We start from the raw sequence: 72,089 nt of genomic DNA on the forward strand, positions 1-72,089 counted from the left end.
ACAAATTTCTTGGAATCAAACACCATTTATCAACAACTGTTTTGATTGGTCCTCAATGTTGTTTCCTATTAAGGACATCCATCCTGTCCATCAAATGCATGACCACAATTTACCCCATGGTACCAAAAATCGGACTGATCCAAAACTCAGGTAGGCTGCACCACAGGAAACAAGTTGAGAGTGGACAGCTACCCCCACCACATAGTTTATATAAAATCCAGGCCATTCAGACCCTTCATCTGGCAAGAAAGGATCTGGTTAAAAATCAGGCTGTTTTGCAACTCATGTGGTCCCCAGTGCAAGTCAAAGGTGGGTGTTCCTCCCCCCCCCCCCCCATCTTGTTCCCTGTTATGTGGTCCACCTATGTTGGATTGGGCATATTTTTTATAACTGGGGTTTAACATAAGCTCATGCATCTAGTGGACAGGTTGGATGTCCTGCACACCAATGAAGTTTTGAAGTTCACCCTAATAAAAATTCAGCATCAGTTTGAAAGTCAAGAAACAATATTAGTTTTAATTACAGAACAAATACAAATCCATCTTGTTTGATAAGCAATGGCTTATTAAAAAAAAAGTGCCACCTTTTGGTCGTGCATAGGTTGCAAGTGGAATAAATTCCAAAACTTTTTCCCTGCAGTTCCCAGATTTCAAAGGTCAAGCACATGGAAAAGCATCAAAGGTAAAACCTAGTATCTACTTATTAATGGAGCAAATGCTGTCTCCTCATAGATCCAATGAACTATCCCCAAAGGGTGTCAATAGTACACACAAATAACCTTTAGTTCATAGATATCTTATAGAAAACATAACAAGCAACTGTAAAAGTTGAGTTCCTAATGCAATAAATGATGGAACTGACATGGTATAGTGACATCATACCTGGAAGTACTTACATTAGCAACTTACCACTCTGTGTAGTTGATCAGCTGAACGGTGATTTCCTTCTGTTCTCTGATAGCCTCTCTAATTTCAGAGACAGTTCCTTGATCCGTATCAGGGCCTTGAAGAAACCTACAGCATCAACTTGATCTTATTGTTTAATTGTGGTCTGATAAGGGAGATCTCACAATTTTAGTAGTAAATAAGAAACTAAGGACCGGTTCACATTCATCAGATTCAAAAGGATTTAAATCCTTTAGGTTCCAAAATGCACTTCATTTTTGCAGGGAGCAAGCTGTGCCCCTTCACACAAGAAAAGGGACGTAATGTGACATAGATCCTTGGGCCCACATCATAGACCATGTCAGAAACCTAAAAGGATTCAAATCCTTGCCTCTAAAAAAATGCAAAGAAGCCCCAACTATGCAAACCCCTTCCCTCGAATCATTAAACTCAGGCAAGTAGGAGGTTTATTCTAATTTGATAAGACCAGCAATATGATCAGACAATAATAAGCTTCCCTATAAACCTTACACATGCTTATCTTTACATAACTATATGAGTTGAGATTTGAAGCCAACGTGAACGGAAAGGGTGTGATATGAATTGCAAGATCAAACAAAAAATGACAATTTCGGAATGGATTCTGTTTTAAGCAAAAAATGGCTGGAAATCTAAAAATGATTCATAAACAGCTGCACCAATCATTTTTCTGTGATTAGCTATGATTACTAGAACAAAATTTCAAAGACTAGACAACCACAAGGAAGAAAAAACCTCTCCCATTATATTTCCTATGGTTGGAAGCTACAACTGGAAAACAATGAAGAATTGCATGAATGGAAGCTTCATTAAAATTACTAGAACTATATATGCATTTGATTGTTAGCATGGCCACATGTCTCCAAGAAAAAGAATGAATTATAATTTCGAAGAAGAGCCTAAAGAGCATGACTGACCAGCTCCCTCTTCAAGATCTTTCCAGCAGCGGATTTTGGTAGTGAGTTTACGAAAGCTACTCGTCGTATTTTCTTGTATGGCACAACCTGTAGCAAGAACAGTAAGACAAATGGAAAGTGAGAACCCATGATTAAGGAATAATTGAAAAATGGTAAATGATGTTGGGTTTTGCTTTTTAAGGCATCTTTGGATACACAAAATCCATGCGTGCTTGGAAATTGTTTTCCACTAAAAAGACAGTTGGGCTGTTTGGATGTGTAGTTTCACAAAGTACTCATTACACTTTATCCGCGGGATTTTTGTGGCACAAGAAACAAAGTACTCATTACACTTTACCCACAGATGACTTCTTTTTTATGCCAATTCTTTTCTTCTTCTTTTTTTTGGCATATTATGGCCTACCTAGGAGTTAAACAACCTGATTTTTAGGCCAAAAGTTTTAAACAATGTGGCCCACCTACTGAAAATCTCCTAACTATATTGGCACATGTACCTGTAAATGCAATCATGTTTTCATTGCAAACCTCACTTCTTGACCATGAAAAGGAAATGGCAAAAGGGATCATCATATGGCATGGCCCATTAGAGAATGGTGTATAGTGGGAAAATAACCTTCAACTCTATACCATGTCAAACACCCACTTGTCCTAAAAACTTAAGTCATTAAAGAATGGTGTATCAATGTATATCAAGGGATTTTAACACCCTCGTGACCGCAGATAGAATGCTGCTAGATGTGAACTGACTAAATTACTAGAAAAAACCCATGATTTGTTTTTTTTTTTAAAAAAAAAAAAAAAAAGAAGCCAAGAGTAGCATAGCCCACTGAAATCATAGCATCGACCTATTAGATTGGATGACATCCAGAGGATGACTAAAATCTCAAAAATCCAACTGATTCTGTGGCGTCGTTGATCTGGGACATACGTACCAGATAATGGACCCGATCTAGTTTTAATGGGTCCAGGTCCCATCTCGGACATGTTAGGAAAATCTGGTAGGGCTCAGGTCTCACCTTTTGGACCCGGTTAAAAGCCGTCTAGTTGGTTTTGGGATGGGTACAGGTGATAGGCCCTGTTAAAGTCAAGCCAGGCTGCATCTGGTTATATTTTTTTAATATGCGTTGATGGTTTTAGCAATGCAATATGGCTTTGTAAGCCACATATATGTGACAGATTCCATTTCTTTTTTAAAAGACACTCACACACCACACACACACCCCAAACTACATGAGCACTCGATCCTATGATCTCAGTGTTGAAATAAAGTCTGCCTACCACTGAGCCATGGAGTCAGACCCCGTGAGAGACTCCTTTTATTAACACAACAAGCATGTGCCAAAGTGGCACATGTGTGCAATATAATCACCCAACCATATAAATGCAATTATTTTTCTCAACCCAACTCAAAACGTAGATCCCAGGCACCCAATGGATACTGTGGGCTGCATGACAAATGGTCCAGATTACAAGGCATTGGACCCACATGGCAAGCATGATGACTAATTTCTCAATGCATATTCCAACAGCCAAAGAGAAGTAAAAGATGGAAGCAAATTAGAATGACATTATAGAATGCACAGACAGCAATTTCTTGTATGGAAGTTGTGTGTGAACTGCGAATGACTAAAAAGCAAAAGATAATGATGCTGCTCTCCAGCCAATAATAATAATAACAATATAGACCAAGCCAATTCCAACAACTTGAAAATCCAGCCAACTTAGCAATTCAAGGGACTGTCGACGACGTGTCTAATGCTCGTACATGCTCATACGAAAGGAGCCCAGATGAAGATGGTGTGACAAAAGTATGTAATGGGGCCTAGATAATGAATGGCTTGGATCTCATGAACTTGTTCATGGGCAAATTGTGGGCAGCTCAACATGCATGAGTCTAATTTAAGTTTATATCTGAAATACATCGCCGCCATCATACAATCGTACTGTTACTTACTGAATGATTATATGAATTGTATTCCAGTCAAAAGTGTTCTCATTATTTTCATTTGGTATTCAGTTGAAAAAAATGTTGGTGAAAAAGGGGCCCAAACAGACGGATGTGATGGTAAATCGGGCTCCATCACACAAACATACAGGGCTCCACCTGAGAATATCAGAAGTTCTCAGGTGGTTTTCAGTTTGAACAAGTTGGGCCTGTGGTTTGGTGATCCAAGCCATTGACATGACCTAAAAATCTCAATAATGGGAAAATCCAAAACCTTCGGTTAGTGGCCAGAAAATGTTGTCCTTAAATATCCTTCATTTTCCATCCAATCAATGGATTTCAAGGAGTTGCATATGGACAGTTGGCTATATCCTATTTTTGGCCGTCCATCACAGGCCAAAAACTGGATGGCAAGGGTCATCGTGGGGCCCACTGTAGCAGGACCTGTAGTGTCCTCCTCTGCTATCAGTTAGTACAAGCGGGCAAATGTAGTTGGGAAGATCACGATTGTTAGATCAATGACAAACAAATGGACAGTGAATGAAATAAACAGCAGCAATCCCTAAAAAGGGATTCGACAATGCAAATCCCTAATTAGGGATTCGACAATGCATATTCATAATCAGGTATTCTAAATTGCAGAAAAGCTTTACATCATACCTGAGAATCCGAGATTCACGAGCAGCAGAAGGCAGAACTGTAGCAGAAGGCCGAGGAGATAGAGAGAGAGAGAGAGAGAGAGAGAGAGAGAGAGAGAGAGGACTAGGGTTTTGAGAGAGAGAGAGATAGGGATATAGAGAGTGAGATGGAGAGCGAGCGGAGAGGGAGAGGGAGAGGGAGAGCGCGGGAGAGGAAGAGAGAGAGGCAGAGAGAGGGAGTGAGAGGGAGAGGGAGAGCGCGCGAGAGGGAGAGGGAGAGGGAGGAAGAGCAAGCGGAGAGGCAGAGCTTGAGGGAGTGGAGAGGGAGAAGGAGAGGTAGAGAGAGAGAGAGAGAGTCAGCGCGCGGCTGGAGACGAAAGAGCGGAAATGAGGAAGGTTTTTTTTTTCTTTTTTTAGGGACCCTTTGCCCCACGGCCGTTAAAACGGCCGCGGGCAAAGGGTAGCCCCGTCCATCAGCTAAGCTATATTTTCTCATAGTGTCAGCACCCAGCTGAGCATGACAGAGAAAATACTCATCAATGTATTAATAGTAAGGTTCGAAAAAGCGATTGTACGAGTGAAGCACTTAGCTATAATACCAACAAAGTTGGGCAAAGAAATGTATTGAAAACCAAAACAGTTGATTTGGATGCGTGGCTTTGCTCCAATAGATGTTTATGATTTGGATGTTACTGCAATGTGCACGCTTCATGGAGTTTCATGAAGTGCTAACTCTGACATCCCCATTGTGCATGTGATTCATGTCTATGGTTATCAAGACTGTTGATATCATGGGCCATAGTCCGCAAGTCAAGGCAACTAGAAACCCATTCATGACATATAGATGGAAGATTAACAAAAGTTTGTATAAAAAATGAGCACTTGTCTACATTCAATTGGAAAACCCAATAAAGATTGGGCCTATTGGATCATCCAAAAACAAAGTTCAGGGCACCAAAAAGATCTTTTAGCGCTGTGACTGCAAAAGAAACAAAAATATAATATAATGCTTATTGCATGAAAATACACAAAATTTTTTTAAAAAATAAAAATAAAAATTAGACCGCATTATTCTGGTCTAGCTGTTTATACAAGTAAATTTGTCTGTGTTGTACTACAGGCTGTGCTCTTCTTCAAATGGACCATTTTTTACCAAATGATATTCCAATCAATAAATATGGGTAAACTAAACCACATTTCAAGATCCGTAAACACCAAATCAGCAAATAAACTTACAGAGATCAAGATAGGATCTCAAACATCTTTTATTAAAAGAAAGTGACGTAGGGATGAACGTGATGATGTCGATCACCGTCTTCCTCAAGGATAACTACTCCGAATTCACGGAGCTGCTCTGGACTCCTCACAGATACTTCTCGAATCCACGAGGAAAGAAATAGAACTAATTTTAAGATATATGAAAAGAAACTTTTTGATTGATTCATTAATCAAATAAACGATTTCACAACCCTTTAAATAGGGATACCAAGCAATAGGGAAGAAATCAAAAGCAAACTAAAACTAAAACTCCTAGAAATTCGTAGCTTACTATGAATAGTAAATTTACTGTTTATAGTAAGTTTCATGTGTGGCTTAACCACATTATTCTCCTAATTATTCTAAGCACTTTTCACGTTGAGCACAACTCCTAAAGCCCAATGGATGAAGAGTTGTAATCAAACAAAAACTTACTATTTATAGTAAAAACGTAACTAAATATGGAATTTCACCGTCAATAGGATGGAATCTTGCAAATTCGGCGTGGGCAACCCGAACCCGGCATAGTCGGGTTAGTTGGCTAAAGTAGCTCGTCCTACCCCAAAATCACATATGGTGTGTCGAGGAACTCATTCCGGTTTGCGAAATATGCCTGTTTTAAGGTTCTAAGGGTCTTAACAACTTTTGCCTCTGATCGGGCCTTCTCTGATCCATCTTGGATATGAAAGTGTCCGCGGCCCGCTCTACATCAGTCCCCTCTACTTTAAAAGAACTCGTCCTCGAGTTCTCGTGTTGCTTTGGTTCATGATACTTGGTCTGGTGCACCGTAATGATACCCATATCAAAAGTTATAATCAATTTACAGTCCACCTTCTTCTAGTCCAACCATGCTAGGAATGTATCTGTGACACGTCCTACATTAGACCCCTCAACTTGAAAAAAGCTCGTCCTCGAGTTACTCAAGGAACTTGGTTTATGATTCTGCAATAACTTCTGACGCCAATGTTTATTAACCATTTTATTGTACTTGACATTAGGCTCTTGAGCCGACATAATACATGTACTCATGCTTTCCCTCACTTTACTAGTATCGATTAGATCCTTCGCTCCTGCCTTTAAGACCTGACATTTTTTCTGACTTACCTGACAGTGAGGGCAATTGGGCAAGCTAGCCCAAGGGACAAGGCCTATGTGATGTTGGATGTCTCTCATGGGGGGCAATCCATTGAGTAAATCTTTGGGTCAGATTTTTTTAAATTCATTCAGGAAAGGCCTTAAAATTGGAGGAATGTCTAAGGGTTTCGATTCCTCACCCTTTACCACTACGGCGTATACCTCGCTTGTTTCCTTGGATTCCTCCATGAAATCCCGAATGGTCAAGAGGGAACTTCGCTTCACTTTAGAGGCTTCAGGGTGGTTCTCTGGTACCATAGGGGCAAGGATGATTTTTCGATTATCCTTGACGAAGACGTAAACATTATCTCGTCCCATGTGAGTCGCCTCACGGTCTGATTGTCATGGTCGACCGACTAAAATATGGCATAGTTCCATGTCGACTACGTCACAAAGTATTTGATCTTTATAAATTTTTCCAATTGAAAACGAGACAGTGCATTGTTCAATTACCTTGGTCTCGTTCACCTTTTTTATTCAACCAAGTATGGGGAAAGATGTTTGTCGTTGGTAGCTGTAACTTGTCCACCATCACTCTGGAGACGATATTCTTGCTACTACCACTATCTATGATCACATCACAAACCTTTCCGTTGACGGTGCACCGCGTACGGAATATATTATGTCGTTGTGGATATAATTTTTTCCGTGGGGTTTACGTTAATCGCCTGACGACTAGAGATTCACCATGATCCTGAACCGTTAACTCATTGTCATATGCTCATTCCTCAGTGGCTTGCTCATGTTCATCAACGCAAGGGTCTTCTTCTGTGGCCTCACCTTCAGTGCCCCCTTTATTAATAGTCAAGTGGGTTGCGGGGCATTGAAGCCTAGATGGGTCGCTCCCATTGGCTGCAGAAGGTTGAGAATGTCCTCCTACTGGTTCTTTTCCTCATATCAGTTTTGAATCTTAAGTGTGACCCATCATGGGGGGCCGAGTTGAAGGGTAAGGTTGAATATGAACTCTTGCAAGCTATGTTTCTGCCCTACCTGTCAACTGAACTACTTCATCCTCGATCTCAACTGAGTACATCTGAACTTGATCCTGAATCGTCGATCATAACCCACCTATAAATCGTGCCACCTTCTGTGATTCCGTTTCTGACAGATTGTTTCGTGTTACCAATCGCTGGAATTCTTTGATATAACCTGTGACGGTTCGATTTCCCTGTCAGCAATTTTGGTATTTCTGGAATAATACCTGCTCGTAATCTCCAGGGAGGAATCGTGATTGAAGAAGGCGTCTTATACGTGGCCATAATGAAATGGGTGCTTTGTTCTGTTGAGCACGTGAGAGTTGTAATTGCTCCCACCACGCAGAAGCACTAGATTTTAATTTAAACGCTACTAATTTCACCCTTTTATGATCTGACACGTCTATATAATTAAAATATCTTTCTACTTCGACTAGCCAATCGAGGAAATGTTTTATATATAATAAACCATTAAAACTACTTCATCCACGATCTCAACTGAGTACATTTGAACTTGATCTTGAATCGTCGATCATAACCCACCTATAAATCGTGCCACCTTCTGTGATTCCGTTTTTGACAGATTGTTTCGTGTTGCCAATCGCTGGAATTCTTTGATATAACCTGTGACGATTCAATTTCCCTGTTAGCAATTTTGGTATTTCTGGAATAATACCTGCTCGTAATCTCCAGGGAGGAATCGTGATTGAAGAAGGCGTCTTATACGTAGCCATAATGAAATGGGTGCTTTGTTCTGTCGAGCACGTGAGAGTTGTAATTGCTCCCACCACGCAGAAGCACTAGATTTTAATTTAAACGCTACTAATTTTACCCTTTTATGATCTGACATATTTATATAATCAAAATATCTTTCTACTTCGACTAGCCAATCGAGGAAATCTTTTATATATAATAAACCATTAAAACTAGAAAGTTCGGCCTTACCTCGATAGTCTCTTTCAACACGATCTAGACGATCGCGTCCATGGATTGGTCGTTAGACAAAACCTTCATTAAGGTCCTCGTCGCTAGAACTCGCATTATCTGGTATAGTCCTACGATTCACCACTAGTAGTGCTTTACAAAAATCTGGGTTGTGTCGTACAGCAACTACGGGTGGTTGAGCATCACCTAGGACTCGGGGTGGAATTAGCACATCCGCAATATAGTTGAGGATTGCCTGCAACCCTTGCATGGTTAACTGACTCTCCCAATGGAAAGCTTCCATTCTTTCCGAAAGATAACGAATCCCTGGATCACTGTCCATAGAATTTTGGTTCATACTTTTGTTATTTGTCATCGGCACGAGGGGAGTCCCCGCTTTAATACCAATTAACGCAGGGATGAACGTGATGAGGTCGATCACCGTCTTCCTCGAGGATAACTATTCCGAATCCACGGTGATTCTCTGGACTCATCACAGAGACTTCTCGAATCCATGAGGAAAGAAATATAAATAATTTTAAGATATATGAAAAGAAACTTCTTGATTGATTCATTAATCAAATAAATGAGTTCACAACCCTTTAAATAGGGATACCATGCAATAAGAAAGAAATCAGAAGCAAACTAAAACTAAAACTCCTAGAAATTCACATCCTACTATAAATAGTAAATTTACTATTTATAGTAAGTTTCGTATGTGGCCTAACCATGTTATTCTCCTAATTATTCTAAGCACTTTTCATGTTGAACACAACTCCTAAATCCCAACGGATGAAGAGTTATAATCAAACTAAAACTTGCTATTTATAATAAAAACGGAACTAAACGTTGAATTTCACCGTCAATAGGATGGAATCTCGCAAATTCGGCGTGGGTAAGCCGGCATAGCTGGGTTGGTTGGCTAAAGTAGCTTATCCTACCCCAAAATCATATATGGTGCGTTGAGTAACTCATTCCGGTTTGCGAAATATTCCTGTTTTAAGGTTCTGACAGTCTTGATGACTTCTGCCTCTGATCGGGCCTTCTCTGATCCATCTTGGACATGAAAGTTTCCGCGGCCCGCTCTACGTCAGAAAGGCATAATAAAATATGATAAATCAATTTTAGGGGCATTAATCTCAATAAGAACTAAGTAAAGAAATGGTAGGACATGTCTCAAACCTAAGAAAAGGCATCCTCCATAAAAGTTTACACCAGAAATTTGGGAAAAGGCTACGGATAAAATCCGTAGCTAAATTCATACGGCTACGGTTTTAATCTGTAGAAGGACCGCAGTCCGAACAAAGGTCAAACCTACGGATTAAGATATCAAGAGCTACAGATACAATCCGTAGCAATGATTTCTGTAGCGAAAAAGATAAACAGCTGCGGATAGTATTTGTAGGGCCGTACATCAAGCCGAGTCGAGTCGAGTCGAGGTGGGCCAAGCTCAGCTTGACTCACCCATGTTATACTCGAGCTCAACATTGAAGCTTGGCCTGTTTGCCAAAGCTTAGTTCAAGTCAGGCTAGTGGTTCGAGTCAAGTCGAGTTTACCTCGGTAGGGTAAGGGAAAGAAAAAGAGGGAATGGGGACGGGTAGGGTCAGGTAGGATTTTTTAGTAAAAACTTTTAACTTCTTTTTTTTTTAAAAAAAAAACTTATATATATATATAATTATATTTAATATTAATATATATTATTAAAATATATTACTCGAGCAGAGTCGAGTTGAAATACATCATGGTCGAACTTGGCTTGAACTCAACTTGAGCTTTAGTAAATAAGCTTGACTCGCCTTGAGTCAACCTTTCAAGCCGAGTCAATCCGAGCTGAGTCGAGCCAAGTCAAGCGAGCTTTTCGAGCTAGCTTGACTCATGTACAACCCTAAGTATTTGTAGCTAAGGGCGTGTTTGGGCAGTGGGATTAGAAGGGATTAGGTGGGATGGGATTCAAAAAACATAATTATTACCCATGGCAGGGATTGTCCCCTGTTACCATGGGATGAGATTAATTCCATGCTTTGCTGGTAATACCATGGTACATTGAATGGATATACCCACCATCATTTGAAATTACTGAGAATAACACACGTGTTATATCTAAACCGTTCATTTATTTTGTAACCTCATTTTATGGCATGAGCCTAAAAATGAGGTAGATCCAAAACTTATGTGGCCCCAAAGAAGTTTTCAACGGTAAGTATTCAATCCCCGTTGCTTTCTATGGTCGGGTCCACTTGAGCTTTAGATTTACTTGATTTTTTGGCCCATGCTCTAAAATAATCTCGAAAAATGGGTGGACGGTGTGGATATAGCTCACACATCATGGTGGGACCTACACAACTTGCTAACATTGAGTGAAATTTGCACGGGACCCAATGCAATTCCATCTAATCTAATTCCCACCTAATTCCATTCTTCCCAAACATGGAGTGGAATTGGCACAGACCAGATGAATCCCATCCCACCTAATCCCTTCTAATCCCACTACCCAAACACGCCCTAAAAGTATTGCTGGATCCGTAACAATATGCCAAATTTAATAACAGCTACGGTTGTGAGATTACCAGATACGGTCATTATCCGTAGCTATTTCTTACATTTTAAAAAAAATTATGATCATTCATTCATTCAATTACAATCCTTCATTCAATTGATTACAATTACAATTACAATAATGCTGAAAATACAAATCTCAGTGAGTCTGTGTGCACTCGCATATGGTCAGGTGCATCCTTCATCCACCATGGATAGAAAATGGATGCGAGTATCAGTAGTCCACCTGCACATCCGACAGCTATACCGATAACTTCTCCTGTGCGTCTTCTGTAATTATTCGAGGGCGAACCATCATTAAAGGACTCTACAACATAAAAACAAAGAATCAGTCAATTGAAGAAGGAAGAAAACTAAATGCAAGGAAAACATAGAATTCCCTTATGTAAACTGAATTAATGCTCCAAACAGCGTTCCCATAAACAAATTTTCAAAAAAGACATCATCCAAACATGCTATGAAATAAATTTTCGGACTAAAAATGCACCTAACACCGTTGAATAGTGTTTTTAAGTGTTATTGAATCCCACCCTGAGGTTTGAATTGCTGCTCATTTTGAAATCAATAGAATTTGAATCATTATTTTAAAAACACTGAGCATATGACTAGGGTTGTCAATGGGCCGGACCTAGGGCTGGCTTCAGCCTGGACTCTAAACTGGTAGGGTCGAGCCGTCAGGATGGTCCTATTAAAAATTTATTTTTGCTTGGCCTGGGCCTGACTCATTGACAGTCCTACATGTGACCAGCAGGCAACAAATTGATGTGCGTATTTGAATGCGAAGACATAACTATATTTCACACCATAAGAAACGGGAGAATAGAACTTACTCCTTATTGGATTCTTCGATCTTTTCAACGTATTGGTTAGTTCCAATGATATCCTCAAGATACTCAAGAAACCCTTCATCGTGAGGACTTGAGCCTTTGGCTTCATTAGAGAAATTTACTTGACTTCACCTGAAATTTTAATGATAAAGAAATTGAAAGAGAAGATAGATTTTGACAGTATGATAATTTTTTTGCAAGTAAATAGACCTTTTTAAGCCATCAGCCCATCACCTACCTGAAGAATAAAAAAACCGATTGTTGTCCAAGTCTACTCCTTTTCCTTTCAATTTCTTAGTGACCTCTGTAAAATTACTTCCATGGTCATTTATGTAGTACTTTGAAGAGTTGTCTCGAAATGCAACTCTAGTAATGACAAAGTCACTTCCTGCAACAGCTTCATATGTTCTATCATCCTACAAATGATCATGGCATTCATAAATTGGAATGACCATTGGGGAAAAAAAAGACAGTGAAAGAAGTGCATCATGTATGACCATTTTCTTTTCTTTTCCTTTTTCTTAACGAATTAATAAAAACTCGAAGAGGAATGAAATTGACACTAAAGGAATGGTCTCACCATATCGATTATCTCCTGAAAGTGAACAAAAACGCCTGCACTGTCCAAGTTTTGGTGTTTGGTAGAACTGTGTATCAACTCTGAAACTTTATTCAGGCGTATCTTCACGTATCACAAACAAAAACCAGCATCAATGCAACTAATAACATGGTTAAAAAATCAAAATTATATAAGGGCTTGATGAGGGCCCCAAGTACCATCAATTCCGTACTCAGTCAAGTACTTGATTGAATTTTCCGAATTAAATCATGGCTGGACCCCTAGCCATCTATATAGATACGTTATCTGGTGTGACACAGCTGCAGCTCCCAAGCTTTCACAAATGAGCAAACTGCACTTACTGCAGCTTTACTTCGACTCCTTAGGGTTCTGTTTCCATGATGAAAGAAAACTAGCAAATTAGTGAATCTAGGACATTTATCATATTATAATCCAATTAACACCACCAGAATATATTTACAAGCTATGATGAACTTCAACAATAGAAGACAAACCCGCTGAAGTCAGGAGAGCTGTATGATACAATTTATTCATCATTCCACACAAAAGAATCAAAATTTGAAATGATCAGGTAATTAAAAAATACTGCCACCATGTATAATATCACTGCAATTATGATAATGAGCTAAACTCAAGATTCAATTGGTTTGAAAGAGAACAGAGTAAGTGAAATACTGATATACTTGTCAGCGTTATAGAGCGATGAGGTAATGAATTAATCACCTGGTGAGGATTTCGGTCTATGATTGACTGCTCCTTGAATTTTAGCTTACACGAATATTCAGAACTTCCTTCTATTCGCATGGTACCATAGTGATCGCAGTAGAGCTTTCCCAGAATAAGGTTGTAAATGGAAGTTGTGACCTAAAGGAAAAAATAAAAAAGAAATACACATTTCAACTTGAACCCTATGAGGAAACAAATGTTACTATAATACTATTTTCATTCATGATTTTCATACCTTGCTCCACTGAAAAACTTCACCATCATCAAACTCGAGAGTTAGAAGACCAACGGGATCAAGCTGGATACATTTTCCAAACAGGCCCAAACACATTTTCTAAGATACATTTTCTCCTTGCTATTATTCCTGTTTGTTTAGAGAGAGAACCCAATAAAAAGAATGGGAAAGGATGAGAATTCCCCTGATGTAACAGTTTCTACTGTTTGAGAAACCAAGAAAAGGGAGAAATGGATCTTGTTTTCCTAGCTTTTCATCATAAAACAAGTAAAACCATTTCCCAGAAAACCTGTTAAATATAGATTTCCACAGTAATGAGAAATCACTCTCAATGTTTGACTCTCAACCTTTTAACATTTCCATGGTAAACAACACTCGTAACCATCAGGTTGCCTACGACTAGCCCCTTTGGTCAGATGTGGGGTCTTTGCAATGAGTTTTGAGTTATCTTTGAAGTTTGTAAATTGCTTGGAATTTCCATAGAGTTTTCTAATTTAGGTCAGTTAGCCCAATGAGCAAGTTAGCTTGGATGAAAGAGTCAAGGAAACTAGAGTTAGCATGTTTTGTTTAGGAAGTTAGACTTTAAGCACCACAATTAGATACAATCAATGGCTTGCATTTTACAATGAGCTTTAGAGTTCGTCTTAGGACTGTTTCTAAATTCTTTTATAAAGAGTCTAGAAATATGCTTGGAGATGCCATATTGTAAGGAGAAACTTATGTAGATATGTTGCATGGGTGGTGGAAGGAGAAACTTATGTTTATAAATTGAGATCCATAAGACATCTGCATTGAGATCCATAAATTGAGTTTGCATTGAATAATCAATCATTCTTCCATTCAAATTAAATAAATTAACAATTAAAGAAGATCTCACCGAAAGCCATGAAATAAATGAATGAAAATCTCAAATTTCAAATTTTCAGATCCAATCGCCATGCACCCAAACATAGAAGAATTGTTCTGCATGTATGACAACAAAATATGCTTGAATCTGAAAAATGCAATTAAAGAAAAATGTGATTGTTGCAAAGTTTCAAAACTACATGTGTGAAACCAAAACTATGGAAGAATTGTTTCATTGTGTGAAAGAACCATTTGTCATGACAACAGAACATCTAGTCGCAGAAAACCAGATTCCACTAGCAGCTCCAATCCTCCCACATGCAACATCCGCCTGAAAGAACGGGCATAACCGTCATGCTTGAGCAATCAAAACTGGAATGTACAAGTAAAACCATAAAATCAGAGATACTGCACTTTCAAGATCTCCTCCATAGTTAACAATCTTATTCTAAAGCCCTTCTCCCTCCTCATTTACTTAGGCTTGGGATCGGCAATGCAAGGAGTTGCATTGGCGGAGTTAAAAAAGGACTTAGGCTCCGTTTGGTTTGAAAAAAATAAAATGTATTCATAAATACTAATGTGATGACCAAATGGAGCCTAAGACCATAAATAAGTTCAAATATAGAGTACAAAATTCATTCAATATTTTTTTTTAAAAAAAAAACATCTAGTGTAACTAGAAAGAACATGCAGACTATAACTATGTTGAATTATAGAGTGCTAAATTAATTCAAAATTAAGAAACAAACAAGCCAAACATCATATAAAGTAACAAAAAATAAAAAAATGCACACTACGCGTTCAATTATAGAGTACCAAATTTGTTCAAATTATTGAATTGTCAAAGACTCCTTCCCTCATTGCCCAAATGATCCCAGACCGGCCTTTCCAAGTGTAAATGCGAACCATCTTCTTTCCACAAAGGAGCGCCAGGTTGTATAACCTCAATCAGGACAACAACAAAAGCTCCATCCTCCAATGGTTCGCAATGGACAATTGCATTTGGATTAACTTCGTGTACTTGACCACGAGCAACTACACCACGTTTTCCAAAACCAAGCAAGTCACATTTCTAACCGATATATATAATATCCGGCTACATTTACACATAAAATGACATTGGTATTGTTATTGTTTATAATATAATTGTAAGCTCAATACAGTAAAAAAATTATACTTGCATACCAACGATGCCTGAGTAGATCTAGCGGTTGGTGGTGATGAGAGATTTTGAGTATACCATCCCTCTTTCTGCATATCCACCCAGGCCTTTATATTAACCAATGTTTTCTTCATTTTTGGGTTCATGCCATAAAATGAGCTGGGGGGGGGGGGGCAATAGGATCCTTATTTTAAATATATTTTACAGTCAACCTTTTCTTGTAATTCCTCCACGCTTCATTGATGCGTTGTGTAATGTAATTAAGACTTGCATCCCAACATTGACCCTCAAACTCATAAAACTGTGATAATTTTTTTGTGACCATATGAATGTGTTCACGAGGCACCTGATGAAAGTCCGTGTATATGATCGGGATATGAGAACGGGTGAGGACACCCGACATGCGATACAAAGTCTCTGTGATCGGAACAGTCCACATTCGGTTGTGTGTATTCATTCGTCTCTAGGACTTTTTTCCTATCATCTCGTTCTCTCTCTAGTATAAGATGCAGTCATTTGGACAAGCATGGATTTTCACATAATCAAGACCCAACTTTATAATGATCTTCTTCGCGTGGTAGGTATTAGTTGGGTCCTTGTTACCAAAAGGTAACACTTTCTTTAGTAGTTGAAGGAGCTCTGTAAAGCTTTTTTCACTCTGTCCATGATTCACCTTTAATTTGAAAAGTTGTACAATGAAAGTCAGCATGGTGAAATCTTGGCCCCAGGGTATAGCTTAGTCATTGCGTCTCATAGATTTACTTCAAACTCATTAGTTTCATTTTCTCCAAAGACGCCTTCGACTACAGGGGTCACATTCGGCCCATCCCGTACAGCTTCATCTAGGTTATTACCACCAAGTTCTTGAACGATCGCATTGTAAACCTCATGTAAGTTCGGGACACTATAGTATTGTTGGGAACTTGATTCACGTCCAGCACACTTAGGTGATACATGCTCCCCATGCATGTTTCAAACCCTATAGCTTGGGTCGAATCCATTTTTCATTAGATGTATTTCCAAATCATCATAAGAATCCAGAAAACGTGCACATCTGCAAGTGGTGCATGGACAAGGAACGGTTTCTTTACTAGGAAGGTTTCCTTATGCAAACTTTGAAAAACTTCTTATTCCAGAAATAAAACGTGGGTCTGGGAAATTTAGTGCCATCCACTCCCTATTCATTACAACCGGATCCCGATTAACCAAGGGGTCCATTTTCAACCTGAACCTTACCAAAAATTATAGTTGGAAATTAGCCACATGCACCATCCTCCTCAAAGTTGGAAATGAAGGAAGTGCTATCAGATGATTGAACCCAGACAGATATTATCTACCAAATATAGTGTATTAAGGAGTTTGCAATCATTGATCCAAAGTTTTTGTGACCCTCAAGAAGTATTTAATGGCATGCGTTCAAACACCATGTTTCCTATAGTGTGGTCCACCTGAGATTTGGATCTACTTCATTTTTGGTTCATGCCATAAAATGAGCTGGAAAAATGTATGGACGGCATGAATATACAATACACATCAAAGTGGGTCCACTGCTGCCGCTTGGTTGAAAATGGTGGTACCTGACTTTGCTAATGTGATTGGGGGATGAACCCAACTCTACATGCCAAGGGCCCGCCATGATGTTTCTTAGAAATCCACCCGATCCATCTATTTTACCATATCATGTTAGGAGGTGGGCCTAAAATTGAGGGGGATCCAAAGCTTAAGTGGGCCATATTGAAGGAACAATGGAGACTGAATGACTACCATTGAAATCTTTTTGAGACCCACTATGATGCTTATATTCCATGGTATTTTTATTGTGAAAATAATTTCTTGTGATGTTTGGGATCCAGTGAGTTTTGTTATGGTAATATAAACATAAGAAGAAATTCAACCCCCTGGTGTAAAAGGTGTAGGTATGGTGAAACACGTGTATGTATATAGAGTGGGGGCCTACCACTGATTTGTGCTGAGGTCCACCCAAGTTTCAGATTGGCTTGATTTTATCATTTATTTATTTTTTTGTGTGCCATCATCTGGGGCAGGTGTTTCATATCAATAGATGGGATGACATACACAAAATGGTGGGCCCTCTATGAAAATCAAGGGTGGGAATCCCCTCTTAACTGTTTCTACTTGTGGATGTATGTGTCATACCAATTCCTGATTGTCATTATGTGGAAGGGGAAAAAATGTGTTTCTGCGCCTAAAAAAAAAAAAAGCAGAAGCAATTTTAATTTTGACGGTGTTGGTAATGTTTCGAAAGGTTCAAGGAAAATTCTATCTTAGAATTGACCCTCTGGGTGAGGGTGCGAAATGGCGCCGGACGGTTGGCCAAGAGATATATTCTCCACTTCTTCTAGCATTCACACAACAGGTGAGAGAAAAGTTGACTTGTTTCAAGTGTTACTAGTTATGGATTTGCTAAAGCTGTGTTTGGAGATCAGGAGTTCTTTGGGTGGGCAGGATTCTTTTCTGCCCAAACTGATATTGGGAATGTTTGAGGTTGGACTTGAAACATTCAAAATATTCATTTGGGAGGAGAAGTTGGAAAACAGAATCCATAATGAATTGCAATCCCTTCCCAAAATATTGTTTTGTTAGTCGTGGCATATGCACATGCTAAACTTTAGTGATTGGTTCCCATTTTGTAGGATGGAGATAACTAGACAAGTTCTCATGTAACAAATTTCTCAGCAATGGAGCCCTCCTACAGCTTACCCGATAAAGTTGCAATGCTTACCCTTCAGGTATGTGTCTTTTCATTAAACATGAAAATCCAATTCCCACATGGATGTTATGTTGAATGTTGCAAAAGCAAAGAAAAAGGTATTATACAATCCTCAGGCCATAACTCGATAGGTTGTGTGGTACCTACGTTTCGGGTTTTTAGTTTGTACAAGTGGGGCTCATGGTTTAATGGTCAGCCGATGATATGACAGGCCTCACGCTAGATAGCCCATGCACCAAAACTCTCCAGGTTGACTGCTCTCGACTCATTAGCTACTTGTCTAGAAGGCCCCCTAACATAAGACATGACAGCTATAGCTGCTCACAACAGACCAGCTATGCCCTTATCCTTAAAGGCACCAAGCAAGCATTGCTAGCTGGAAAGGGTTGCACTTGGGCTGTATAATATTTGGCCTTTTTCTCTGTTGAATGTGAACCATTGACTCTATTTGTTGACTGCTTTCTAAGGGTAAGGACTCCTATCTGAGGGAATTTTTGGTTCATGGACCACTACATGGTGGGGCCAAAATATCAACTCGTTGGATCACTGGATCTGGGTCCCACTTGACCCTACTCATACAGAGTCTAAAGACTGAAAGCCCAAATGAGACTGTACAACCTTTTGGTCCAAGCATTCTATAATACCTCAAAAAGTTAAGGATGGTGCAATGAATGAATTATCATTGTTAATGCAATTGATGTATAAACCAAAGTACCTAACAGAATAGCTGTAATGAACTTGAGTGCTTAGATGAAATGTTCAAAACCAATGAGTAACTATAAGTACATAAAGACTAAAGAATCTAGTAAAATTCTAATAGAATCTTAAACAATCATAACACAACAACCAGAGATAGAACACTGACCAACTATTCCTCTTCTCCAATAGAAAACAAAATCAACAGTATCTTGACCCTTTCAGGTAATAGTTTCTGGCCCAAAACACAGGACACTCCACACCCAACGAAGGTGTCTTTATGACAATGTTAGTGGTTTTGGAATTTTTAGTATTCATGATGTTGAGGTAACTTTGTTAAGAGATATAGATTAACTCATGATATGGCATGTTCAATGGCATTTACGAATGTAAGCTTGAAGAGGGTTTTCAGGGAGTACAAAACCAAATATGTGAGCTATTTCATATCGTCAACAAGGGATTTCTTCTCTATTGCATTAATCTAAGCATACCTGTAAAGCAAAGAAAAAAGGGAAGGGTAGGCAGATTTGGGTGGGGTTTATTTGAGTATCTATGTAACCATCTCTGGTACACGGATTCCATCCTTCAAAAAGGGAAAACATATAAAACACTAACCATAGAAACAAAGGAAGGGAAAAAAAATCAAATACATGTCTATGGATTCTTTAACTTCTTCAGCAATAGAGAAATGGCGCTGGAAGTAGCGGCAGGGGTAGGCAGATTTGAGGGGGGTTTATCCTCTATGGCAGCGGCAGTGAGATCGAGTTGGGATTACGATTTGGGTAGGCGATTTGAACAGGGGCTGCGATTTTGACAAGGGCAAGGACTGTGATTTGGGGAGCAGCTTCACGGCTTCATTGGAGAGAGAGGGAGGAGAATGAGATGGTGGAGATGCCTTGGAGAGAGGGAGATGAGAATGAGAGAGATGGAGCAGGTGAGGAAGGGAAAAAGGAGAATCGGGAGCAGAGATCGGTAGAGAGAGAGAGAGAGGGTTAGGGCCTGTTTGGATGCCTGTAAGTTGGGTAAGTGGGAAGTTACTTACAGGGAAGTCACTTACAAGTAGCATTTGTGGGAGAAAAATCACCTGTAAGTAACTTACAACCTGTAAGTCACTTACAGGCAAATCTACCAAAAAACTGCAGAGGGATGGGGGTGGGAAGTCACTTCCTTGTAGGTCACTTACAGGCTCAACGGTCAGATTTTTAAAAAGAGGGGAAGAGGTAGAAACGCACCAACCCACCAAATCTCTCTCCGTCTCTGCAATCTCTCACTACAATTACTGCCTTCCGTCTCTTCTCCTCCTAAAACGGTAGGGTTTCATCTACCCTTTGAAAACGGGAGTGGTTTGACGTTACTCTATAAAGCACGCTAGTATCTAAACAGTCACTTATACGCACCTGTGTATTTTTTCACACGTGTCATGGGCCTCTAATCTGAACGGACCATGTGATGCAGCATCCCATGAAACCGTCAGGGACTATGGCCTATGGTTGGTGATTTTGTAGATCGTTTATCTGGTTGGTCGCACTGTGGCCTGTGGTTGGTGATCCTGTGATGTACTCGCAGTGTTGGTGAATCTCTTAGATTGCACAGTTAGAATGCAAGTAATTTAACGATCTACATTAGTGTTTGTGAATCTCTTAGATCTTGAGCATGAAACTCCTCATTAGACAATGAGAAAAACTTTGATGATAGAGTGGGATTGATGATGCGCTGGCCCTTGGAAATTACATCAGATTGCACAGTTGGAATGCAAGTAATTTAATTACTAGATTTTCTATTAATGTTTTTAAGTTTATTCTCAATGTTTAAATTGAGTTATTACTCCATATTATAGATTTTTTGAATTCGTGGGCCCACTTTTATAGCCCACTTGATGATTGTTTTAGCTTAATAAATATCTCAAATATTCATCTTGATGGGCTTAACAAAATAACATATTTGATCCCATGTTTTTTTATATGATTATAACATTTTAGAACGATTCCCCAATCTAAGATATGCTCGATGTGAATATACAGCTTTCTACCTGTAAGTAACTTATAGGTTATCCAAACAGAAAAAGTAACTTACCTGTATGTGACTTACAACTTACATCCAAACAGGTTACCTGTATGTAACTTTCACCTGTAAGTCACTTACAACTTAAAAGAACTTACAGGCATCCAAACAGCCCTTTAGGGAACGGAGAGAGGAATGGGGTTTTGGATGGGCGCGGATTTGTTTTGAGCATGCGCCCATTGTGGGCGTCGAATTTCAATAATATACCCCTGATCGTAAGAACGGTTGAAAAGATATCAAAGTTACATGGCCCCCAAAATGATGTATTTATTATATCTATACCGTTCATCAAATTGGCAAGATCATTTTAAAGCATTAGCCCAAAAATGAATGATATACAACATTCAAATGTACAACCCAACAAATATGAGTGGGACAATGATTGTCACCGTTAAAATATTTGTAGGGCCCACCATAACGTTTATTTTCCATCCAATCTCTTCCTAAAGTCATACAGACCTAGATGAAGAGGAAAACAAATACTGAGCTTCCCTCTCTCCTTTCTGCAGTGTGGTCCACTTGATATTTGGATCTGGCTTATTTTTAGTCTCAAGTCTTGCAAAGAGCTCTCCAAATGTAGAGACAGTTTGGATATAACACGTATCTCATGGGGGCCCACAAAACTTTGTGACGTCAACACATCAGCCAGGTAAGTGGTGATGAGTGGTACACCAGCCAATCCGCTATGGAGGCGGATTACGTCCTACCCCTGCCGGTCTCAGCTGTGAACCGGCAGGAGCTTTGAGTGACCACCCTGATGTATTAGTTTTATATATACCGTTCATCCATTTTTCTTTGACATTTTATGAGATAGGACCAAACTTTAGGAAGATTCAAGCCTTAAGTGGACCACACCACAGGAAGCAGCGGTTGTAATGATTCTCACCGTTGAAACTTTTTTAGGGCTCACCGTGATGCTTATTTGCCATTCAAATTATTCATAAGAACTGATGAAGATAAAAAACACAAATATTACCTCAATCCAAAACTTCTGCAGTGGACCACATTATAGGAAACATTTTTGAATCAACGTCAACCATTAAAAACTTTTTGGGAGCCATAAAAGTTTTGGATAAAGTTGATCTCTGTGTTTTCCGTTCACATGGGTCTGTATGACCTAATTAACAGATTGGATGTCAAATAAAAAGTAGGCCTTAGGAGGATTTTAATAGTGGACATCCAATCACTCCTGTTTCAATATGGTGTGGTGCACCTGAGACTTATATCCATATATTTTTTGGTATCGAACCCTAAAATGATTTTTAAAAATGAATAGACGGCATAGATAAAACATATACTTCATAATGGGGACCACAGAGCACCAACCACTATCCCGACCATAGTCAAACCGCCTCCACGTGAAGCTCGCATTCATACGGGCACTGACGCGGATTTCATGCAAGAAAGCTGCGATGATGCTTAGGTGGGGTCCACCGTGATGTTTGTGTTTTGGATTCAGTTGAATTTTAGAATTACGCATCTTTAAATGATCTGAAAAAACAGATGGACGGATTGGATTTCTAACAAACATCACGGTTAGCCCCATTTAAACATATCCCAAATCCGCGTCCAGTGATTTCGCGGCCGCACCGGATCTGGTATCGTTATAAAAATATATTTTCACTTCTCTTCTAAGTAGGTTATACCACAATGGCTGCCAAATCTCAATCTTGCCCTAACCTTCTTTTTGTACCCCAGGCGCAACCTAGCCCGGGAACCCCACTCCAACCACCCTCACCCTCTCCCAAATCGTCATATTATTCTTCTTACCATTCTTATTCATTTTAGGAATTGCCTTTTTAATTGATTCCTTTTCCCCGTCAATCAATGAAATGTCTTCATACACCGTCACCTCAGCCAACGTCGATCCCTTCAACATCTCCTCGTTGCAATTGACCGCCGCCTGGAATATCCCCATCTACGAACGAAGATATGTACTTTGATCGTGTCCAGTCATCCATATACTATGGGTCCTACCTCTTATCAGAGGTCTCCATCCCTTGCTTCTTTCTGGGATCACAGAGGCATAAGACTCTCCAAGACCGCCTCATGGCCCACTCGAAGAGCTTGGATGTGGATGTGGCCGAGTCCATGGTCAGGGAAAGGCTATTACGTGGGGCTGTCGATTTCCGAGTTGAATTGCTTGCTTGGACAAAGTATATCAGTTGTACGCGTTATCGTTCGCGGTATGGGGGGTCTAACAAATATGTTTCCGGCTGGACGAAGTTCAACATTTCCTGTGATAATGTGACGGTTGAATTCCCGGCTACGCATGATGTGGGGCCGGGCGTTATGTTGGGCCCACATCGGAAGTGCAGTGTCTTAGTGGATGAAAAGACTAAGAAACCGGACTGTGTTTATCTCTCCTCCTTTCTTTTCTTTTTCTTTTATTCGTTTAACTGCCTGTAAAGTCCTTAAGTTGATATACACCCGTGATATGTGGGGTCCACCGACTATTGCCCTACATGCTAAACCTCCTTTAACATATTCAATGCCTTTCTCCACTGTGAAAACTACTAATATTTCTTTTTTATCCTGAAAAGTAGCAGTAGTATGTGCCACTGCTATTTTATTTTATTTAGTTATAAAAATTCTCTTTAAATACTGCTAATATCTTAATTTAATTATTAAACATTGAGTAGCGAGTATTCGAGCCAACTTATGTGGCGAACTCTCTATGCCCAACTTCTTGTAGCAATTTTTTTGCTGCTTCTTTTTTATAGATTTTAGGATAGGATGTTGTGTTAGACTTCTACGTATTGATTTGTTTTTTAATATAAAGACTATTGTGTGATTGACTAATTGATACTCTTTTCATTTTCTCCTCGGGAGATATATATATATAGAGAGGGAAAATGTATATGCGCTCAACCTCACGAGTCCGTCACATGAGGTCGAGCTGTGTGGGCCCCATCGTGATGTGTTTCGAACATCTACCCTATCAGTCAGATGCATCATTCCATCGTGGGCCTAGCTTTCAAAAATCAAGTCAATCCGTAACTTTTGTGGGCCACACCACATACAGAAGTGGAGAGGGGCCGTGCACCATTAAAACATTCATATTCATTTTTTGGGCCCACTGAGATGTGGTTTGCAAATCCATCCCATCCATCATGTGTGTCCTACTTGGATGAGGGTTCAGACCAAGTTTCAGACGCATGCAAATTTCAGGTGGCCCCACCAAGTGCTTTTATATGTTTTAACGGTGTCTTTACATGATTTTATATGGTATGGCCCACCTGAGTTCCGTATACGGCTGATTTTTGGGATATCCCATAATTTAAAGGGGACCCATCAAATGCACGGTGTTGATGGTCGACACGCATCACGGTGGGGTCCACACAGCTCGACCTCACAGGAGCTTATCGTGAGGTCGAGCGCATAGTACCTTTTCCCACACACACACACACATATATATATAACTTCAACAAAGCGAGCTATTCTTGAGACAAAACCTGTCCCAGTCCAACTTTCTACAGATAAAATGACTAAAATACCTGTTAAAGTTCACCTTTTTCATTTATGTTTATATTGTCGGAATTATAGGCTACACATAGCATATGTCCATCAGGCAATGCAATGATTGGATTAGATTGTTCGCATGATCATCAAAGTGGGACCCACACTATTGTTGAGTGCACACAGTTATCATGTGTGTGAACGCTTCTCTCCAAGTGATTTAGGAGTCATGGGATTGGGAAAATCCTATGATGGGTGGGATTTTCTCATGACTTGTCTTGATATAAAGAAGTGTTCGGTCCCCTAATCTACATACCATTGGCATTATGCACCCATTTATCTTCCCATTACAGAACCTAGGAAGGCATAGGTGTGGTATAGGCATAAGACTGAAAGACACCACATCATCCAGCAATCCATACAGATGGAAAATATGCATTCAAAACTGCTAAACGCCCTAGATTTGATGCTTTTAGTAGATGGTAGAATACGCAGTGATTCTAACATATATCTTTTTGCTTAAAAGATAAGGACATTGCAATAAAATCAATTGCTTGAAATAATATTCTAATTTATTTAGGCTGTATGTGAAATTAATTTTGTTTTATCCCCTTTACCATCTGGTTGTGGGCCACAAATGGGAATTTCAAGTCCTCCAAGCAATTTGGGCTGAAGCCAGGAACCTTGGGCTTGCACATTACATTATACTGGATTCGAGGAAATACTATGTGCTGAGTTTTGAGCTTGGCAAGTAGGCACAAGCTTCCATGATCTGGACTAGTCTGTTTAGTCTCATTCTACAAAGAGTAGTATAAAAAATAAAAAATAATAAAAAATAAAAAATCTCAATAGGATAATCTTAATATTCTAATTAGTGGCATAAAAATATGTAATGGTCAATGTTCAACTAAAAAAGTTTCCAAGGTTTGAGGGTAGCAAGTTTAAAATTTATGTGAGTTTGGATGACTCTGAGTCACAGTTAGCTCCATCAAACTTGCATAGTTGGTCATGGACCTTATGACTCTTTTTGAAAAAATCGATAAATCCTCAAGTGGGCTCAGCTAAAATATTCCTTATTTGCATATTGGATTGATGTTTTACAACAGGCTTTCCATGCTGGCATTCCAAGATATAGGGATCATGGATTTGTTTACATGAGAAGAAAAGGACTAAAGAGAGCATGTTATGAAAAATGAGGTTTCTTTCCAATATACAGGTGTTGGTAAAATCTTAAAAGAGAGAGAAGGGCCTCCTAGTTTCATTGTTGGGGAACATGACTCTTGGAATTCCGATAATTTCTTCTTGTGCTTGTAATTTGATGCAGCTCTCCTCACAGTTCATGGGATGATCAGGGCCATTGATCTGGTGGTCCAGTATGTGGATGTGCCATGTACAAGAAAGCAAGGAATTGGAGTGTCCCTCAATCAGCTGCCTGCAAAAAGGAATGGTTGGGGATGGTCGGTGTTTGACCCTGCAGAACTCATGACTGTATCACTGTTGTCTGACTGCAATGTTTGGCCTATGGTTCATCCAATTGTTGGATGGAACTTAAATGATGGAACTTAATTAATGATGAGAGGCAATTGCTAGCATTTCTCTATTCATATATTTTTATTTTTTATTTTTTCTTAGGTATCAACCAAATAAGTGGCCTAGCTTTCATACTTCCTGATTGTTCTTCTTGATTGCTAATGGCTGCTTAATGGGCAGTGTTTGTATTAGATTACGTGTTACATTAAGAACTATGGCAGGTTGGGAGATATGTACTTTGACCGTGTTACTATGGGTCCCACCTCCTATCACAGGTCTCCATCCCTTGCTTCTTTGTGGAATCACAGAGGCATAAGACTCTTCAAGACCGCCTCATGGCCCACTCGAAGAGCTTGGATGCATGTGGATGTGGCCGAGTCCATGGTCAGGGAAAGACTATCACGTGGGGCCGTCGATTTCTGAGTTGAATTGCTTGCTCTGACAAAGTATATCCAGTTTCCTTCCGGCTGGATGAAGTTCAATATTTCTTGTGACAATGTGACAGTTGGATTCCCGGCTATGCATGATGTGGGGCCGGGCGTTATGTTGGGCCCGCCTCGGAAGTGTAATGTCTTAGTTAATGGAAAGATTAAGAAATGGGAGTGAATGTACATCTCTCCTCATTTCTTTTCTTTTTCTTTGTTTTATTTTTCTCATATGTGTTGTTTAGATGCCTGTAAAATCCTTATGTTGTAAAGTTTTTACGGTTACTACAACACAATAGTTGATATACACTCATGATATGTGGGGCCCACAATAATGTGTACGATACATCCAATCTCTCCATCATTGTGACACCCTGTACCTTTTAGTACTCGGTTGTAAGCGTGTAACATTTACCTTTAGTCTAGCCTAAGTCGTACTACTATGAATAATCTCCAACCATTCATTCATCGATTTTCAAGATGGACCGCCAAACCATCAGATCCACCATTCGTTTGGTTTACAATGTTCCGTCATACAACCCATCATTCGAAAACACAAATCGGATTATCTGGGGGTTCATATTAAACTCCCATATCACCCATAAACATTCTTTACTATCCCTAGAGTGTTTGAATAATCAATAGGCCAAGATTTAATAATTAGATGTTCATGTAATATGGCCCACATGATAGTTTTAGGCACATGACTCTTTGGGAGTGGTGGATAAAATCTTAGATCCACATTTTACGGCCCATTTAAGGACTGAGATTACCTGGCTACCAAGTCAACCACTTGAGCGAAATTTGATTTACTTAGGAACTCATACAACCAAAATGTACGCTTGTAACAGACTTCATTATAACTGCCTAGTTAGATAATGGATTCCCTAAAATTTTAGGGTCAAGGCTTAAGAAGACCCGACCAGTCAAGTGAATAGCCTTGATCATCCGAATGGCCCTCGGGGAACCCCACAACAGACCCCGATGGCGTGAATGATTGGCCGTAACAAAACTCAGCTATCAAATGATCTTGGCGTGGCCACTTGAGTTTAGATCAATCTCATTCTTGGACCCATGGTCTCATATACAACAAAGAAGCGAATGGTTGGAGTGGATTTATCAAACCATCACTTTGGACCCCACACCTAAGAGTGCGTGTACGTAAGATGTGCATAACCGAAATGCACCATCACCTCAGCCCCCGTCGATCCCTTCAACATCTTCTCATCGCAATTGACCGCCGCCTGGAATATCTCGATTTACATTCAGAACTATGAGACGAACGAAGATATGTACTTTGACCGTGTCCAGTCATCCATATACTATGGGTCCTACCTCCTATCACAGGTCTCCATCCCTTCCTTCTCTGTGAAATCACAGTGGCATAAGACTCTCCAAGACCGCCTCATGGCCCACTCGAAGAGCTTGGATGTGGATGTGGCCGAGTCCATGGTCTGGGAAAGGCTATTACGCGGGGCGTCGATTTCCGAGTTGAATTGCTTGCTCGGACAAAGTATATCGTGTTTCTTTCCGGCTGGATGAAGTTCAAGATTTCTTGTGACAATGTGACAGTTAGATTCCCGGCTATGCATGATGTGGGGCCGGGCGTTATGTTGGGCCCACCTCGGAAGTAGTGTCTTAGTGGATGGAAAGATTAAGAAATGGGAGTGAATGAACATCTCTCCTCTTTTTTTTTTTTTCCTCATATGTGTCGTTTTGATGCCTGTAAAGTCCTTAAGCAGTAAAGTTTTTATGGCTAGGAGAACACAATAGTTGATATACACTCATGATATGTGGGGCCTCCTAGTTTCATTGTTGGGGAACATGACTCTTGGAATACAGATAATTTCGTTGATGTCCTGCTCCCGGTTCTTGTGCTTGTAATTTGATGCAGCTCTCCTTACAGTTCATGGGAGGATCAGGGCCATTGATCTGGTGGTCCAGTATGTGATGTGCCATGTACGGCAAATCAAGGAATTGGACTGTGGTGTCCCTCAATCAGTGGCCAGAGAAGGTCGGTGTTCAACCCTGCAGAACTCATGACTGTATGGACATTATTGTCTAACTGCAATGTTTGGCCTACGGTTTATCCATTTGGTGGCCCACCACATGATGGGACCTCGTGGTAAATTACCACGTGTACTGAGAGGGACTGTTGGATGGAACTTAAATGATGAGAGGCAATTGCTAGCAATTCTCTATTCATATTTTGGGGAAGTTTTTTTTTTTTTTTTTTTCTTTCTTTCTTGGGCTATCAACCAAATAGGTGGCCCACCTTTCACACTTCCTAATTGTTCTTCTTTATTGCTAATGACTGCTCAATGGGCAATGTTTGTATTAGGTTATGTGTTACAAATCTCCATGAGCAGATTGATCAAAGCCCTCTGAGTAAGGGCCTTATAAATGGAAGGTAGGAGTCGTCCAACTCTCTTTTACGGGCCCTTAATCAGATGGCTTTGATTGAACTTGTTTCAATAGAAGAATCAGATGGCTTTTGATTATCTAATCGGGGCGATTCTGCGGTTGTTTGCAAATCATGGGCCACCACAATTTGATCTTAGGTGAGCCAACTTGCATCCACTACACCAAAATTGTAAATTTGGAACGGATACGTATTTGGTTGAGGAACGACTAAAGGCCGTTCCAAATTTAAAATTGTTTCATATGTACCCCATTTAATATTTACCCAACGGTCTGTGTAAAAATCCGTGTAAAAAAAAAACCAAGTCTCTCTCGTTCTCAAACATGCACACGAACCCTCTCCTCTCCCAAACCCTAAACCCTCAAACCTTCTCTTTGCATCCCACTTGCAGAAGAAACCCTAGAAATCTAGCCTTTTATATGCACTAGATTCAGGGCATTCTCTTCCTCCAATCAAATAGACCAAAACCCTAGAATCAATCCTTCTAAAAATTAGCAACGCAAAACTAGAGATAATCATGAGCACTAATAAGATCACCCTGTGCATTATGAAGTCGAAGTGGTATCGTGGCGGGCGCGGAGAATCCAAGCTTGGCCATTGGTCGCTGCCGATATTTGAAACCATGTGAACGGTATATCGCCTATTGAATGTTTGGTTTCAATGTCTTTTTTTTTTCCTCAATGAATGGATTAATAAATATGTGTGCAAGGTGTGCACATGCTCATAAGCTATTCGACAATATGCCTGACAGGAAGATTGTCTCTTGGACTTCATTATTTTATTTTATTTTAATTTCTATGGTGTGGGCAATGTGATGGTTGGATATATAGGCTTGATTTTCTTAGGTGGCTCACAATTGGCCATTGTTTTCTACAATGTAAAGGAAGGGTGACAGCAGGCATGCAACCCATTCAACTATGACGTGGGCCACCATGCTTCAATGGAGGTGTTTGGGTGGTTGTGCATTGTTTTCTATGGTGTGGCCCATTGCTCGGTCTAACAAGGTGGATCCAACCATCATTTCAGCAAACCACGCTATAGTGAAGGCTTTTTGGGTGGCTGTACATTGATTTCTATGATTTGGTCCACCTGATGGTTGGATATGCCTTATTTTTTTAGGTATCTTATCATCACAATGAAGGCTTTTTACAGTTTTTTTGTACTTAATTTTTACTATTATTATATTTTGTCCTATTATTTTAATTAAAAGATAGGCGTGTCGTGTGGCTTACAACCAGTGTTCAAATTATCTATGATATTATCTTTATCTCCAGCTGAGCGATACCGATAACACTAGTAATGATACCGATAACGTTGGCAATATCATAAATTCCAGATATTAGCAATGTATCGCTAAGTATAGCCAACATCACTAATGTAATCGTCAATATTTTCAACTATGTAAAATCTAGGTGTTGCTTGTATTGCCAATGCATCAATATCGCCAATGTATCGCCAATATTTTCAACTATATAAATTCTAGGTACTGCTTGTATCATAAGTGTATTGACTATATTTCAATAATATCGCCAATTTATTGATATCATCAGAATATTGTTTATTAGAAAAAGATTATTTCAATTTTTTTTTTCACGACCACATGTTTGTATGTAGTGTTCAATTTGCCATTGATAATATTAATAATATCTCGATATTATCAATATCTCAACACGCGTGATATTGAGACCACAATCTTTTGTTTCCTTTTCAATTGTTGATTTTTTTGGTGAAATATCACGTGTTGTTGATATTTTGCAACATCAATGGACATTTGGATGGTTTAATAGGCTAGATGGGATGGTTGGACTGTTTTCTTACAACAACACATGTTTTTGAGGCCCAATAAAATGGAAACTTGCTATGTATGCATTCTTTTTGCATTTATTATTATTATTATTTTGAAAATTTCACTGTTTTTCCTAAGTTTCCTTGCATTTCTGGTCATCGGTGATATCAATATTGTTTCCATATCCCTGACAAGTGAAACTTGCAGCAATACCGATACTTCGAACACTACTTACACCACACATGATGTAGCTTATGCTATATGCTATAGAGGACTGAACACCATACTTCATAATTTTGATTTTACCCAGCCCTGGCCTGGTCCATTGCTAGCCCTTATGAGTTGGCCAAGGTTAGCATGTGTTGCTCCTCTGTTTGTATTGAGAATTCTATTCCCTTTTCTTAGCCTTATTAACATTTTGTTGTCTTCTCAAAAGGCAAGAAAAAAGAGAGGGTGAAATTAAGGGTAGCAAGAGTGAGGGAAGTGCATTAATTGGAAGGTCTAGACACATCGGCTACACACTTAATGGGTGGACTAGTGTGAATTTGAAGCAGGGCTTGTTCATGGTGGTCCGCACTTGGTGAACAGCCCCAGTATGTTATCTGTTTCACACTAGCATTTGCATTTGTGCTGCGAATTCACACTTTCATCCTCACACAAAGATCAACATTCTCCTAGTCAGCTTCACACATGATGCAGTGATTAATCATATGCCAGTCTCTGTGTTGCAGGTGATCTACTGTGAGCACCTTATTACAACAGACTAACCAGCAGAAAGGCTATCACTTTCATTGGAGCAGAACTGTCCCATACTAACCTGACCCATTGCTCATCACTAGTCCCTTGATTACTCATCACTTTCTTGTATGAACTAACTGAAAATTGACCAGCCTGCTCGGGAGTCCAAGCTATGCTGTCAGTGCCTGATTATGGCATGTAGTTCAAGGCACTTCAGTATCAGAAAAGCTGATTTATCTTGTCATCTTCGAGGTGGCACCTGAAGATTGGAGTCCATGCTAATATTTGGCTGCAACACTAGAAGAAATTGTCCACTGTGCCATCTTGGTCCAACATGATCCGGAACAAATGAGGTAACTCTTAATGAGGTAACCTTGTGGGAGTTGATTAGAGTAATCAATATTGCCTGCAAGTAGCCAGTTAATAAGGAAAGGGCAACACAGTTGCCATTGAGAGAGAAGAACCCATTCAAACCTGGCAACTGTGGTTAGGAGTCCTAGTAGTTCGAGTAAATACATTTTTCATGAATAAGAAACCATCCCTCTTGTTGATGTGCTTTTTGTTTATAGGATGTGTTTGTTGCAACTTTGGTTGGTAGATATTGAAAAGCACATCAATCTTGAAAGAGGACTTTGGGTTTTAGAAGCATCTACTTTTTTTTGCTCAAGAATCTGTACTCTTAAAATGTTTCTTTGAAGACATTTTCTAGGTGACATAGGACTTTGGGTTTTAGATGCATCTACTTTCTTTGGTTTTAGAAGTGCTAAATGGTGTTTTGATGTCATTTGATGTAACTCAAATGGTGCTGCGAGCTAGATGCGGTTTGGAAACTGAGCCCACCATATGGGACTGATTTTATTTTATTTTTCTGGAAAATGGCACCTGCTGTGGTGAATGACATTCAACCCATGCCTAGACATAAACACAATGCTCTACTTCAACTCTACTGTGGTAATAACATGCATCTCTCGCAACCAAATCCTCATGCCAAATGCACACTTGATATTGTTTTTAAGTTTATCCTGAGTACTTGCTTCCTTTGAAACAAACTGCAGTTTATAGTAGCTATTCATGTATGGTTGTGGAATGGATGTATCCTAGACGATGTTTTCTTCTTCTGTTTCCAAAATTTCAGCATCATATATTAGTTGAAAGATATAAAAACAGGGGAAATTGTTGCTCCAAAAGAGATATTAATAAGTTCTTTGTCAAAGGAGGTATGGTGTTTTTCTTTTGTTGATTATCGTAGTCTATAATCTATTAATCGTACCTTATGACCGGGAAAGTTGTTTTAGTGCTATATTCATGCTTATGAATATGGTGGCCCTTTTTTGTTTTGTGTTTTGCAGGAAGTAAACGATGTAATAGATGAAATTACAAGTTTAAGAAGACTTGATCATAAAAACGTGATTACTTTGAAGGAGATTGGAACTTCTTCAGGTTCCATTTGAATTTTCACGTTTTCCTTTTCTTCTTTGCTTAACTAGTGGCTCTGATCCTACATACATGTTATCGAGACTAACAAATTGTTCTTCAGATTTTCATAGAGAAATTGACAAGGACGATCAAGGAAATCCAGGTGTGTTTCTCAACATGGCATCCAATTTTGACCTATGAGATTGTGATGGGATTCAAGGGTGTTTTCATTATTTTAATTGCCTAAAAAAAGTCCATTTCCTTCGTTAAACTGACCCTTAGAAATTAGGTAGTTACCAATTTTCATTGTCAGTGCTATATGAAACAACTATTGGATGGGCTCTGTTATTGCCATGCTAATCAAGTGCTTCATCGTGACATCAAAAGTTTGTCATCAAATACTTAGATGGATCTTTTTCTTGGTCAGGATTTTATTTTTTTGCAGCTTCAATGATATCTATTCTACATGTATTTGTGCAACACATCACATTCTCATCAATAATGAGGGATGTTTAAAACTTGCATATTTTAGCCTTTCAGGCTGGTGCCCCAGTGATGACATCAATGAATTTAAATTTGAGGTTACTTCTTTGTAGCATAGGTATTGCTATGCCTCTGGAGTTACCGGACACCCCTAGATCCGTCAAAGGTATCACTTTTCTAACAGTGTCGACACCCCTACTTTGGAATTACTGGACAAAATGCTAACTCTAGATCCGTCAAAGGTATCACTTTTCTAACTATTGAACTTATTTTGATTTTTTTTTTCGTTTGTCAGATTGATCTAAATGTACATCTCTTTTGGTAGTGACTAGTGGGAATTTGGACTTCATGGGCCACGGTGGACCGCCTGTCCTGATCTCCGAACGGGCGGGGAAGTACCTAATCCGCGATTTGCTACTCTCTGGACGTGGATTTCCTGCGGAAGCCTTTCGCAGGAAGTTCCTGCATAGTGATTCTGGGTGGGGCCTGCTGCGATGTTTTTGAGAAATCCAATCAGTTTATCCACTTTTAGGGCTTATTGTATGGGATGTGATGTCGATAAATTCCATACATTACGGTGTCCGGTGAAACCTTTAGGCGTTCCCAGTTGGAGACGGACTTTCGCAGGAAGTTCCTGTGCTGGGAACTTAGGTGGGGCCCACTGTGATGTTTTTCAGGAATCCACTCCGTCCATCCGTTTTTTGAGCTAATTTTAGGAAATTATATCTAATTTGAACGGGATCCAAGACTCAAGTGGGCCGTACTAATGGAAAAGGTAGTTAGGGAAATTCCTACTGTTGAAACTTCCCTGGGTCCGACAGTGATGTTTACATGTCATCGATACCGTTAATACGTCATTCCTACTGGGATTAACTGAAAACACAAATATAAGCACGATTCAAACTTCTGTGGCCCCATGAATATTTCAATTGTGGACGTTCAATTATCACATTTTCGGCCTACTTGAGCATTGTACACGGTTCATTTGTTTGTCTCATGTCCTAAAATAAACCCAAAAAATGGATGGACGGTGAGGATTTCTCACAAACATCCCACTGGGCCCCACATGCGAGGAACTTCCTGCGAAAGGCTTTCGCAGGAAATCCGCGTCCGCTGGAGACCCGCAGAGGTAGGACGCAGTCCTCGTTCATCTCGGAAACGGATTGGCTACTCGCCTGCCACTTGCCAATGGCTGGTGGTCGGTCCTCTGTGGGTCCCAAGTTTCATCCATGCCGTCCATCTATTTTTATAGATAATTTTATGGAACGATACCAAAAATGAGTATATAAAAATTTTCAGTGGACCACATTATAAGAAACATTTCTGAACCAACGTCAACCATTAAAAACTTTTTGAGAGCCATAAAAGTTTTGGATAAAGTTGATCTTTGCGTTTTCCGTTCATATGGGTCTGTATGACCTAATTAACATATTGGATGTCAAATAAAAAGTACAGTGGGCCTTAGGAGGATTTTAATAGTGGACATCCAATCACAACTATTTTCCTATGGTGTGGTCCACCTGAGATTTATATCCTTCTAATTTTTGGTTTATAACCATAAAATGATATTTAAAAATGAATAGACGGAAAGGATAAAAAATATAATTCATAGTGGGGCCCACAGAGCACCAACCACTGGCCAGACCCTAGCCAAGTGGATTTCATGCGAGAAAGCTGCGATGGACGCCGAAGTTCCTGCGCTAGGAACCTAGGTGGGGCCTGCCTCGATGTTTATGAGAGATCCACCACGTTCATCCGTTTTTTGAGATCATTTTAGGACATAAGGCCAAAAATGAGACGGATCCAATACTTAAGTGGGCCGTACTAAAGGAAAAGGTGATAGGGAAATTCCTACCGTTGAAACTCACTGGGTCAACAGTGATGTTTGCATACCATCCATACCGTTCATAATGTCATTACTACTTGGATAAACTGAAATTATAAATATTAGCCTAATTCAAAACTTTTTTGGCCCCACAAATATTTTAACTGTGGACGTTAAATCCTCACTTTTGCGGCTCACCTGACTATTGGACCCTGTTCATTTTTGGTTTTATGTCGTTAAATGATCTCAAAAAACAGATGAACGTGGTGGATCTCTCGTAAACATCACGGTGGGTCCCACCTAGGTTCCCAGCGCAGGAAGGAAATCCGTGTCCAGCTGCGATGATGCTTTGGCGGGGTCCACCGTGATGTTTGAGATTTGGATTCAGTTTAATTTACAATTACGTACATTAAATTGATCTGAAAAAACAGATGAACGGATTGGATTTCTCACAAACATCACAGTTAGCCCTACTTAAGCATCCCAGCGCAGGAACTTCCGTAATCCGCGTCCGGTGAGGTCGGGCCGGACGTATCCGTATATAAAAAACAAGGGTCTGGAGTCTCCACAACTCATATTTTCACCTCTTCCAAGAAAGTTATACCACAATGCCTTCCCTGGAGATGCAATCGCTCGCCACATCGCTCGCCGCATTGGTCATAGTAATCTTAATCCTTTTCGGAATTGTGTTGTTAGGTCCTTCGATTAATGAAATGTCTTCATACACCGTCAGCTCAGCCACAGTCGATCCCTTCAACATCTCCTCGTCGCAATTGACCGCCGCCTGGAATATCTCCATCTACATTAAGAACTATAAGATGCGTGATGATATGTACTTTGACCGTGTCAAGTCATCTATATACTATGGGTACCACCTCCTAGCACAGGTCTCCATGCATCACTTCTACGTGCGACGGCTGGGGGATAAGACTCTCAAAGCCCGCCTCATGAACCAATCGGAGAGCTTGGATGTGGATGTGGCCAAGTCCATGGTCAGAGAAAGGCTATTACATGGGGCCGTGGATTTCCGAGTTGAATTGCTTGCTCGGGCAAACGGATATAAGTACAATATTTCCTGTGAGAACGTGACAGTCGGATTCCCGGCTACGCATGATGTGGGGCCCGGCGTTATGTTGGGCCCACGTCGGAAGTGCAATGTCTTAGTGGATGGAAAGACTAATACTAAGGGTTGGGTCTGAATGTATATCTCTCCTCCTTTCTTTTCTTTTTTTCTCATATGTGTCGTTTAGATAGTCCTAAGTTGGAAAGTTTTTACGGTTAGTAGAATACAATAGTTGATATAGACTCATGATATGTGGGGCCCACCGTAATGTGTATGATACATCCAATCTCTCCATCATGTGCTTCCTCTTATATATGGTCCTAAAAAAAACAGCTCATTGATTATCAAATGGTCTAACACATTGTTTCTTTAACACATTTTAGTTTTGAAGGTTACTATAGTTGTGATATATCTCTGCTACAATTTGTTATTTTATTTTATTTTATTTTATTTTTTTAAAATACTTGTTTTGTTTTATTGAATGAAAGAATATTGTCAAAACAAAAGTAGTATACCAAATAGCACTATAGCTCGAATAACAACACAAGAAAGAATACGGATCCTCTGTTTGCGTCAAGCAGTGAAATTGTGGTTGTTGCAATGTAATTGGACCGTATGATTGTATAATTGCATCGGTGATTGAGATGGACCAATCACTAATCAGCAGACGACGAAAAAAGCAGGAAAGTCGTGCTTTTGGCAAACAGAGGATCCCGACTCCACAAGAAAACAGCAGCCAAAACAACCAATTCATTCAAACTCATTGAGATTTGGGGCTAAGTCAGTTAGAAACTCAGTTTTGAACTTGACTCAATCACGTTTTGTCAATTTGATTTTATAACTTGATCTGCTGATGATGAGGGATATATTCAGACATTAAACCTCCTTTAATAGATCCAACGCCTTCCGCCACTCTGAAAATTACTACTATTTCTTTCTTCTGTTTTTGTTTTTTTTTTTTTTTTCCTGAAAAGTAGCAGAAAATAGTATTATGTGCCATTGCTTTTGTATTTTATTTAGTTATAAAAACTCTCTTTAAATACTGCTAATATCTTAATTTAATTATTAAATATCGAGTAGCTTAAAGACTCAATTGAGTCTTTGAGCCAACTCCACCTGAATGGACATCGAGTTGAGTCGAGTTTTCGGGTTTTGAACTATGTGGCCAACTCTCTATGCCCAACTCTTTGTAGCAATTTTTTATTTTATTTTTTTCCTTCTTTTTTCTAGATTTTAGGATAGGATGTTGTGTTAGGCTTCCTACCTATTGATTTCAAATGATATTTAATAATTTTGTTGCTGTTATTATTGTTTTTTAATATAAAATGACTGTTATGTGATTGATTTAGTCTTTTCATTTTTTGGTCAGGAGGAGAAAGCAACTAGTTGTTAAAGGTTAAAGGCTGCCGTTGATCCAGCACTAGTAGTCGATCGAGATCCTCTCTTCATTTCTTTCTTTCTTTATTTTATTTTATTTTTTAAAGAAAAACCTGACACAGTTTACCATTTTTTTTTTCTTCTTCTTTTTAAAGTTCAACAAATAGAGTAATTCTTGAGACAAGACCTGTCCCAGTCCAACTTCTATAGATAAAATGATTAAAATATCAGTTTAAGTTCACCTTTTTCATTTATGTTTATATTGTTGGAATTATGGGCTACACATAGCAATAACATATGTCCATCAGGCAATGCAATGATTGGATTAGATCATTTGCATGATCATCAGAGTGGGACCCACGCTATTGGTGAGTGCACACGGTTATCATGTGTGCGAAGTACGATAGACAACTCTTGGTAGAGTTGTGTTGGGAGAAGTCTTCTCTCCCAATGATTTAAGAGTCGTGGGATTGGGAGAACCCTATGATGGGTGGGATTTTCGGTCCCCCAATCTACACACCATTATGCACCCATTCATCTTCCCATTAGAGAATGTAAGAAGGCATACGTGTGGTAGAGTCAGAAGACCGAAAGACACCACATCATCCAGCAATGCATTCAAAACTGTTAAACGGCTTCAAATAATATTTTAATTTATTTCGGCTGTATGTGAAATTAATTTTGTTTTATCCCATTTACCTTCTGGTTGTGGGCCACGAATGCGAATTTCAAGCCCCATCCATGCAATTTGGGCTGAAGCCAGGAACCTTGGGCTTTCACATTACATTATACTGGATTCGAGGAAATGCTGAATGTGCTGAGTTTCGAGCTCCGCAAGTGGGCCCAAGCTTCCATGATCTGGACTGGTCTATTCAGTCTCATTCTGGAAGGAGTAGTATAAAAAAATCTCAATAGGATAATCTTAATGTTCTAATTAGTGGCATAAAAATATGTAATGGTCCACGTTCAACGGCAGTGCTGTTCTTGCTTTGCTAGGTAGGAGGTTTTGAACCATTTACTTGAGTATAATCTCAGATCTTTAAAAAGCCATATGAGCTGCGATAATCAATGAATTAGAGATGACCCAAGTGGATTAACCCCACTCCGTTCAAAATGAATGGCTGGCCTCCAAACAGCAATTCAGATTGCTTTGAGTGAATTGAATTGGATGGATTTGCAATTTGAAAGCTGTCATTATGAATTAAGATGGTCCTGCCATTTTAGTCATTTTCTGTCTTTTAATTAAATTATTACAATTCAGTCAAATAGCGTATCCAAACACGCCGACATGGGATGAATGCTGGATGCTGAACTGAAATGCAATATTCAATGAACTAGGAAATACCCAAGTGAATCTAGTCTCACTTCTTTCATAATTACCTGATTTGCTGGTCTAGATGGCACTTGGGATAGTTTCGAACAAACATGACAGGCCTTCAAACAGCTATTTGGATTGTTTTGAGCTAACAGAATTGGATGGATTGCAATTAGGAAGTTGTCCTTGTCAATTAAAATGGTCCAGCCATGTTGGTCATTTCCTCTATTTTAATTAAGTTATTGCAATTCAGTCTAATAGAGCATCCAAACACACCCACATGAGCTGCATTCTGGATGCTAAACTGAATTGAACCACAATATCCAATGAATTAGAAATGACCCAAGTGGACCTAACCCCACTCATTTATAATGCCTGGCCTCCAAATAGCAGTTGAGTAAACATGAATTGCATGAGCAAACTGAATTGCAATTAGGAAGTCGTCATTATGAATTAAAACGGTCCTGCCATTTTGGTCATTTCCTCTATATTTAAATATTGTAATTCGGTCAATAGTGCATCCAAACACGTCCACAGGCTCTGTTTTGGTAGCCTGTTTGGATTGGTGGTATAAAAAAATGGTAGACTTGGAAAGGAAAATGTCATAGCTGAGGAAAACCATACCTTTTTCACAGCTTCATTGTTGATTTCTTTTCCTCAGAGAAACTTGAATTGAACTGCAATATTCAATGAATTAGAAATAGCCCAAGTAGATCTAGCCCCACTAACTGGCCTCCAAATAGCAGTTCATTTTGTTTCAAGTAAACATGAATTTCACGGGATTGCAATTTGAAGACCAGACCATTTTGGTTATTTATTTCCACAATATTTCAATTGAATTATTGCAATTCAGTCCAATCACACATCCAAACAGCCCATGAATTAACCCCCAGGGATCCAGCAGCAATGCTGCAGTAATAATAATAATAAAGTGAAAAAAAAAAAAATCACTTTTATCTACAAACAATAATATTTGCAATTCGTATGCAACCTATGTACTGTCTATATACACAATCTAATTACAGGTTGAGAAGTACCAGACCCTGAAGAATTTACATGGATCCCTCTATTTAAGGGAGATGACACCTATTTACAATGTGTTATTTCTACTCGTATGGACTGGACATTTGATCTTTTTTAAATTTTCTTGTTATCGAAATATAGGAGAATTTCAGGAATATGATTGAATTAATCTGAACTTCTGAAATGAGCGGGCTTTAAAAAAGCTTCCGAAGAGGAACTCAACAGATGTTTCTTTGGGAGGATCGGGAATAAAGAACGGGTTCTGCTTCAATCGCAGGGTCATTTGGCCAATCTGCCTGCAGATTGAATCAATGGTCTTGGAATTGGCAGGGCTACCAGACGCATCCGTAACATAGAAGTTGTCTATTGCTTTGCCACCCTTTGTTGAGATTTCTGCTCTTGTGATGCATAAACCATTCTCCCGGAATATCCTTGTGATGTCTGAAAGAAGCCCAAGTCGATCATCCGTGCATAATTCTAGCTCTAGTCCCTACAGGGCGAACCATTATAATTCATGAGAATGTGAACCATTCAATTATTTTGATAGATCAATGGTAGACGTGGCAATCATGTTAAGTGAAATGGAGCCATCGATCTGCTGGGTCAACACATTCATGTGCCATAGACCCAGAATCACATACTGTTGTAGCCATTGCATCCATGGAAAGCACATGGACAACCTTGTGAACAAAATAGTGAATAAATGTTGTGAATTTCTGATAGTCTGTGGACATGTTGGCCCACCAGATCAGTTCCAAATAGCTAGATTGTTTTTCATGTGTACCCTAGAGATACTCGAGATGGATAAGCAACCACCATCTACCATTGCTAGCAGCTTCTGAACCACAGCTGTATGTCTGATGGGAACTTTCCTCTGCTCAGTGACAAATACCTCAAGAGGCCTGCCTCTCGATTGCTGCTTCAAGGCACTGGGTCACGCGTTGCCTCTCAGCTTCCGAGCTGATAGGGAGCCTGTTGATGTGTCTGATATAGTATTCCTACAATTGGACAAGAAACATCCATGTTAATTACAGAACTAGAATGAGAAATGCTAAGGTTGTCATCTGGTGAGCCCCACCACATATGTGATAATGTACAAAAATCAGGTTCAAGAGGTGATCAAGTAGGCCAATGTGTATGAAGAAAATGGGGCATTTGAGAAACTGACCAATGGTCCAGATTCTTATACACATGGCCCACCTGATGACTAGAATGGCCTGATTTTAAGGCCACTGTGCAAACTGTGGGGTCCAAAGGATGAATGCATATGCATGCCACATTCTCATGTCTGAATCAAGTCATGAGTAGCCCAGAAGATCTGATACCTGGTAAGCTTCCGTCCTTCCCGTGTCTACAGTCCCATGAAACATCATGTACTGCATGTCTGTCAAGGTACAAACAGTATCGAACAGAAGCTTTGGCCGATCCTACGACCTCATAGTAGCAACAGTATAATCCTTTTCGAAACAATCCAACAGAGCAACATGAGGTCTGGCTGATATCTTATCCTCAGCCATTGCTGGTCCGTGTCTTTCGTAATCCCTATCATCAAACATCATCTGATGCAGCCTCCTCTCTGTGTGGGTCACCCCTATGGAAACCGTCATCTTCGCGGCTCTCTATTCGTTGTTCCCTCTAAGTACATTGCACAAAAGCTCCTTGATCTTTGAAGCTGACTTGGGTCTTCAATTGCACGGCCCGTTGATTCATCAGTGATGTGGACTACTGCTGTGGCTCGGGCATTATGTGTCCAAACTTCCACATTCACGACATTGCATCTGAGGTCAGCGAGTACAGCACACACTTCGGATAATAAACCGGGCCAGTCGGTGCCTGTTAGCTCAATAGAAGTATGCTCTTTGGAAGGCATCACACCGACAGAACTCCTCAATGAGGGTAGGAAGCAGGCTTCCGTTTCAATAGACTGCATGATTTTCGCAAATTCATGCAAAAATGTCAAATGGGTGAAATGGGAACTTCATTTGTATATATGAATTCAGCTGATGAGGATGAGAATCACCTCTGTTTTAAGAAACTATGTTATGCCAAGGTATTGAGAATTAAGGGCGTGTTTGGTTGCACCAAATTTCATGAAATATCATGAAAATTTACACCAAATTAGACTAATTAATCACAATTTCATGATATTTGGTGCAAAGAAACACACATCAAGGAGCATTACAGCAAAACATTTGGCAGATCTCAGTGAGTTTAAGACAAATGCATTGGTTTCTAGAGAAAGCATTACAATCATGCAAAAACAGGAACAAAAAAAGAATAAAATAGGTGGCCACTAATCGAAGATTGGGTGTTTCAGGCCACTTCAGCCATTCAAAGAGGAAGTTTTCAATTGAGCATTCGCTCGGCCCACCAAACCATCCATGTGGGGCTCTTCTTTTTTTTTTGATACTTAATACAAAATTTTTGCATGGTGGGCCCCACCGTGAGTTGAAAGATTGTAATAGAACTCTTTGGAGAATGCTTCCCTTTTATTTTGGGGGATTCAGAAGGGAAAGAACATTAACATTTGATTCTTTTATTTTTATTTTTTATTTGGTGTCTGTGAGGCCCTTTGAATTGGGAATTCATATGCACTTCAATGAGATTCTATTCACATTAGGAAACAACTCATGCAGGAATTCGAAAGAAAAGTATTCAAGCTGTAGATGCCTTAAAAAAAGCATAAATTTCAGAACTGTGGTCTGCTTACTTTTTTTATGTAACTGATGATCCCGTCATCTTCGAGTTTCATGCCATCATGATCAGTCACATTAAACACTGCCACAATTGCAATTGGACAAAAATGATTTACTTCATTTTGCAAACAAGTAAAGAAAGAACTTGGTTTTGAGTCTCGTTGAATAATTCTATCAAAGGTTTGCTAATAACACATGCTTGGTATAGCCCACACCCCAAATACATTGCCGCATGTGCCATGCTGGCACACGTGTGGAATGTCCCATCTGTCCATCAGGTGGGCCTCAATGAATGAAGCAAATGGACAGCAAAAGAGAAACTTGTTCAGTGCTTGTAGCAGTTCATCTGTTTTGTACACCATGGCCTATGCAATGAGTGGACTGTTCTGATTTTAGTGGCAAGGGTATCCACAGCGTGAGGCCCGCATGATGGGTGACTCAGATCTTGCACAGCATCCAGAACCACCAAAACTCAATTCAATTCAAGCAGGTATAAAATCTTACCACCCATGAACCATCCCCCATCTGAAGATATGTATGCTTTGGTTATAATAAGGTTCAGATCAATCAGAAACTGAACTTTCTGATTAGCCCCACTTAAACATCCCAGCGTAGGAATTTCCGAAATCCACGTCTGCGGCCACACCGAAATCTGGTATCCTTATAAAAAAGGGATTGGAGTCCCCCACAACTTATATTTTCACTTCTCTTCTAAGTAAGTTATTTGACAGTGCCTGCCCAATCTCAATCTCAAACTCACGCAAGATAGGCCTTAAGCTTCTTCTTCTGAACCCTAACATTCGTCTTCTGAACACACATGGAATCGCTCATCAACGAGCACCCCCCGCCGCAACCTATCACCCTCTTCGGAATCGTCATAGTAATCGTCTTTGCAATCTTATTCTTTTCAGGAATTGGATTCTTTGTCTGGTTACTTCATTTCATTAGCCCGCCGATCAATGCAATGTCTTCATACACCGTCACCTCAGCCACCGTCGATCCCTTCAACATATCCTCCTCACAATTGACTGCCACCTGGAATATCTCAATATACATTAAGAACCATTTCAAAAATCTGTACGTTGATCGTGTCCAGTAATCCATATACTATGGATCCCACTTCTTATCACAGGTCTCCATCCATCCCTTCTACGTGCAACGGTTGGGGCATAAGACTCTTCACACCCACCACATGAACCACTCAGAGAGCTTGGATGTGGATGTGGCCGAGTCCATTGTCAGGGACCGGCTATTACACGAGGCCGTGGATTTTCGAGTTGAATTGCTTGCTCGGGGAAGGTATTTCGAGATTTTTGACAACGGCTATAAGTTCAATATTTCCTGTGAGAATGTGACAATTGGATTCCCGGCTACACATGATGCGGGGCCGGGCGTTATGTTGCGCCCACATCGGAAGTGCAATGTCTTAGTGGATAGAAAGACTAATAATAAGGGAGACTAATAAAAAGGGATGAATGTATATCTCTCCTCCTTTCTTTTCTTTTTCTCATAGGGATCGTGTAGATATCTCTATAGTCCTGGAACACAATAATTGATATACACTCATGATATGTGGAGCCCACTGTAATGTGTATGATACATCCAATCTATCCATCATGTGCTAAACCTCCTTTAACATATTCAGTGCCTTTCTCCACTGTGAAAACTACGAATATTTCTTTTTTACCCTGAAAAGTAGCAGAAAATAGTAGTATGTTCCATTGCTATTTTATTTAGTTATAAATATTGCTAATGTCTTAATTTAATTATTAAATATCGAGTAGCAAGTATTCGAGCCAACTCAACCTGAGTCCTCGAGCAAACTTGACCTGAATGGACATGGAGTTGAGTTTTCACGTTTTGAAATATGTGGTGAACTCTCTATGCCCAAGTCCTTGTAGCAATTTTTTTTTTCTTCTTTTTTATAGATTTTAGGATAGGATGGCTTTTACCTATTGATTTCAAATGATATTTAATGATTTTATTGTTGTTATTATTGTTTTTTAATATAAAATGACTATTATGTGATTGATTAATTGATTATTCTTTTCATTTTCTGGTCAGGAGGAGGAAGCAACTAGTTGTTAAAGGTTGCCATGGATCCAGCACTAGTACTCGAGATCCTCTCTTCACGCTTTTTTTTTTTTAATTTTTTTTTAATTTTTAACTTCAACAAAGAGAGCTATTCTTGAGACGACCTGTCCGAGTCCAACTTCTATAGAGAAAATGTTTATATTGTTGGCATTATGGGCTACACAGCAATAGCATATGTCCATTAGGCAATGCAATGATTGGATTAGATCATTCGCATGATCATCAGAGTGGGACCCATGCTATTGTTGATTGCACACGGTTATCATGTGTGTGAAATACAATAGACAACTCTTGATAGAGTTGTGTTGGGAGAAGTCTTCTCTCTCAATGATTTAGGAGTCGTGGGTTTGGGAGAATCCTATGATGGGTGGGATTTTCGGTCTCCTAATCTACACACCATTATGCACCCATTCATCTTCCCATTAGAGAATGTAAGAGGGCATAGGTGTGGTAGAGTCAGAAGGCCGAAAGACACCACATCAAGTATGCATTCAAAACTGTTAAACGCCCTAGATTTGATGCTTGTAGTAGATTGTGGAATCCACTATGATTCTAACATATATTTTTTTGCTTAAAAGATCAGGACATTGCAATAAAATCAAAGGCTTGAAATAATATTTTAATTTATTTCGGCTATATGTGAAATTAATTTTGTTTTATCCCATTTACCATCTAGTTGTGAGCCATGAATGGGAATTTCGAGCCCCATCCATGCAATTTGGGCTGAAGCTAGGAGCCTTGGGCTTGCACATTACAATATACCGGATTCGAGGAAATGCTGAATGTGCTAAGTTTTGAGCTTGGCAAGTGGGCCCAAGCTTCCATGATTTGGATTGGTATGTTTAGTCTCATTCCGGAAAGAGTAGCATAAAAAAATCTCAATAGGATAATCTTAATGTTCTAATTAGTGGCATAAGACTGTAATGGTCAACGTTCAACTGAAGAAGTGTTTAAGGTTTGAGGGTAGCAACTTTAAAATTTATGTGACTTTGCGGTGCTGTCACAGTTAGATCCATCAAACTTGCATAGTTGGGCATGGACCTTATGATTCCTTTTGGAAAAATCGGTAAATCCTCAAGTGGGCTCAGTTAAAAGAGTCCATATTTGCAGCTTGGATTGATGTTCTACAACGGGCTTTCCATGCTGGCATTCCAAGATATAGGGATCATGGTTTTGTGAACTCGTCGGCGGGTAGCTTGTTGTAATTGAGTTTCTGTATCATGGATTTGTTATATTGACAAGGGAAGAAAAAGACTAAAGAGAGCATGTCATGAAAAATGAGGTTTCTTTCCAACAATTGCATACAGGTGTTTGTAAAATCTTAAAAGAGAGATAAGGGCCTCCTAGTTTGACTCTTGGTATACAGATAATTTTGTCACTATACCAAAATTGCAAATTTAGAACGGTTCTATCTTTAGTTTAGGAATGGTTTTAAGCTATTCCAAATTTAGAACTGTTATAAACCATTCTAAATGTGGTGTGGATTTCTCATCTCTTGTGTAGCCCACTTGAATTTTGGATCCACCTCATGTTTGGTCTCATATCCTAAAATGATCTCTCAAAATGGATGGACGATGTGGATTCCTCACAAACATCACAGTGGGCCCCACCTAACATCCTAAAAACTTCCTCCAAAGGTCCCTCATAATCTGTGCTCGACCTTAAATCCCAAACTGTTCTCTCACCCCAAACCCTCAACTCTTGTTCTCCCTCTCGTTGCACCTCAAAGCCTCGAAGCCCCAAACCCTCTCTCTCTCTCTCTCCCTCTCTCTCTCTCTCTCCCTCTCTCTCTCTCTTTGTTGGCGTTTTCCAGGTATTTTCTTTACATGAGCTTTGATTTGTTTTCATTTTCTCTTGAAATTGAGGGATTTTTCTTCCCTATCTTCGATTTTCAGCTGAAATGAGATCATCTGAAATCCATTCACGAAAATTCAGTTGTTGGAGGATTTTACTCTGTTTTGAGATGCTAATTAAGGAATTAGCACTCGATTTCGATGTAGATTTTACATGGAATTGAATATTTAGGGTTTCTGTGGAGTTTTCCTGTGTTTGAAGATTTCAACTCACTTTGGACCTGACATCCAAAATTTGTGAATTTTTTTGGTTATTTGCGGATTCCACTTCAGTTCTAGGGTTTAACTGAGATTTTCAGCAAAAGATTTGCTCTTATATTTTATGATGATGTTCGATTTCTAGGGTTTGCTTTTAATGTTAATTCTAGTGTGGTTATGATGGACTGGTCAATTGAGCAGAAGGTTCTCCTCAGTGTTGTTCGTGAAAGTTAACATAATGTAGGGTCATTTTCACACCGAGCCCGAGTGGGGTAGCCCGTGGGACACGGGGACACAATCAGGGTAGGTGACCCATTTGATTTGGGGCCCACGGAGGAGGTCTCTTATTCGAGACTCCTCACTGGAGGTGATTAATGCGCATTTCACACCAAGCTCGAGTGGGGTAGCCCATCAGATGTGGGGACACACTCGGGGTGGGTGGCTCATATGAGGCGGTACCCATGTGATTTGGGGCCCACGAGGGGGGTTCGGCTGAGGTCCTAACCCATGCGATGTGGGGCCTGGGCTATGAGATAAAGGGATTAATTCGCCATACTCTAATAGTTCGAGCTTTTCGAGCAAGTGGTTAATTGTCCTGCATCATAATAGAGTCAGTGATTGAGATCTCTCTATGGCAGTCGATGGTGTGGAAAGGAACAACCTTTTTTTTTCTGGGTGGTTGCCCTCTCACAACGGGTGACCAACGATGGATCACTTAAAGAGGAGAGGATTCCATATCCAGAATAGACGCTCTGTTTGTTGCATGACTAAGGAAACCATGGTCAATCTCTTCATTCACTGTCCAGTGGCTAGCAGTCTCCGAGATGCAGTTTTAAAGAAGTTTGAAGTGCAGTTGGTGCAACCCAAATCGGGTCACTAGTTGGTGGATTTCAGCATGGGTGCAGGCTGGTAAGATATTGTGGAAATCATCGACAAAAGCAATTTTTTGTGTCAAGAAGGTGGCTGAACTTGCATTTTTAGAAGGCTAAACCTCTCTATCAAGTATTCAAAATATGTGAAAGATGGGAATTTGGGGCATTGTAGTCTTCTCTGGTTAATTTATGAGCTGCATGATGCGAACTGAGGCTCTCAACTGGGTAAGCAGGTTTGATGGTGAATATCAATGACCCAAGTTGCATTCATCTAGCTTCGCTCGTGATCCTTATATGATCAAGGGGGTTGAGGTTTTTATTTGCTATTGTTTTACTTTTGTTCATAGCCTGACTGAAAGTTTCAGAAACAGGTACTAGATGGGTTTCTTAGTTATTGTCCCCATTTCTGTTTATCGGTTCTTGCTAGGATTTAATTTTTCTAGTTATTGATGTCTTACATTTTACACTTGAATGTCTTCCTGTTGTTCAACTTCAGAAACTATCATCAGAATTTGATGCTGGGTTCTGGAACCGTTTGTTAAAGATGAGAATTGTCATCAAGTGCATGTGCCGATATGGCATACATGTGTGAGGTCCAAGTTCTCCATTCGCTGGGCCACAATCATTGGATTGTCTGGCTCTAAAATTAGGCAGCATCGCTCCTCAAGTGGACCACTTGTTAGAAACAAAGCTCTAAATTGCTGAGGAACCAGCATTTAATTAAACTGATGCTTTCTCATAGAATCATGTCTCGATGCAAGTATTATCCTTTTGATTGTTAGTTACAATTTGAATATTCAACAAGAATTCTTGGGTGGTGTGTTGAAAATCAAGAACTAGTATCTCTCCAAAAAAAATAAAAATAAAAAAAATCAAGTAGTTGTGTTTTTATGTTTGCTTTTATTCTTAAATAAATTAAACCTAGATGTGCAAGATTGTGGGTATGAGGATTTCACATATGTCATTGGCATTTTGAAACTCTGTTTTTTGCATCACCTGCTAAATAAACCATACACACTGTAACATCCCCCAATCTACTCGTGTGTTCAATACTTCTCAGCTTTTGTTATGCATTTTTTCTCTATGTTTTGATTCAGGTTTCTCTTTCAACTGATAACAAAATATGATTCACCTATCAACTCTATATGACATAAGGTTCAAAAAGATCATTACTGTTAGCATTACAACTATGTTTACAACTTCAATTGCTTTTTGGACTATAATTTTGTTTACAACTACTTGCTTCTTATCTCTTTTATTTTATTTTTTCCCTTTTCTTTTGCTACTAGTGCATCCTACCTTTATTATCCTCAGGTCCCGAATATCAGCCCGATCCAGAACTAAGTTGGGCCACAACATAGGGAACAAATTGGGTGGAAATGCTCACCCTTGATGCGCACCAATGCCCATCTGAGTTTCAAAACAGCCCGATTTTTTCCTTCATCCAGACCAGATGAAGGGTTTGAATGGCCTGGATGACATATACACAACTATCTTTCATGAATTTTATTTATTTTTATTTTTATTCTGATTTATTTTTTATTCTTATTGTGTTTTTAGAAGCAAATGACAGGGAAGCTGCAAAGGCCGCTGAACAGCTGCAATCTGTAGGAATTTCTGGCAGCGGCGATGGTGTGGCAGCAGCAGCTACAACTACTTCAGGTCTGCAGATATTTTACCTTGTGTTATTGGATTTGGTTTTCTGGTATTTCTTGGAAAACTATTTTGATATTTGTTTAAATCTTAAATTTATATGTATAAAAACTTCATGTGCACGATGCTTGTGTTAGGCGTAGACATATTGACAGGTGTTGGCACAGTGTTGGTATGTCATAATGCTGTCATTCAATTGATTCCTGAAAATTATTTTAGTTTGTAGATTCTAACATTCAAAGGAGTCAATGCATTCTTTTTTAAATATGATTCAAATTTATTGCCCTGAATGTCATCTGGATCTTATTTAACAAGTCAATTTATTAAGCATTTGGAAGCAAGGCAATGGTATACAATTGAATGAACAGTTTTTCCAATTTATGTACTTGCTAGCTACTTCAACAACGACAACCTATCGGGTAAAATTACAGCCAAGCTTTTCAGCTCCGAAATGGTGAATTTGCTGATTTTTTTTGTCTATCTAGACCAAATTGCTGATTTCTTTGGCATATATACTAAAATAGCCCTTTTTCTGGTCATTTTGCCTAGATCTTTATTGATGTCTGGAAACAATGTTGTATATCCCAGTATACAAGTAATCATAGGGATGAGATTCTGCTACATTTTCTTTCTCGGGTTTTGCTAAATTTTCTATTAAAATCTTGTATCGGACAATATTGGAAATAGTGGTGGCAGGGGGGATAGACAGGCATCTGTTGTATAGAATGTGGAGTCCATTTTGACCCTATTTTGATGATTGGCTAAGGTCTTGAATCATTTTATCGATCTACCTTTTAAAAGTCAATCCTGAATTGTTGAGACAAGGCTATCAAAGTCAACCCTTGAATCATACAAGCTGCTACTTTCTTCGTCAGGCCCTACCAGATCGTCTTCTTTCGCCTCCCTGCTGTGGAAATAGATCCAAGAGATGCTTCCTCTTTTGGACTGCAATGTGCACTGGCAGATTGGTAGCGGAAATTGTACCTTTTGGGCTGACAATTGGTCGGGGCTTGGCCCGCTTATCGACCAATCCTCGTGCTAGGTTCCAGCTCCTCTGTTATCTACCAAGGTTAATCAGGTTCTTGGGAAGCATGGGCCTCTCCCACCTTCCTCAGCTTTCGCCTTTCTTCCTCAATATATAATTGATTTCATATTTCAGAGTGGTTTCTGCCTGTCAGATAGACCGGATAGTCGTATCTAGCCGCTCACCCCTTCCGGTGCTTTCTCAATTAAATCAGCGTGGAAGCTTAGCAGAGCAGCCAACCCTCATAGGGATTGGTCTAGGTGGGTCTGGCATGCAAAGTTGCCACCTAGAATCTCTCTTTTCATCTGGAGAGTGTTGCAGCAGGTGATTCCTATTGATGTAAGTGTTCAGGGGCGGGGTGTATCATTAGCCTCTAAGTGTGTTTGCTGCTCTATCGACGCAACCAGAGGCCGTTCCGCTGAATCCTTGCACCACCTTTTCATCAACAGCGCGATAGCTTCAGCTTGTTGGAAATTTTTTGGGGAGGTTTTCGGGATCCCGTTCTTCGCCAATCTGTCAATAGAAGAGAACCTCAGCTTTTGGTGGAACCCCGCAGGCTTGCAGCAGCATTCCTCCCCGATTATTAAGATTTCCCCATCTTTAATTTTGTGGGATATATGGACGTCCAAAAACTCAGCTAAATTCGACGCAAGGCTATGCAGGAGGCAGTGATGTTTAAGGTGAAGAGCTGGCTCTCCTTGCTTGTAAAGCGAGCCCCTGATCTTCTGTGCCCTCTGCCGAGTAGAACCTCATGGTCATTTCTGGGGATAGCTGATTCAACGCGTCTCCGTGATCCCCCAATTGTGGTCAGGTGGGAGAAGCCGTGTACAGGCTGGTCCAAGCTCAACATTGATGGCTTGGCTAGGGGAAACCCGGGCCGTCAGGTGGAGGAGGTATGCAGGGGTGACAATGGTGAGTTTATTTTTGCTTTTTCAGCAGGCTATGGGTTAGCTTCCAACACATATGCAGAGCTACGTGCAGTTCATGACGGGCTCTCCTTTTGCTCTAGTTTTGGTATATCTAATATCGTGGTGGTCGACTTCCTAAATGGTAATATGTCGCCTTTCTAGAAATGGGCCTATTGGATAGAGAGAATTCAGAAATTTCGCTCGCTTTGTCAGCTAAATTTTGTCCACATCTATAGAGAAGGGAACGGGCCAGCAGATGGTATGGCCTGTTTGGGAAGTGAGACTCAGGCCACCTCGCTATTTCGTATCTCTTCTCTCCTCCCGCAACATGTTAGGGGAAGCCTCTTCCTTGATAGGCTGGGCCTTCGGGTGGTTCGGTTCGGCTCTCACGCAGATTAGATCTTTGTTGCGCTCTTCCCCAGTCTTACCTTCTCCCTTATTCCTCCTGTTATCCACAGATGTTTGGGTCTCTCGGTAGTAGGCCTTTGATAGGCTTCTTTCAGGTCCTTTTTTCCTGTCGAAAAAAGATTCTCTTCTGTATTAGCGTTTAGTTTTCTTTTTGAGATATGATACGTGAGGTCCGTAGTCTTTTTGTTAGGACCCACCCGAATGCCTGCAAATTTTACCTATCAATGAAATTCTAGTGGCATGCGCCCACATTTAAAAAAAAAAAAAAAAAAAGCACCTTACCAACCATTAAGCTGTGTAAATATTACTCAATATCATACATATACATGTAACATATAACAAGCACTCAATTGTATGTGCATAGTTCAGCCACATTTCAGTTATGTACTAACAAGTTTCTTCTCTTTAGTCAACAAACAATACAATCTAGAGTGCTAAAAACATAATGGATCCATCCACAACGGAATGGACCATTTGGATGGTTGGGATTGCTTGATCGGTGTGATTATAGAGATCCTCCATCCACAACAGAATGGACCATTTGGATGGTCTAATAGCTGTACATCAGTGTCACATATGAGGATTGATGAACCATTACCAATATTTATCCTGTGAAAAACTAACATAACTTCTATATTTATTAATGAAAAATATGACAGGGAAAGCAGGTAACATGAAATAATGGATAAAAACATTCACAGATGATAAGTGTTACTAATTGCAGCGTGTTCACAAATGGATGGTTTATCATATTTATTTTCCATGCTTACGTAATGGGATACCAAAGGTAGTTTTTTCTTTAGGTTTGCAAGGTGTTATACACATTGTCACCAACATGATTATAGTTGCCAAGCAGTGCTGCTCTGTTTTTTTTTTTTTTTTTTTTCCTTGTACTATTCTGTTGTCAGCCTTCCTTTTCTTTTTATTTTTCATTCAGTGGGTTTTTCGGATCTTTTATCCAGTAGAGGAACCCATGAGTAGCTCTGGACCCACTCTGTCAAGATATCAAAGCTTCAACCAAGACAATGAGGATTATGACTGGCATCAACTTTGCACTGGTAATGATGGACTTCCTCTATCGATATAATATGAGAAATTGAAACGATCCACTCATATCATTATGTGATTTTTTTTTTTCGGCAATTCGTTTGAAGATAGATCAAAATTTTTGGGGCAAGTGAAATGCTTGATCAAAATTTCTTCTTGATGTAGCTGATCATCCAAGGGTAGAAAACTATTTTTCAGATCCAAGACTAGCAGCATATGTAGTACCATATATTACAATTCTTAATCTGCATGCCACAAATCATGCTGACACTTTGTGGGTGTTTCTATTTGAGAATTTGTGTGAGGTTTGATAAGCATACATTTTTTACATGCACCACACTACACCAAAATTTGAAACCTTCAGTCTACAGAAGAGGAGTTCTACTTGGAAGCAACACCCTATTATTTAGTTATAAATAATTCATCATGGAGTATGGGTTATGGTTGCTTTGATATTGTGAATCGCTGGAAGTAACACTTCCTGATATTGGACAAAGAACTTGTTGGTTGTTGGAATATTTGGTTGAATTAAATAGACTATAGAAAATCGAGAACCAAAAAAGAAAATAAAATTTTTAAGAAAGAAGAACTTATTGAATTGAGTCGAGGCGTGACTGAGTCACTCAGCTTGAAATCGAATTTACTCCCCTTGGACAACATCCCAAGTGCAACAAGTTTCCAGAGCAATCGACCTCCAGGATATAACGACTATGACCCAGTCCCAGCAGTGCACTCACTGTACACGGGTTCGAACCACTTACAGTTTAATTCGAAAGTGCTGAGTTGACTCAGCAATAAACTCAGTAAAATTCTTCAAACCGTATCAGAGAAAGTTTTATAAGAGAGATAATATTTTCGTATATTTGAAATTTAAACAGAAGTCTTTATATAAACTCCGAAGTGGTGCATAAGCACCCTTTACAAAGGGTTTGGGTTTAGACCCAACAGGTGCGACCAACCGGAAGGAATGCATATCTCTGGATTAAAAAGAAAAGGCGCAAGTGCGAGTACACTCTCGCAAATAAAGTCCCGCGAGTATCCATACACACACACACCCACGTGAGTACACCCACATCGCACCCGCACCCTCAACCGCGCCCATGCCCAGCCCAGCCCGTCCTGTCCCGTCACGTCGCGCACACGGACACGGACACGGACACAAACACGGACTCAGACTCGGCTCGGCGAGCGCGCGTGCGTGTGTGGTCAATGGCATAAATTAGAGCTATTGACATAGCCCCCATAGGACCAAATTCACATGCCTCCTGAAAGGGGCTCAAGCCCTAGGTAAAAAGACTATCTTATATACAAGATAGTTTACTTTGTTAAATCCGATGTGGGACAAAACCTACAACATAAAAGTACCAAAACTTTTCAAATGTGGAGGAAAATTATCAAAAATTTGAAAATTCAAATTTTAATATTATTTTAAAATAAAATATAACAATCCCCCACATGTTTTAAAATAAAACTCTTTTGGATTAAAGCGTAATAGTTGTACAATGGTGCCGGTGTCACCATAGACTTGAACCGACATTAGAGTAAGCAAGACAGGTCTACAGGAATCAGGTGACACCATAGTCTTGAATCTAAATCCTTTTAATGTAAATCGCAAGTACATGCCACTCACACAACTCTTCCTCTCTAAGTGATTTTGCGGTTCGGTGCGTTTCGGCCATACACCATTACCTGAATTTCATGAGTGCTCTAGAGAATTCGCCTAGATTCTCATAGGAAGCGGCCTCTACCTCCACACCCATATAGGTGAATTCCATCAAGTGTATGCAGCAACTGCATACACTACTAAATATATAGCTATGGATTCATTAAGAGTTCTAACAACTCATCATTCTGCGTTGCTGCTCGCACTGTATATGTAACGCCCTAAAAATTGGGGGTCGTGCATAAACTCGACTCCAAGTTCCCGGGTGTCACTTATGCTAATTTTTGCTAATTTATGTTTAATTAGGTTTAAATGCGCATCTTGGAATTTCTTGAAACATGAAACATAATCAAAACCAGTCTACTGAAATGAAATAGGCTATATATATATACACGTCCAAAAGGATGCAAAAGGGTCGCACAAGGCGTTGCCCAACAAAATCACAAAAATATCATGTCCAAAAGAATAGAGCTGAGCCCACTGCGCAGCGATCCAACGTGCCATCTACAGGTCCGATGAAGGCCCGTTCATCAGCTGGAAGTAGGAGGACTCGTCTTCCTCCTCAAGGCTCGCATCGCCAGGCTCCACGAAATCCTCATCACCTGCGACTATGGAAGAGTCTGGTTGGTGTTTTAAAACACCGTCCCAGAGTGGGTGTGAGTGATCAACTCAGTGGGTACTATTAGTCTTAAGTTATAATAAACATCAGTTATATTATGAATTTAATGAAAAGCAGACGTTCACAAACACCTAACTAATCTTATTAATGTACATGCATGGGGTATGATATGATGCATGCCCTCGCCACAACTCTCATTCGAGCAACTCTATCTGACGATCGCGTATGACCAACACTCCCTCAGAGCGACCTCGACTACCGAGTCGCCACCCTAACTAGTGCGATGCAATGATCGTGTTAGCCGAGTTCTTAGTTAAGTCTATTCATCCAGCAGGTTGGAAAATCTGATACACCCCACGTATCAATACCCTAAACTGGTTGCGAGGCTAAGGCCTCCCAACGTGTGAGGCCGAGACCCTGCGATCCTTGATCCCGTCGGGTTTCCCTTATCCCCAACTTCAAGCACATGGGGAGTGCAGAAATGTGGGATCGCTCGCGGTCACTACGGGGAGACGTGTCACCCCAGCGTAGACCGACAGCTCGGACACAGTGTCCCATTCCACCGTGCTCGGCTCTCAAGTTAGTGGATCGATTTCAAATGATTGGTAATGGGCTCCAATGGTTGAAGGGTGTTCCAGGTTCCATACAAGTGTGGGCAAACATGGTTAACAAACAAGGTTGGTCAGTAAGTAGGCTAGATCGCATGAGTTTAGGTGAGTATGGGACAGACGACAATGGGTACGAACGACCATGTAGCCTAACTACTGTCGCCCACACGCACTCGCCCAAATTCATGGGTTTGACTTTAGGGTAGTCCTACTAACGGGACCACCTTAACTCTCCTCATATTCCTGACCAACCTAAGGATTTGATGGTAATCTATAGCATGCCAACTAGCAGGGTTATCATCTAGCATAAAACAATATCATGTTTCATATTTTCTCAACATACAATTTAGATTTTTCCTATCAAGCAAAGCTACCAATATCATGAATCAAGAGTGTATGTGTTTTGTGTGGGTTAGTAAGGAAGCTAAGCACTTCCTATATCTAATAGAACCAAATTACACTAGAGTTAATGGATCATACATGATATGAGGCAACATCATATGAGAATCAAACAAGACAAGTACATGCAATCATTCATTCAAACCAAATCATACGAAAGGCAACAACATTCCATAACCATTCCATGTGAATCGATAGGATCAAGGGTAGGGTCTTCCCTAGGTTCGTCTAGATTCTCCAAATGCATCATCCAAGCAAGCAAAATCATTAAAATCATATTAAAATTGGTGCTAGGCCACCTAAGAATAATAGTCCGCACCTATGGATGGTTGGAGACTTGAAAAACGACCTAGGAATGAGGCTTTTGGGGTCAGACGGCTGGATTCCCTAAAATAACCATTTGTATGTTAGAAATTCATAAAATCCCTTCTCATCACAAGGGTTTTAAGGAAAAAGGGGTGATGGGTCATACCTAAACGATCACGGAACATTTGGTGTGGTTGCGGTGGAGAGTTTCTTCTTGGAGGGGAGGTAGGGGATCACAAGATTTGATTTCCTTGGGCCCCACCTTGATCTACGGTCCACCCTTGCTCTCCTTCACTATCTCTTTCTCCTCCTCTCTCCTCTTCCTTCTCTCTTTACTCTTTCCCTCTTTCTCTCTTTCTCTCCTTTGAAAATGAAAAATCGTACGGGAAGAGGGGTGCCCCAAATGAGGCCCTTTTATAATGCCAGATTTGGTGTAAATGGCCCCAAGTGTTGGGTTTTTACTATACTAACCCTATAGGAGAATTTTTCTAGCCTCTTGGGCCCACTATGAGATGTAGGAGTCGACACCCACCGTTGGGTAGTTGGCCCTAGTGATGATCTACGCACAGACACAAGCGGCCCGCCATTTGGACATGTCGATCGACAGTTATGATTAAAAATCTATTCAACGGTCATCGATAGTCGATCGGGGCCGCAGCTATACGGATATGAGTGGGAAAATATCCTTACTCTACGTATGAAGTTTGGTCGTAAACCGACAGTCTGAAATCCTCAACTTTGCATAAGAGTGGACGACCCAATTCACTTAAGTTTCAAGTTATTCCTTTAGGGTATTTGCACTACTCATGCACTCGTTCTTTGACTCAAGTTGAGTGGTTCTGGGCAGTACCCAGGTTTGACTCCCGCGATGGACGTCAAGCCCAGTGAGACGAACATTATTCTATAGTTTTGGAACTGGTGGCCCGCCAACGAGCGGCCTAGAGCTTGTTCGGAGAATCAGGGCATTTCTGGAATAAATTTGGTAGTGAGATTTCTCGTGGGCAATAATTAGAGTTTGGATTAATTATGTTCATAGTGTGGCCTATTTATAACTAGTAAAAGTGGAGATTTTGTCATGATTACTCTGAACCGTCGGTTTTAGGCTAAAGGAGTAACGGGGTTGATTTGGTCTATTAGTCAAGATCTGGGTGGATTCGTTGGCTTCCTACGGTTGATTAATCGGACTTGTGCGGTTCTTTACTGGTTCCACCCCTGTATAAACTAACATTGAGTGTTAATGGTCATTAAGTGATATTTTAAGTTAATAACACAAAAATTTCAATGATTTTTTTTTTTGGAAATCCAAAATAGTGAAAATTCAAGATGTTACAATCTATCCCTCTTAAAAATAATTTCATCCCCGAAATTGCCTAAGGGTAATAAATAAAGATATTATCAGTTCGTTTGCTTAAGTTTTGTTGGTTTCGGGTTTATATACATTTTAGGGTATATAATAAATACGCAACCCTAGCTCATTGTAATCTACCCCCCTTAAAACTTTTTCACCCTGATGGTTTACTAAAATTTATTTATTTACCTATTTATTTTTTTATTTTTTTAGATTTAGATTCATAGCGATGGCTTCCCTCTATCTAGAGTGAAATATTTATTTTCAATATTTGATCAATACGGAGAGACGGTTGTAGTGGGCTTGAACCCAATATATCGATCATCTACCTGACCAGGGTAGAAGGCTCATCGTATCCCTTCTTTATCCTGGTGGATCCCGGTCTTCTGCTCGGTTAAAGCAGTGAGTCCATTGGTAGTCTCCCAGGATTGAGAATTGTGTTAGGCCGCGAATACTTCGCAAATGTATGGTTCCGTAATTCCGTAGTCCGATTATTCTTAATATTTTGAAGATATCAAAATTTATTTAAAAGTTCAAGTTTCTCATTTATAATATTTTAGTGAGTAGTGAATCTCCCACAGTGCCTATGATCAAACGACTATCCTAGAAAGATTTTCAGGAACTTAAGGTTCTTCTCGACATTACCATTTTGATCCTATGGTTAGTGAGTTATGGGCAAATCATGCTTTGGTTTCATAAATTTTAACAGGGAAGGAAGAATCGAAAGTTTTAAGGTATTCTGATTGCTTAGAGTGCCAGTAACGCTAATATGGACGCAGTAAGGCAATTATTCATATAAGCATTCACAAGACGATAAGAAAATTTCAAAATAATCCATATATTCATATTGAATTCAAAATGCCATTAGTATGGCCGGTTATATCTTACGGTATGGATTTACATGTATTACTAGATACTATAAATATAAAGAAAAAAGTAGATAAATCAAGTAGGAGTTTTAACTATCTTCAATACATGGTAGTAGTCCTAACTAACTCAAAACAACTACTAATTTCTGTAAAGTTAAGCTATTATTCTTCTAGGTCGGACGAGGGTGAGGGTGCCCCCCTCCCCTGGGTACAGCAAATCAAGGCCCAAGAAGTGATGATGGTGATTTGGAGAGAGCTATTGGAGTTAATCAAGACTTAACTTCTGCTACGTCTGTAATAGGACAACAAAGGCAACTTATCGGATGGAATACCTAGCCCAAGATATTGAAAGATCATATCACACTATCCAGGTCAATGTTTTGGATCCTAGAGGCAACTTAAATCCCATTGATTATGTGGACTACATAGCATCCTTAGCAGCTTTCTTTATTTGGAAAGCTTTGGAGAATTGAAAGAAATTAAGGTCTGTGGCCACAAACCTCAAAGGGTGTGCTTGTGTGGTGGCAACAGCCCCAATTGGGCTATGAAAGGAAGGGAATGGAAAAGATTAATAATTGGGCTAAAATGAAGTTGAAAATGGACAGTAAATTGTTGCCTCTTAATTATTATCAAACCTTATATAAAAAATTTCAATTGCAACAATTTAATGATCAATCTATGCTAAAGTATATAAAATTAATTTTTAGTAATCGTTGGGATTTGTGAATGAGCTTATGGGAGTGAATGAGTGGATAGTTTTGAATGGGTTTTGTTGGAGAGGAAGGTGATGAGAATGGGTTTGATGAATGGATTTGAGATGGTGTTGAGAATGGATTTGGTGATAGGTTTGTGAAGGAGGAGAAGATAGGTTTGTAGATGTTGAGTGAGGTGAATTTGGAGATGAGTTTAAGAAAATGGTTTTGAGGGATGGAAGTTGAGACGTAATTATGAATGAGTTGAAGAAATGATATTGAGAAAAGTTTGGAAAGGGTTTGAGAGAATGAGGATTGAGATGGGTTAGAGTGAAGAAGAAGATGGTGGGTTTGGGGATTGGATTTTGAGATTGAGAGAGAGAGAGAGAGAGTTTTCTCTAGGGTTTAGAAGGAATAGTGGAGGGTAATAGGAGTAGTAGAGATAGGTTTTTATGGACTCGTGTGTATATTGAAAGGGAGGAGGGGACATCTTGTAACATTTCTTATACTTTTAGTAATTGGATTATTTTTAAAATTTTTATAATGATTTACTATCAAGTTTTAAGTCATCCCACCAAATTTCATATCATTTGGAGTTGTAAATAAATTATAAAAATTCTAGAAGTAACAGCTGTCTGAAATTAATAATTTTTTAACAGTTGGTAAAACATCTTAATTTTAATTATAGTATAGTTTTTATTTTATTATTTTTATTATTTTTATATAAAACTAGACTCATCAAGCTTTAATATGGCTTTTGAATCACCTAAATCGGATTTATATCGAAGGAGATATGGATTTTTGAAGTTGACCAAAAATTACAAAAATTGTGGCGGCGGCCACGTGGTCATCTGGACCATTGGCGGGGTGACAATGAGGAATGGCAGGGCGGGCACGCAGTCCTTTGGACCATTGGTGGGGTGGCAATGCGGAACGACGGGGTGACAATGCCGATTTTGAGGGCCGAATGTCTTCAGCATTCCCGGGCATGGGAATAGCTCCCCGGGAAGTGCCATATATGATTTTAGGGTAGGAGAAACCGATCTACGTAATGGGCTTATTTTTTCACGATATTCCTCCCGGTTAGCAGTCAAAAGTCCAATTTTCTACAGTTTCCATCATTTTCGGTATATTTTGTTCATTACTAAGTTCTTACCCCCAAATGGGTCGAAACTACTAATTTAACCCGATTCTAGTTCATCCATACGTGGATGTTGGCTTCGACCTTTAGATCTTTTCAAATTTCCGGCTCGTTCCTATTCATGGGCCAATATATTGTAAGATTTTTGGATCTATTCCCTAACGTTACCACTCTCCCTTTTGCTTCGAAATCCTAACTACTTGGAAGTCTTATCTTCTGTCTACAATTGTCGGTTCAGGGACTGGGGCGGTTCCTAGCGGCTTAGGGTCCTTTTATTGCGTCCCCTCTCAAGTCAGCAGACGCGTTAGTGAGTTCATAATCCACGGCCCAATCAATTCCAAACTATTGCTCTGATACCATCTTGTAACGCCCTGAAAATTGGGGCTCGTACATAAACTCGACTCCAAGTTCCCGGGTGTCACTTATGCTAATTTTTGCTAATTTATGTTTAATTAGGTTTAAATGCACAGCTTGAAATTTCTTGAAACATGAAACATAATCACAACCAGTCTACTGAAATGAAATAGGCTAAATATATATATATACACGTCCAAAAGGATGCAAAAGGGTCGCACAAGGCGTTGCCCAACAAAATCACAAAAATATCATGTCCAAAAGAATAGAGCTGAGCCCACTGCGCAATGATCCAACGTGCCATCTACAGGTCCGATGAGGGCCCATTCATCAGCTGGAAGTAGGAGGACTCGTCCTCCTCCTCGAGGCTCGCATCGCCAAGCTCCACGAAATCCTCATCACCTGCGACTATGGAAGAGTCTGGTTGGTGTTTTAAAACACCGTCCCAGAGTGGGAGTGAGTGATCAACTCAGTGGGTACTATTAGTCTTAAGTTATAACAAGCATCAGTTATATTATGAATTTAATGAAAAGCAGACGTTCACAAACACCTAACTAATTTTATTAACGCACATGCATGGGGGATGATATGATGCATGCTTTCGCCATAACTCTCCCTCGAGCGACTCCATCTGACGATCGCGTATGACCAACACTCCCTCAGAGCGACCTTGACTGCCGAGTCGCCACCCTAACTAGTGCGATGCAATGATCGTGTTAGCCGAGTTCTTAGTTAAGTCCATTCATCTAGCATGTTGGGAAATCTGATACACTCCATATATCAATGTCCTAAACTGGTTGCGAGGCCAAGGCCCTCAACATGTGAGGCCGAGACCCCGCGATCCTTAATCCCGTCGGGTTTCCCCCATCCCTGACTTCAAGCACATGGGGAGTGCAGAAATGTGAGATCGCTCGCGGTCACTACGGGGAGGCGCATCACCCAAGCGTAGGCCAACAGCTCGGACACAGTGTCCGATTCCACCATGCCCGGCTCTCGAGTCAGTGTATAGATTTCAAATGGTTGGCAATGGGCTCCAATGGTTGAAGGGTGTTCCAGGTTTCATACAGGTGCAGGCAAACATGGTTAATAAATAAGGTTGGTCAGTAAGTAGGCTAGACCGCATGAGTATAAGCGAGTATGGGACAGACGACAACGGGTACGAGCGACCCATGTAGCCTAACTACTGTCGCCCACACGCACCCGCCCAAATCCATGGGTTTGACCTCAGGGTAGTCCTACCAACGGGACCACCTTAACTCTCCTCATATTCCTGACCAACCCAAGAATTTGATGGTAATTTATAGGATGCGAACTAGCAAGGTTATCATCTAGCATAAAACAATACCATGTTTCATATTTTCTCAGCATACAATTTAGATTTTTCCTATCAAGCAAAGCTACCAATATCATGAATCAAGAGTGTATGTATTTTGTGTGGGTTAGTGAGGAAGCTAAGCACTTCTTATACTTAATAGAACCAAATTACACCAGAGTTAATGGATCATACATGCTATGAGGCAACATCATATGAGAACCAAACAAGACAAGTACATGCAATCATCCATTCAAACCAAATCATACGAAAGGCAATAACATTCCATAACCATTCCATGTGAATCGATAGGATCAAGGGTAGGGTCTTTCCTAGGTTCGTCTAGATTCTCCAAATGCATCATCCAAGCAAGAAAAATCATTAAAATCATATTAAAATTAGTGCTAGGTCACCTAAGAACAATAGTCCGCACCTATGGATCGTTGGAGACTTGGAAAACGACCTAGAAATGAGGCTTTTGAGGTTGGACGACCGGATTCCCAAAAACAACCATTTGCATGTTAGAAATCCATAAAATCCCTTCTCATCATAAGGGTTTTAAGGAAAAAAGGGTGATGGGTTATACCTAGACGATCACGGAACGTTTGGTGTGGTTGTGGTAGAGAGTTTTTTCTTGGAGGGGAGGTAGGGAATCACAAGATTTGATTTCCTTAGGCCCCACCTTGATCTAGGTCCACCCTTGCTCTCCTTCACTATCTCTTTCTCCTCCTCTCTCCTCTTCCTTCTCTCTTTACTCTCTCCCTCTTTCTCTCTTTCTCTTATTTAAAAATGGAAAATCGGATGGAAAGAGGGGTGACCCAAATGAGGCCCTTTTATAATGCCAGATTTAGTGTAAATGGCCCAAAGTATTGGGTTTTTAATATACTAACCCTATGGGAGGATTTTTCTAGCCTCTAGGGCCCACTATGGGATGTAGGAGTCGACACCCACTATTGGGTAGTTGGCCCTAGTGATGATCTACGCACAGACACAAGCGGCCCGCCATTTGGACGCTTTGATCGACAGTTATAATTAAAAATTTGTTCAACGGTCACCGATAGTCGATCGGGGCTACAGCTATACGGATATGAGCGGGGAAATATCCTTACTCTACGTGTGAAGTTTGGTCGTAAACCGACGGTCCGAAATCCTCAACTTTGCATAAGAGTGGACGACCTAATTCACTTAAGTGTCAAGTTATTCCTTTAGGGTATTTGCACTACTCATACACTCGTTCTTTGACTCAAGTTAAGCGGTTCTAGCAGTACCCAAGTCCAACTCCCGCGATGGATGTCAAGCCCAGTGAGACGAACATTATTCTATAGTTTTGGAACTAGTAGCCCGCAAACGAGCGGCCTAAAGCTTGTTCAGAGAATCGGGGCATTTCTGGAATGAATTTGATAGTGAGATTTCTTGTGGGCAATGATTAGGGTTTGGATTAACTATGTTCATAGTGTGGCCTATTTATAACTAGTAAAGGTAGATATTTTGTCATGATTACTCTGAACCGTTGGTTTTAGGCTAAAGGAGTAACAGGATTGATTTGGTCTATTAGTCAAGATTCGAGTGGATTTGTTGGCTTCCTACGGTTGATTAATCGGACTTGTGCGGTTCTTTACTGGTTCCACCCCTGTATAAACTAATATTGAGTGTTAATGGTCATTAAGTGATATTTTAAGTTAATAACACAAAAATTTCAAGGATTTTTTTTTTTTTTTTTGGAAATTCAAAACAGTGAAAATCCAGGATGTTATAGTACACCATAGAAGGGGCTCATACAACTCAGTGTAATCGTCTACCTCATGTTTTGTTGTTTATCCATTGAACCTATCTCATGGGATCTCCACTTGTATAGGTTGGGTTGCCGACACTGGCAGCTCATATATTAGGCTCAGCCCCATTCCCTTCGATGTATCATTGACTAACCTTTTAGATAGTCTTTTGGTCAGAGGATTTGCTAGATTCTTTTTTGACCTCACAAAGTCAATAGATATGACTCCATCATGTAACATGTGTTTTACTATGTTGTGTCTGAGTTTAACATGTCTGCCCTTTCCATTATATATTTTACTCTTTGCTTTCGCTATAGCTACTTACAATCACAATGAATAGACATGACCGATACAGGCTTTGGCCACAATGGTATATCAACTAAGAGATTTCTAAGCCACTCGGCTTCTGATCCAGCCTTTTCTAAGGCAATAAACTCGGATTCCATAGTAGACCGAGCGATACATGTCTGCTTGGTAGACTTCTAAGAGACTGCTCCTCCACCCAAAGTGAAGACATATCCACTCATGAATTTTGTCTCATCTAAATCACTAATCCAGTTAGCATCACTGTATCATTCTAATACACCAGGAGAACCATTATAATGTAAACCATAGGCTATACTACCTTTTAGGTATCTCAAAATCATAGACAAAGCATTCCAATGCTCTTTTCCAGGGTTATATGTATATTTACTTAGCCTTCCTACTGTAAAAGTTATGTCTGGTCTAGTGCAGTTTGTTACATACATGAGGCTACCAATTATTCTGAAATTCTCCAATTGAGACACTATTTTCTGTATTCTTCATGAGAGTCACACTATAATTATAAGGAGTATTGACAGGTAAACGGTCAAAATAGTTAAACTTTCTCAATATCTTCTCAATATAATGAGATTGTGATAATATAATAACACTATTTTTCATAGTTACTTCAATACCCAATATTACACTAGCCTCTCCTAAGTCTTTCATGTCAAACTTAGATGACAAGAATTTCTTAGTTGTAATATTAATTTCAAAAATAAGTATGTCATTAACATTAAGGCATATAATAACATAATCATTTTCAGAAAATTTACTATATACAAATCTATCTACATCATTTATATGATAACCATTTGATTTTAAAACACCATCAAATTTTCCATGCCATTATTTAGAAGCTTATTTTAAACTATATAGTGATTTAATTAGTTTACATACTTTATTTTCTTTACCTGATATCTTATAACCCTCAGGTTGCTCCATATATATTTCTTCTTCTAAGTCTCCATTTAGAAAAGCCGTCTTAACGTCCATCTGGTGTACCACTAGTTTATATATGGAGGTTATCGCTATTAAGACCCTGATAGTAGTAATTCTAGTTATAGGGGAATATGTATAAAAGTAATCTATTCCTTCCTTTTGTTTAAATCTTTTCGCTACCAACCTAGCCTTAAACTTATTAATAGTCTCATATGGTTTTAGTTTCTTTCTAAACACCCATTTACAGCCTATTGGTTTGTTTCCAGGTAGTAGGTCTACAAGTTCTCAAGTGTTATTAAATATAATAGATTCTAACTCATCATTTATTGCTTCTTTCCAAAAGGTTGTATCAGGAGAGTTAATTGCCTCTAAATAGGTTGTAGGATCATCGTCTACTAAGAAGGTGAAAAAACCATCTCCTAGGTTAGTTTCTCTTTTAACACTAGTACTTTTTCTTGGTTGTATCTATTCTACGTCTTTATCGTAAACATTTTTACTAGAAGATGTAATATCATAAACACTTTATCGTAAACCATCTCCTCTATCTGTTCTAAGTTTTTTAATTTTTATATTTAATTGATTTTCAACTTCAATTTTGTATTTAGAAAAAGCATCTAAAGCTTCATCTTTGTTCCTTAATAGATATACTCTAGTGAACCTAGAGTAGTCATCTACAAAAGTTATGTAATATCTTTTTCCACCTCTAGACATATGATTTCTAAAATCACCTAAGTCACTATATATCAACTCTAATAGAATAGATGATCTTTCTATTTGTTTAAAGGGTTTTCTAATGAATTTTGATTCTACACATGTTTCACATTTATTGAATCCTTCATTAGATATATTAGGTAATAAACCTAATCTTTTCATTTTCTTTAAAGATACTACATTCACATGACCTAATCTACTATGACATAGATAAAAAGGTACAACGATATAAACAGAACTGCATGTCTTTTTATTATTATCATTGGATACATTTACAATGAATAAACCATCGCTACAGTATCCCTTACCAACAAAAGTTTCATTCTTAGTCATTACAAGCTTATCTGAATCAAATACTAACTTGATATCAGTCTTATTGAGGAGTGAAACAGAGACCAAGTTTCTTTTAATGTCGGGCACATGTAGGACATCATTCAACATTAGAGTCTTTCCAAAAGTGAGTTTTAGAAGTACTTTCCCTTTCTTTACAACGGGAGACGTTCTAGCATTACCCATGAACACCGTTCATCATCTCATGATACTTGGTAGGAGGTAAACATGCTACGATCCTTGCCCACTTGCCTAGTTGCACCAGTATCTAGTACTCACTTCAAGTTGTTTACAAGAAAGACTTCTAACACCACAGCTACTATCATGTCAGACTCATTGCCTGTTTCTGTAAGATTAGCCTGCAGGTTTTAACATGATGCCCAGGCTTTCTACAGTTGTAGCAGTTTTCCTTTTTCTTAAATTGATTGTTTGCATTCTTTTTTTTAGCCTGCATTCATTTACGTAATGTCAAGGTTTGCCATAGTTATGACAGTTGCCTTTTTTCTTATTATTTGCCCGACTTGATTCCACAAGATTTACTTTTGAATCTATCTCATTTCTATTTTCTTTTTGGTCCCTGATTCTATTGGTCTCCTCTATTCGTATGTGTACAATAGTGGTTTTCAAAGAAGCACCGTTCTTTTTATGTTTCATTCTATTCTTATATTCTTTCCAGGAGAGCAGTAACTTTTCTATTAGTGCTCCTGACAGAAACACTTCATCCAACTTAATTCCTTCTGTCGATAGTTAGTGAACTAGACTTTGAAAATCGTGAATTTGATTTGTGACAGGTTTATCGTCTGTCATTTCATAATGAAGGAAATTAGCAATTGCATGTTTCTTAGCGCTTACATCTTCTAATATGTATTTCTTTTCCAAAGCAGTCCATATGTCTTTAGCAGACATGTAAGAAGCATACACGTCATATAGTTCGTTGGATAAAGAGTTTAGAATATAATTTTTACAATTATTTTCATCTGTTACTTCAGTTTGATTTGTTGGATCTATAGTAAATGATTCAGATAAAATGTATGAAACTTTAGGGGTGGTCAGTATGAACATCAGTTTCTGTTTCCACCGTTTAAAGTATTGTCCAACGAACGGTTTGATTTTTGCTAACTCAGCAGAAGCATTTACTGTTAATGTAGCCATAGTTTATGTAATTCAACAAATTCAATTTCAAGATTGTTGGAATATTTGGTTGAATTAAATAGACTATAGAAAATCGAGAACCAAAAAAGAAAATAAAATTTTTAAGAAAGAAGAACTTATTGAATTGAGTCGAGGCGTGACTGAGTCACTCGGCTTGAAATCGAATTTACTCTCCTTGGACAGCGTCCCAAGTGCAACAGGTTTCCAGAGCAATCGACCTCCAGGATACAACGACTATGACCCGGTCCCAGCAGTGCACTCACTGTACATAGGCTCGAACCACTTGCAGTTTAATCCGAAAGTGCTAACTTGATTCAGCAATGAACTCAGTAAAATTCTTAAAACCGTATCAGAGAAAGTTTTATAAGAGAGATAATATTTTCATATATTTGAAATTTAAACAGAAGTCCTTATATAGACTCCGAAGTGGTGCATAAGCACCTTTTACAAAGGATTAGGTCCGTTGGGTTTAAACTCAACAGGTGCGACCAACCGGAAGGGATGCATCTCTCTGGATTAAAAAAAAAAGGTGCAAGTGCGAGTACACTCTTACAAATAAAGTCCTGTGAGTACACCCACACCGCACCAGCACCCGCACCCAACCTGTCTCGTCACGTTGCTCACGCGCACACGGACTCGGCTTGACGCGCACGTGTGTGGTCAATGGCATAGATTAGAGCTATTGGCATAACCCCCCACCCCCCAGGACTAAATTCACATGCCCCCTGAAAGGGGCTCAAGCCCTAGGCAAAAAGACTGTCTTATATACAAGATAGTTTACTTTAGAACAGAAGGTGTTACAGCTTGAGAAGGTCCACATGAACGACAATGGGTCAGACATGATGACCAAGGCTTTACTCAATGGCAAGTTTGAGGTTTGTAGAAACCGGACTGGCTTGAAGTGGATTCCTCCTGAGTCGAAAAGGGAAAGATTTGATGAGGATTTATCCTTATGATGACTCGACCGGTCGAGAGCTTCACTTGACCGGTCGAGGGTGCTGGCCGACCAATCAAGGACGGGCTCGACTCGAACTCTACTAAGTTTGGTTTGTATTTTTTCTGTGCTGCTCGACCGGTCGAGGACTCTGCTAGACCAGTCAAGGTTACGCAGATTCATGTCCAGATTTTGTGCAGACTGCATAAATTTGAGGCGGTTTTTACCATGGTGCAGAAGGGAGTTGCCTAAACTATAAATAGGGGTCCCTAAGGCTTTCCTAGGGATTGAGAAGGCTTTCTAAAGCTATTGTGTTAATGGTTTTTGACGGCTAAGGTGAGAGAGAGAAAAGAGAGAGAGGAAGCTTGTGGAATGGAGGGTTATGCTCATAGAGGTGATCTATTGTGCTATCAACGTCTCAGCGCTTCTACGTCCTTGCAATCGATGAAATCTCTCAGTTTTTTCTTTATTCTCTTATTGTTTATCCACTCCTGTGTAAGTGAAGAAGGTTTGATTCAAGCAGTGTATGCTTGTGATCAGTTGTAACATTCTACTTCATAGTGGATTGTTGATCTGGACGAGGTCCCGTGGTTTTTTACCTCTTTGAGGGTTTTCCACATAAAAATCTCTTGTGTCGTGTGGTTTGTGCTTTGATTTATTTCATTGCTTTATTATCCTATAATTCTGGTGTTTTTGGGAGGCTAGATCCTAAGGTTTTGTGCAACGGCCCCCAACAGATATAACTTAAATCACTGGACTAAATGCACAAGTTATCGATATTATCGATCATGCCTCGATATTATCTATGACTTACTTCGATAATATCGAGGATAGATAGATATTATCAAGAAATTATGAATTTTCATGTTTTGGTTGCTAGACATATTGTGAGGTATCTTCGATATTATCGATACTAGCATTTCGATAATATCGAGAGATGGTCGATATCATTCGATATGAGTACATCCAACTCAAGTCACTAGACTAAATGCATTAGTTATTAATATTATCGATCGATACTCAATAATATCGATGACTTAGCTTGATAATATCAAGGATATATCGATCTTATTGATGAAGAATGTTTTCATTTCATATGAGCGAGGCACTGGATTTTATCGAGTATGTCTCGATACATCAAAATTTATATATCGATATTATCGAACAACGTTTGATATTATCGATAAATTATGAATTTTTATGTTTTGGTTGCTGCACATTTTGGCAATGATCTTTGATATTATCGAACTATTGTCGATATTATTCGATATTAGCTTGTGGATCTAAGAAGCATCATATCTATGCAAACCTATCAATGCATTTGATGAAGACTAAGTAAAACTCTATGCAAACTCAATTACAAAGAAAAGAAGGCATGTAGTTAATCAAGGGTGTTCTAATCTTATTCCACTTTGATTTATTTGCAAGTTGCTTGTGGAGATTCTAGGGTCACTTCTTAATTTCGTTTGAAGTTATGGGCACAACTTCAACGCACACAGGCTCACCAAGAATCATGGGCCCATTATCTCTCACCATTTGAAGATGGTTGGTGGAAATCTAGCAACATTTCAAATTTCAAAATTTTCAGAAGTCTATTTTGAAATGCATGTCAAGATTTAATTTAATTTTATTTTTTTAATGCAAAACTTAAGCAAGACAGAACAAACAAGAGTTTAGCTACACATCAGCTAGCACAAATGGCAACAGCAAAGTATTACGTAAGCATAATAGCCTTGTTGGCTGATACGATATGGGCCATCGGGGGAATCAAAACGTAATTGTAAAAAAAAAAAGGTGAACACTTGGCACACAATCTGTTTCCTAATGATATTGTACTTTTTTCTTCTTCTTTTTTTTTCCTTTTTTTTTTTTTTTTGCAAGATTTATACTTTTAAGTTTCAACCGCTTATCAATGTGAAACTTTGCAATGGACGGCAGCAGATCATAAAACTTTTGTCATTCTAGCATTTAAAAGCCGGCCCCAATTTTTTTGGGAGATAGGCAATGGAATTGAAGGAAAACAAGAAGCAGGATAATCTAACAAACAACGAGTCTAACTAGCATGATTCTTTCCCAGTAAATGAAAGTATAGATATTTTCACTGAGGGGGTAAGAAAAAGTAACTTCCTATTGCATTCAGAACTAGGCAAATGGTTGCATTCAAGCTCTTGTAACTATGACAACCTCAAACAGAAAGCGGGCACCGGGCAGACACGAAATTGGGCAGGCCAAATTAGAAATTCGGTAGGACAAACTGAAAATTGAGTGGGGCAAGTTTTGTGGGTCTTGTCATGAGGTATGTGTTATATCCAAACCGTCCATCCATTTGGTGAGCTCGCATTAAGGCTTGAGACGAAAAATAAGACAGATCTAATTATTAAGTGGACCACACTATAAAAAGCAGTGGGGGAGGAAACGTCTACCATTGAAACCCTTTTAGGGGTCAAAGAAGTTTTAGAAAATATGATATTTGTTTTTCCTCTTCATACAGGTCTTTGTGACCTTATGAATAGATTGGATGGAAAATAAACATTATGGTGGGCCCTACGAAATTTTTAATGGTGAAAATCAATTTCCCTATTGCTATTTGTGGTGTGGTCCAGTTGATCTTTGGATATGATTTTTTTTTCTAAGAATGCTCTAAATGATCTGGAAATATGGATGCACGTTGTGGATATAATAAATACATAACTGTGGGGCCCATGTAACTTTGATCTCTTTTGAACTGTCCGTACAACTCGGAATTCAAGTAGCCAGATTACCACTGAAGTGATATTTAGAGGTGGGCAACTTAGGCCCGATCCGGTGGATCCGACCCGACCAGACCCGACTTGGTACCGTTCCGAACAGAACCGACGGTTTGATTGGACCTGATCGATCTGATGGTTCATATTCGAAAGCATTTTGAATCGGGTTCGAATAGCACTATATCCGAACAGATCCAGTCCGAATACCCGAACCGACCCGAACAGACCCGATCCGACCAAAACGTTTTTAATGGTCAACGTTCACTCAACACTGTTTCCTACAATGTAGTCTACTTGAGATTTCTATGTACCTCATTTTTATTCTCATAACATAAAATGATCTATCAAAATAGATGAAGGGCATGGATGAAACACATACATCATGGTGGGGCCCATAGAGCACCGACCACGGGTCCAGTAAAATCAAGTCGGGTCAGGTCCTCCTAACAAGAGAGCACATTTATTTACCTCTGTGTTTCCAGTATTTCCAAGGTGATTTGACCGCCACCTTTCATTTATAGCACTCTTCACGTCACCCGAGGAGAAAAAAGTTAAATTGTGGGGTTCACCTTGATGTTTGTATATTATCCACACAGTCCATCCCTTTAACCAACTCATTTTAGGGCATGAGCCAAAAAAAGATCAAGTGGACCACACTACTAGAAACAATGAGAATTGAACTCCTACCATTGAAAGCTTCTTGAAGACCCCAAAAGTTTTGGATGAAATTGATATTTTTGTTTCCACTTTATCCATGACTGTGTGACCTTATTAACGGGTTGGATGACAAATAAACATCACTGTGGGCCCTAGGGAGAAAACAACTTTCAACCATTAACGTTTTAATGATCATTGTTTCCCAAAGGTGTGGTCCGCTTGAGATTTTTATTTTCCTCATTTTTGGGCTCATGCCTTAAAATGTATTTTTTAAAAGGATGGATGGTGTGGATAACTCATATATATCATGGTGGGGCCCACATATTTAAATCAGTAACAACAACATTTGTGTGGACCGATTTTCGAAACTTAATTCCTGGTGACTTTCAAACAGGTGTAGTAAGTAATAATCGGGTAATTCCATGTATTTACCAGGAAACTAAAAAATCAAACAGCCCGAGTTCCGGGCGCATTAATTGTCAA

General features: G+C 39.5%; 1 protein-coding gene, 2 long non-coding RNA genes and 1 pseudogene across 9 annotated transcripts in view; 1 reads left to right on the forward strand and 3 right to left on the reverse strand.

Moving 5' to 3' along the window:
* The window catches only part of LOC131239424 (uncharacterized), an 8,253-nt gene extending 3,761 nt beyond the window's left edge, over positions 1 to 4,492 (reverse strand). The window contains exons 1-2 of one of the 5 annotated variants that reach the window (XR_009168226.1): positions 4,446 to 4,492; positions 1,841 to 1,927 (exon numbers count right to left, since the gene is read on the reverse strand). Coding sequence is in view for 1 of the 5 variants with exons in the window: in XM_058237118.1 (XP_058093101.1) it covers positions 1,841 to 1,969 (129 nt within the window). In the remaining 4 variants the exon portion in view is untranslated. Of the gene's footprint in view, positions 1 to 908; positions 1,014 to 1,840; positions 2,324 to 4,445 lie in introns of those variants that run through there. The other 4 variants (XR_009168227.1, XR_009168224.1, XR_009168225.1 and 1 more) reach the window with 4 other exon arrangements.
* Positions 4,493 to 11,333: 6,841 nt separating this feature from the next.
* Positions 11,334 to 12,959, reverse strand: LOC131241413 (uncharacterized). Its single transcript, XR_009169018.1, has 4 exons — positions 12,676 to 12,959; positions 12,334 to 12,511; positions 12,099 to 12,227; positions 11,334 to 11,575 (listed from the first exon to the last, which is right to left on the reverse strand). It is a non-coding gene; the product is annotated as an uncharacterized LOC131241413 (long non-coding RNA).
* Positions 12,960 to 29,291: 16,332 nt separating this feature from the next.
* Positions 29,292 to 33,636, forward strand: LOC131239425 (uncharacterized). 3 transcript variants are annotated; one of them, XR_009168229.1, is made up of 6 exons: positions 29,292 to 29,599; positions 32,628 to 32,709; positions 32,842 to 32,932; positions 33,030 to 33,071; positions 33,198 to 33,294; positions 33,354 to 33,636. It is a non-coding gene; the product is annotated as an uncharacterized LOC131239425 (long non-coding RNA). The 3 variants fall into 3 exon arrangements; XR_009168228.1 differs by lacking the exon at positions 29,292 to 29,599 and adding an exon at positions 30,980 to 31,845; XR_009168230.1 differs by lacking the exon at positions 29,292 to 29,599 and adding an exon at positions 30,980 to 31,845 and having other exon boundaries at positions 33,222 to 33,294.
* A 6,258-nt stretch (positions 33,637 to 39,894) lies between these two features.
* On the reverse strand, positions 39,895 to 43,746 carry LOC131238787 (ACT domain-containing protein ACR4-like; annotated as a pseudogene).
* Between the last annotated feature and the right edge of the window lie 28,343 nt (positions 43,747 to 72,089).

The sequence above is a fragment of the Magnolia sinica genome, chromosome 3, assembly GCF_029962835.1.
Source record: "Magnolia sinica isolate HGM2019 chromosome 3, MsV1, whole genome shotgun sequence".
NCBI classification, from domain to species: domain Eukaryota; kingdom Viridiplantae; phylum Streptophyta; class Magnoliopsida; order Magnoliales; family Magnoliaceae; genus Magnolia; species Magnolia sinica.